Here is a 72,089-nt window from a genome sequence, read left to right on the forward strand (position 1 = left end):
AAAAGATGTGTTCTGTTTTAATGATATACTTCAATAAGCAGTTATAAGAAAATAAGTATCTCACAGTGTAAGTCATACCACTTTTAGGTTTATTTACACAGCTATCCAATTACTGATGGTAAATCATGGTGCCAGTGACACAGAACTGGGAAGAGGTTACTTATCTAGGGTTTACTAATCTTCAGTTTCAGATGAATTATTAAACTTGTATTTCCACTTTGTAAAGTTCTGTTAGCAGCTCAAAATTTATGCATATATTAAGCAGTCCATTTTCACTGTTCTGCATAATCTTAGCCATAACTTCCTTAAGTGAACAGGTAATTGATCACAGCATTCCTTATGCTGCAAATCTTTACATGTTGGAGTAATCTTACACAATGATCTGTGTGTGATCGGTGTGTCTGATCAGCAACTGTCTGATCAGCAACCGTGGCTTAAGCAGTTGTCACTCCCTACATTATGCTGTGCAAGTATTCATGTGGCTATTCAGCAAATGAGGACTCATCTCATGGAGAAATAACCTATTAGTACTTTGTTGCCTATTTGGTTTTCCTGTGTTATTTTTCAGGTCGTTTGTCATTTCCCTGGTGTGGTTCATTGCACAGCTTCATGAACGCTTAAGTAGTACAGCTTTGAATGTCCAACCCTAAGACAATTTAAACGGCTTTATCAGGATATTTAAGTGCCTCTTCTTGTTAGGTCTCCTTTATCTATTAGAATCAGTTTAGCATGTTGCAGTTTTCCCCACTCCTTTGTTTGCAGTTAGCAGTTTGATAACTGCTTTGTCTTTCTGTCCTACAAGGCTAATGCCCTTATCATGTCTTCCTTTGCCAAACATTCACCTCTACCTTGGAGGTACCAATTAGCCATTTTACTCCAATAGTCTGAATGATGTAACATAATAAAGCTAAATTAGTTTGACAACGATGGCCACTGTACTCTGTTGAACGGATGGAACTTCTATTTCAGAGCTGAAAAAGGGATCGTATGTCCAAAACGGATCTTTTTTCTTTTTTCTTTTTTTTTTTTTTCTTTTTTCCCCAGCTCTGTCAGCTAGTCTAATAAATTATGATGCTTCTCTTTTCAAGCCCTGCTTTTGCTTCCTCGGTGAGCCTCCATGTGAACAGAGCATGAGTGGAAGCTAGTTCAGGATGATGGCAGGCATCTGAGTTGGGAGAAGGCAAGCCAGCGGTGGACCAAAAGTCCCTTCCACCCACTGATGGAGGACTGTGCTCAAGTCTCAGGCTGCTGCTTGGTGGCCCGTCTGTGTTTCCTCGGCTCCAGCCAGCTGTTCTTACACTGTCCTTTCTGCTGCTAGCCCAGCTCACAACCTGGTAATCACAACAACAAAAGAGTATTTTTTAGCTGAATCAGTTTCTTACTCAGATCCTTTCATGGCTGTGCCCTGGGGCATGGCAGAGAAGGTGATACAAAAGCAGGTGATGTTGCTGCTTGCCCTGGCACAGTGCCACTGAAAACTCTACCAATCCAAAGTATTTGTTTCTTCTCTTAGTTTGAGTTACTGTGTCTAAATGGCTCAGCAGACAAACGCTTCCTATTTCTAGATTTATGACATATCTAAATAGTTACACTGGCAAAATTTACAAGTGGAGGAGCAGTTTTGATGGCTTATTTTTCCTGTTCCCTACAGTGAAGAATACAGCAAAATGTCAACTCTTGCTGGTAAAATTGGCTGAACTTCAGCTTTTGACAGTGTAACAGTCTATTGTGGTATGAGTATTTTACATTCATAGCCAACATGCAAAGTCTCTGAGCACAGATTAGATTTTCATTAATACAGTTATCTCTCCTCTGGCCACAGTGCATCAAAGTCCCCTATCCCTCATGAGGGAATCAAACAGGAGTTCAATTTCTTTCTTATTCTAAAGGTAAAGAAAATATTCCTGGGACGTGTCTTAGTTCTGTTCCTTTTTCCCCCTCTTAAAGTAACAAAACATATTTTTATTTCAAAGCAACTTTCATTTTACAATAGTAAATCTATATAGGAAAATTTATGAAACATACTCTGTACAGTATCTCAAGTTAGATCAGAGTTAACATTTAAATATGGAAATTAATTTAATCTCTGCAAAGTTAAAGCTTATATGTAAGTAATAAGAAAATGTCTCGAACCTGGAAAAACAAGCTAGCCATGCAATTAGCCCTTGGAATAAAAAAACACTGAGGTGAATGAGAATTGAGGTGATGCTTATGCTATGACACTAGTCTTAATCCTGTGCCATTTGTGTCAGTGAAGTTGAATAAATTGTGAATCAAATTAAGATTAGTCCCACAGACCTTAACCTTATTCCCATGGAAATTGTGAAGTTAACATGAGCAGGTAGTGGGGTCAGACTTGTAAAGTGAAATCCTGAACACATTAAGTTAATGGGACTTGTTATAGAATATGATTTTCTCCCTTACTGTCCTACTGTAGATTTAAAAGGATAATGCTACATAAATTCTCCAAACATTATCTTCATAAGCAGATGGTCTAGATTTTTTTTTAATAAATGAAAACTTGCATTTTGAAGAAAACAGAAAAATCTTAAGTGCTTAAATTGATGGGTTTTCTTATACCCAGGTTCATTTTGGTTTTGATTATCATTAATCTAGCGAGTACAGCAACATCTCCGTGCCCAAACAATCTTGACAGATGATCTAAACGAAAGTAGTTTTGCTACTCATGAGCTAGGATGATTTTCCTAAGTATTAAAAAGTACTATATCATTCCTAATGTAAACTGATTAAGTGCCATATATGATCATTCAGATGTGTAACCTTAGTTCCTTCTCTCATTCCAAAGCTAACTACTCCTGTGTTGCATCCTGTGACAGCTTTGTAAAATGTACTGTGGGCCAATTCACCTACACTATGGCCTTTATACCTTTAAATTGCATGTTATCATATAACAAAAATGAAATAAGAGCTTTTTAAAAGGCTACCTTCACAATATTGGTAACATAAACATAATTCCAGTGTTCAACATTCCCATTCAATTGTGATTGCTCAAATGTCAGTCCGAAATCTATGATTCTGTGTTTTTCTCATATATCTCTATTTTTACACAGCTTCTAGATAGCTCCATTATTAGAGGGCCTCCCTTAAATATTAAGCAATGATCAAAGAGTCCTTCACTTTTTTAAGAACACCAAACTGAGCTTCCTGGGTTTGAGTATCCTTTCTTCTAGTGAGGCCTAAAGCAGGTGCTCAGTGGAGAACCGGGCAAATGGATATCTTGAATACTATCTCTCTCAGCCTCCTACAAATGATTTGTGATTCGAGGACTTCCTGAGCTAGGGGCATTAAAGAGTATTTCCATGTATTCCATACCATTCAAAGGTCTTTCTTCTTTTCTTCCTAAATGCATAAAATCAGTGATTTGATAATATGTTATTTGGGGATTTTTTGGTATGGTATTGAAACATGTGCAAATAACTTTTTCAAAAGAAACAGAGAAGGGAAGAATGGAGTTTGCATTCATGTTGCCAATGCAATTGCTCTTGTCTCTTGCAAGAGCAGTTCCACTGACAACATCTTGCTGCTCCAGGAGTCCCTCACTCCTGAATTCAGGCTGCTGGCTGTTGCCTTCTAGGCTCCAGAGGAATACAGGTGTTTTGGATATGGAAACCAAGGTCTTCATTCGAGGAAGCAGGCTTTCTTTACCAGTATGGGGCCCCTGAACTTGGCTCGGTGTTCAGTGGCAAGCCCCCGCTGCCTGTGGAGCACTGGGAGAAGTACTCATGGCAACCCGTGTTGCTAGGCAGATGGATGATTGTGTTTTGTTCCTGCCACCGTGTTCTCGGGGATCCTGGCTTCACTTCTAGATATAATTAATGGTAATAAAGTCTGAAGGTTAAAATATGTGGATCTCTAGGGCCATTTCTATGCCTGGGTGGGATGGGGAACAGCATCCTGGCACTTACATATAAAAGCCAGAGCTTTTTTCTCCTGTAGTTTTTTAGGCATAGTCCCAGAGGCTGAGCACTGCCAGTAGCTCCTTGACATTGAGGAATATTGCTGAGGGAAAGAAATGCTTCCTTTTTCCTAGTAACTCATTTTTAATGCACATTCAGTTACTTTTCCTCAAATGCAGCTTTGCTGAAGCTCGACAGGAGCAGCTAAAGATCCATAGGGTTATAGCTGTGTATGAGCAGCGAGAGATATTTGCCAGGACAGTTCCAAAGCCATCCTGTGGACTGAGAAGGATTTGAGATGCTGCTATTATAAGCGGCCTTCAAACTTATTTTTTCCCCTTCCTTCTTTCTGAGTTTTACTTGCAGACTCAGCCAACCACTGAGCCTTCTCCCTCTAAAAGAACATCTTACCCTTTCTGCCTTCCTCCCTGTTTCTCCCTCACGTCTAATTGCATGGTCCAACTTCCTGGCTGTGCTGATTCAGATGCTTGTCAGACCCTTTACCAAATTTCTTCATATGGCAGAAAACTATTCACTTTGTGATGGATTTTTATTTTACTGCTTCAGTGACTCATACCTGCTCTCAATGAATGGCAGAGCCAGCACAAGGTAGGAGGGTGTGCAGCCAGCAGTAGAAAGGAAGGGCAAGACTTGAAGAAAGAGTTGGATCCTCCTCTTTTAGCGTCGGTGAACTCCACATGTCTCAAGGAATCATACCCTGACATTTTATTTAGGATAGCGGACTTCGGGCTTCTAGATTTATTACCTGTATGAACAATAAAGGAACTCCCTTGCCAATTTATGTGCTTTTTGCTGTTCTGTAGGTCAGAGCAGGAAGACTCATTTTTCAAAAAGAAAACAAAATGATGACAGATAAGGTTAATATGAAAATACCAGCAGCCTGAAAGAGGTCAATGGTAGAGCAAATAATGGTGGGCATGTCTATTTGTCTGTCTCTACCCACTCTGTTAGGCTTCTCTTTAGCTGGTCTGAGCATAGGATCAAAGCCTGCGGTAACAGAACAAGCCAGAAGAGAAGCTCTCTTCCCTCCCACACATCAAAGAACGAGATAGCTGCTCTCAGTGTAATTTACCCAAAATCTGAAGGGAAAGATACAGCATAGACAAGGAATGATAGAGTCTTTTTCTCATTTTTATCTGGTTGCTGTGTATCATTTGGGTGAACAGATAATCTTTAGATAATACTCTGTTTTGAAGAAGCTGTTTCGGAGTCACTCAGATCAGTTGCTGATCCCAGAGGAAGAGTGGACTGAAGATGCCAAATGCACTTGGGTCATTTGTGTTATATTGGTGAACAAGGGTACTGCAACATAGAAACACCTCTCGAGTGGTAGGGCTCTACCCATTTAGCTGCAGAGGAGTTATAGGTAGACTCCTGTCACAGAACCGTAGCTATTCATTTTCTTTCTCCGTGAAGGACAAATGTGCCTTCAGTTATATGGCTCCCAAGGACTCACAGAGGGAGTTCTATAGTGAAGGTCTTCAGCAAGTGTTTGGAGCAAAGATGTGTCCAAACGCTGCAACCCTGAAGCCATGGTGGGACGCTGCTTTGTAGGACATCATTATACCTCCTTGAACTGCTTTATCTTTTACATCACTTCTCCCATTTTAGAGCTGGTTTTTACTGCTGAACAAAATTTCTGAACATATGCATGAAAAATAGACAAAATGTGTTATAGGACCCTGATAGCTGAGAGGAATATATGTGATGAAATTAGGTGCAGAGGCAAGGGTACCTTACATCTATTAGACTTCAGTGGATTCAGGCTTTATATCAACAATGCTGGTTTCTTCCATATTTTCGCTGAGATATTTTCTGACATTTTTTAAATGAAAAATTACAAGTTTAAAAGGGTATGTTCTCTTCAGAGGAGCTCTTTAAAGATCTTGCATGCAGCAGCTGATATTTCAAGCTGTTGAATTAGTAGTTCTGGGTTTCCTTTTGTACTTGTCTGTGCCAAAATGCGATTAGTTGTTTCAGCCCACTCATACCCTTGGTTTGAGATGTCTGTGCATTAAGTTAGAAGGGAAACAGTCATGTGGTTCAGGTCCAATATTTGATCTGCATTATAATTGTTAACATTTTTTTCCTACATAGATTTTTCAAGATATGTTGCCAGGAAATTTTAAAGCAGCGAGTTCTCATGTTGAAGTGCTTTCTCATTCCATATTTTGTTCTGCTCCTGGAGACAGGCAAGACACCAAAGCCCTGTGTGTCAGGAATTGGGGAAAGAAGGGGAAACAGGTGCTGGCACTTGGCTGCAAGCTACTGAAAGCAAAAGGAAACTCCAGGCTGGAGAAGACGATGCAAATGAAGCACTTTGATTTACAGTAATTGTCCTGAGTGGAACCTCAACAACATGGGCAGGACAGTACAAAATACTGTTTGCTGAAATTAGTATTAGCTGTAAGTCACAGAATATTCTGCAGCTAGGCTAAAGGTATCAAACTTAACAAGTACAAACAACTAGGATTTGACCAATCCTTTTATATACTCAGAAAAATGTTCTCCTCAAGCAACTATTGTAGCAGCTCCTGAGGGCCGGAGTCAGCTGCTACAATGGGACATAGACATTGTGGCATACACAACGTGTCATAGCTGTTGTGTACTTCATGATTTCCCCTTTCTTGATCGGCTTTTACTCACTGCTTTTGTTACCATCCCTCTTGGAGGAAACAAAGACAAGTGTGTATCTAATAGGAAAGGGTGGTGAGGAAAGCCAAGCGCAAGCCCTGGTGAAATTGGTGGGAAGGTGTTAAAGGTAGTGGCCTGAGTGGAGTTACTCTCTTATCATGTCACATTTGCAGTGACTCATTTCAGTTCAAAGGCTACTGTAAAACCACAAGAATCTGAATAAATTTGCACAATAGGCAATATTTGTATCTATTTTAAAGCTGAATGTTGTTCATATTTTGGGTATGGATTTGGCATGAAAACCTGAGTGACTAGAAGAGGGTTTTTTAAAGCTTTTATTAGGGAAATGTGGTAAACACTGTGAGTTAGTGTCACATTTGTAGAAGAGCTGTAAATGTCCTATGATTAATCAGGTAATCTGGAAAATGACGTAGGAAATCTAATGCTGGGCACAATATTTAAGAACATGAAATTCCACATTTGGGGTAGGGGAGGGAAGAAAAAAGAAAGCTCTGTCATTGCCAAAACAATGTATTTTGCACTTTTCTTCAGTTTCAAACATGTGACTGATCCACCATCATAGATCTACAACCAGGAAAGACAAAAGGTTTTCTGTGTGGAGGGGCTGAGGGAATAAGAAACAGGAGCCCTGTAAGACTGAAAGATAAGGGCCTTTCCTGCTGCTGCTGCTCCATCCTCTAACTTCGTCTGCCATGCTCTTCTCACCACAACTTCTGTTATCAGTTTGAGAGGAAACAAACCTGTGCTACTACTGTAGTCAATCAGGTAATTTGAAATATTTAGTTACTTTAATAAACTGTTCAAGTCTGTAGAAAACCTTTCAGAGGGATCAGCTTTGTTAGCATAATCAGACGTTTTCCCAACAGAGTAAAGGATGTATTCTCCTGGGTATCTATTATACCATCCCTACTTTGAGCCACATTCAATAAAAACACAGAAATAAGTGGCTGGAAGGCAAACAGCAAATGTTAAAACATTATGAAAAAGTGATTCTTTTAAAGGGTTCAGTGTGTTTTTTGAATTTCAGGCTTCCATGAATACTGAGCACATCGTAACTGTTTGAGAGGTGGAGATGAGCGTGTGAGGACGAGTCATCCACACGGGCTTTGCAAAAATTTAACATCTGACAAACAAGCACCTGCTGTGGTGAGGACAAGGTTTTAGTTCTAGGAATTTCATAAATATTTATTTTCTATGAATATATGGTTGCATCTTGCCAGAATATTAATATTTATATTTTCTCTACTTTCACAGTTGTTTTAGAGTCAGAAGAACCAAGCATCGCAAGCGAGTCTGCTAAAACACACGGCTAAATTTAAACTGCAGTGTTTTATTTAATATCGCTAAGACAGAATATTTTAGCTGTTTCGGTGTGGTGATATTTAGAATAAAATGTTCTTTCACTTTCTAAAGCTCAGATACACGGAAATCTCTGCAATTGCTGGGAAAACTCTATTTTTAGGAGAAAGGAGTACGGCGAAGCGGCCGGTGGAAGGGGCCGCCGGGGCCCTGGCTGCAGGCGGGCAGTGTGGGCGCCATGCCGCGCCGGCCCCACCTCACAGGCCAGAGGCGCGTTTGGGTCACCTAAAAATGGGCATCTCAGCAGCACGACGGGGAGCGATGCCCACACCCCCGGCGTGGAGTGGCGCGGGGCCCCGGGGCCCGGACCTCCGCGCTGGGATCCAAATTTGGGGCTTGATCGGCGTTTCGGGGGGACGGCGGCCGTGGCTCCCTGCCGGGTGCAGTACTGGCGGCCGGCACGCAGGGCCTCCCGCGGCCTGCTGCCATCCTCCATCCTCTTGCACTGGCGTGGCATGTTAGCAGCCTGCGAGGGCCGCAAGCGAAGAGCTCTCCGGGGCGAAGGGAAGGTGGCTGCGTCTGCCGGCTCGGCCCGGCCCGCTGGGCAGACCGCCGGCAGCCGGCCTCGCCGCGCCCGGCCGCGGGGCCCCGCGGGGCTGCCAGGAGCGGCGGCGGCGGCGGGAGGAGAGCGAGGGCCCGGCGGGGCCCGCGTCGCCATGGTGACGGCGCGGGGCTGCTGCCATGGCGGAGAAGGAGGGGAACGGCGAGGGTAAGGCCGGGCCGCGGCCGGGGCCGGGCCGGGGCCTCTCGCCTGGCGGGGTGGGCGGGAGGGCTGGCGGTGGGGGCCGGGCCGCGGCCTGGGGCGGCGGGAGAGGCGGCGGCGGCGGGGCCTGCCCTGCCTGGGGCTGGTGCCAGGAGGGCTGGCGGACACACCGAGGGCACGGACGTACTTATATGTGTGTGCGTGTGCATGTACGTATGTGTGTATGACTGCAGGCACAGGTACGTATTTACACACACCCCCCGCCCCCCCATCCCGTTCAAGGTGGCCACACCACTGCTTCCACCTCAGGCCTGCCCCAGCACCCCCTGTCACCGGGGATGCCACCAGCCCCCGCTGCAATGCCACCCGCGGGCCACGGCCACGGGTGCTGCCAGCCTTAGGGTTGCGTTACCGCCAGGCAGGGCGCACCCGGAGTGGATGGCAGCGGTGGCGACCGGCTCGTCACGGCGTGGGGTGGCTTCCAGGGCAGCCGGGACGGCGGCACCGGCTGCTGGAGCCGGTTGGTCATGGCCCCTTGCAATCGTTTCTGGATGCGTCGGGCGCTCTCTGCCAGGAAAAAGTGATCTGTGCTGCTGATAGCATCGGGGCTTATTTTTAGAGGCAAGCGTGTGCTACTTTAGGGAGTGTTGCCAGAAATTATATTCTACAGGCTAAAGGTAATGCCTCCTGCAAGGATGTTCAAGTATTGTTTCAAGGGAAACGTTCTTTCTTAAAACTCACAATGTTGTGACTTCTAAAATCTGGCCTTTTCCATAAGTAAACCTCTATGTGTTGTAATAGTTTGCAAATTCTGAACATTGTATTTAAAATAATGGATTATTTTGTATTATTTAGAAAAAACCCTAACATATTCCACAGAAAAGTCCTGTATAAATAATTGCTGTGGATAGTGCTGAATGAGTAATTTGGTTTCGGTAGAAGTATTTCTAGCATGCACTTTGAAGTATAGAGATCTTGTAAAAATTAAAAAAATAAGACTGATGTAGTTTCAGTGAGGACTGTTCTAAAAGTGTTTTCTATTTTATATTGTTTTTCACTTTTGTTTAGTCTTGTGAAAGCATGATTTTTTGCATCTTTCCAGTTTCGCAGATGAAACTGAGGCACAGTGCTGGCAGAGGTGGATAGAAATGATAGGATAACAGCCTAGAAGTCTGCTGAACCATCTGAGAAGAGGGGATCTGGTGTTCTGGCAGGATAACAGTAATATTGGGAAGTTCTGGCCTCATATACTTTGGGTACCCATATGTATGATATTGAGATTTTGCACCATTTTGTCAATCTACACGCAGAAACTCTTGGAGAAGGAAGGTCATAGGTTTTCGATTGCTTGATTAATGGCTTTTAATGCTGGTTTTGTAGTTTCAAAGTAAGAATACTTTGTAAGAAGTTTAATTACTGTATTACTGAAGGCAGACTCTCGGTTTGTTTTTTTTTTTTTTTTCACTTCATGTTTTTTAACATCCTGTAAAACACCATTCCCAGTAAAGTATCAGATGTCATCTTCTAGAAGAAAATTGTGCTGTCATCTTAAATGACCTTGACCCATAAAGTCCATTCCTGGCCCTACCAGACTGATAGATCCTGGAAAGTGACATACTGGGTTTTGGTTTCCTATCTGTAGAATGAGGACAATAAGCTGTATCACATGGACAAGGCATCGACTTAACCTGCTGTCACTCATGAGACTCATAGTCTGTTATTAGGCACACCAGTTGCTTATTGCCCTATAAAGATGTCTCATTATTATAAACACGGTTGAGGTAAGCTAACAGTCAGTGTCTCATTAAACTGCAGAAGCAATCCCATAAGAATATGTCGCTTACACCCATTTCAGAGTTGCTATTAGACTTCTTGCAGATAGTAGCTACAGGGATAATTACAATTCTCCGATTCTGGATTCATGCATCGATCACGCTTTCAGCATTCCACCTCTACGCAAACTGCAACTTTTACTTTCTTATGCTTCAAACAGAACAGTAACATTAGTTGTATTGTCAAATAATTAGTCTTTGGGGTATTCCTCTTGGTTCTTTGTGGAACTGCAGTTCCACCAGCTTTCATGGTAAAGGTTTCCCTTAGGTCCTATTATTTTCAGGTTTTGTGTTCTTCAAAGTTAAAATGCCTGCTTAAATGTTTTACAGATGTACACGATGTACACAAGGAAAAATGGTGAAAGGCCAAATCCTGCAACCTCTGGTACATCATGTTACTCACATGAGTATTACCCTCTAATTTAAGCAATTCTTGTGAATAAAATCTTGTATGTGCATGTGTTAATGGGATCATGCCCATACTATCTGTAGGTACATGTTTTATGTATGAATTTATATCCCTACATTTGTGCTTTCAACATTGTTCAGTGTTTTTTCTTCATACCCATCTGATTACGCTAGACTGTTTTCTTAATCGTTCTCTTCTGCATATTTGTCTGTATCTTCCTATCATCCTGTTTCTTTCCCTTTTTCTGCTACTTAATTCAGTCTGTTCTTCCATTTGCTCTCAGATATTTCTTTGTAATTTGACATAACGTGTCAGATTTTCTAAGTTTTAATATCTCTGATCTCAATACTGATGTTACTAGAACCTGAAAGCAAAATGTCAGACCAGTCGTGCCTGAAGTAGAACTAGACAGAAAACAAGACATATTTTTCTCCAGCTGGGATTTAAGAAATCACATGAAAGTACATAAAGGAGAGAACGCTCAGTGTGCCTATATCATTATGGTAATGTTATGTAATTGAACAGTATTAGAGTTCTTCTAAGACCATATTCTTTGTGCCAGTTAGCGCATATTTAAAATGTAGCTAATAAGTCATGAATTTTAATCCAAAAGGAAGTATATTAAATAGTCTGAGCTCCTGTTTCACCCACTTACGCCCATATGAAACTGAATAACTAGTTCTGGATAACAGATGTCCTCCAGAAAGATACCTGATTCTGATGAGAAGACCTACGGAGATGGAGCGTAACCATTCTGTGATGATGATTTTCTCTGGTAAATGATTGGTAGTTGTTTAGATAGTTAGAGTTACAGCTGCAATATGTAATCAGGCCTCACAGATCCTCTTCCCCACTTGTGAAGCAGTCATGTGGAGGTTGTTAGTGGAGATGGGAAAGAGTTTTCACCCCAATTTTAGTGCTTTATGTAAATACAGTAACAGTGTGTTCAATCATACTTACATATCTGCTCTTTAACTGCCCCGGTTTGCTGCCTGACATGCTGGTGAAATCAGAGATTTACTGGAGTTTACATTTGATAAGTAGCTACATATCCCATTCAACTACTACCTTCTTGCAAAGAAGCAGAATTGCCCCTACTTTACCTGCCCTGTCAAATCCTCCCACGTTCCTTCTCCGTATCACCTGTCTCTGCCTGGATTCTGTATCACTAGAGATACTGAAAATGTGCTATCGCTGCTCATTCTGTTTTAATAAAGTTGCAAGTCCAAGCTTAGAGAGCCTAGTAGCTGCCATGAGCGCTGTAGGCAGTCATAACTATTAATTCTTCTCGGAGCACACTTAATTAACATGAGAGTTTCAAACCTGACACAGAAAAGCGTGAAGCTGTATATGGCTTTGGGGAATCCCGCTGAATGGGATAATAAGATGCACATGATGCTTAAGCACATGAGTACATTTAAGGTCTTGGTATATTGAGGATTTTAAAACATATTTTCGAGGGTTTCACAAATAAGCATCAGCATTTGAAAGGTACAAAAGCTGTGGATTAAACACTCGTACTAAACCTTCAGGCTAAAGTAGTCCATCAGACAAATTATCTCTAATTTAAAAAGTGGCAGTGTTTCATTTATGGCAAAAATACAAAATTAGTGTGAGTTGTTAAAAATAAGTAGCTTTCATAGGCTCAAGCAAGCAGTATTTCAGCTCTAGAAGAAAATCTGAATATATGAGATCACTTAGGGTGTCAGTGTGCAGTTTTATCACAGTGGAATTTACAGATGAACACTATGAATTTTTTTAGGTCCTCTTGTTGACATTGCTGTGAGAAATTACATGAAGAGAAGAGTTTATAGCTTTTATTAGACTGTAATGCAGTTTAACATGCACCTTGACATCAATCTGAGTTATGTTTTAATATCTGTACTTATCAGAGAATGAAACAAAAAATAAATTATGTCCATCTCCCCTGGACAAACACAGGCTGTATATCCGATCCTCTCGGCTATACTCCTGCAGTAAAATTTGATCTCAAATGGATGTAGAATAGGTAATTGTAGATTGACAGGTTTCTTGTTTCCATGGTGCATAAAATGGCAGAAGTTTTTCAGTTTGGCTCTACTTCTAGCTGACTATTGAATTAAAAAATTGGCTGGTGTGCAGAAAGGCTTTAAAGTTTTTTGTCTTTTAAACAATGCCAACCAGCAGATACGCAGTGCTGACAGGGAGCTCAAGAACTCCCACAAATTATCTTTCCAACAATAGTTAACATGTTATTAAGAATTTCCATGTCTACATACTAATTATTCTGAGATCTGAGGGGTTGGGTGGTTTTTTGCAATTTAGGAGTACCTTTATTTTGTGTGAACGGATACCGCTTCATTGCTGTTGGCACAGGTTATGGAAGGGAAATGGTCTTTCGGGTGACGAAGGTCCAACATGAACCTGTTGCCGAACATGCTCAACATTTAGCCCCCCAGGTGGGAGGTGGCCATGTAGACAGGGGTGCTGGTCACACCACTGCTCTGCCCTGGCCAAATCCTGCCATGGGGTCTGGCTGCCACTGCTGCTGTTTCTGCCATGGGGGTACGGTTGAGGTGGGGAGCAGAAGCTGAAAATAGCTTCCACAAATCCTGCAAGGTACCGGCAGTGGTGTCCCGGCCCAGCCTGTGTGGAGGAGGGCTTTGTGCCCAGTGCGACAGCAACATTGGGAAGGGCATGGGAGAGTCAGAGATGGGGCTAGGGGTGCTGCAGGAGGTGGCCGGAGAAGTGGGGAGCTCCCTGCAGGGAGCTTGCAGGTACCTGGTGTGGGGGTAAAAGCTGTTGGCATGGTAAGGAGCAGGAGGTCCCAAAACCTGCCTCTGGCCCCCACAGGTTTTGAGGATTACGTGCTACCTGACAGGTCTAGGGAGATATTTTTATAAACAGTCTCTTAATTGTAAATGTCCATCTTTAAGAAAATACAGACTCCCAACTTCTTTGAAATGTGACATCCTTACTGTTTAGTGTTATATAGGTGTAGGTAGTATGTGAAAGCTGCATGAACATAAGATTGGAAGGGATTTCCTTGAGTTCAGCCTGGGGTTGTATACAGCCATAACTTTCAAAAGCTTACCAAGCTTCATCTTAAAAATGGTAAGGATTATTGTGTCACTGGTGTAAGGTCACAGGAGGTTCTGGCCTGTTACTGCCGATGGTCAGCTTGAAAATTAGACATGAATTCTGAAATTTATCCATGAACAGCTTGTATCCTTTTTTCACCTGTTTGCCAACTTTCTGCTTTAGTTTAGCCTGCCTCAAATAGTTAGAGAAATGTCTTATTCCCCATTGATGATAAATGTAAATGTCGTAAATTTGTCACCTGAAACACTGTTCAAATTCAGGATATTACTCTTAGGCAAACAAAACTGGACATTAGGAAAAAATTTTTCACAGAAAGAGTGGTCAGACAGTGGAATAGGCTGCCCAGGGAGGGGGTGGAGTCACCACCCCTGGATGTGTTTAAGGGTCATTTAGATGAGATGCTGGGGGATATGGTGTAGGGGAGAACTTTGTAGAGGAGGGCTGATGGTTGGACTCGAGGATCCCAAGGGTCTTTTCTAACCTGAATGATTCTATGATTCTATGAAAAAGAAAATTGGAGGTTCGTATTCATTCACGTTATGTAAAGAAAGCGATTTAGCAATACTTTCAACACAGCTCCCTTAAAAAACTAGCAGCTGCTGCAAACCCCTGTAATCCCTTGCCACTTTGTTTCGCTGTGAAGGTCTTCCTTTAGCTTGGTCAAAGCCCTCATGCCAGAGTAGTGCAGGTAGAATTGCAACCAGTCTTGAAACTATTTTTTTTAACCCATTTGAGACCCTGTCAGGTAAATTGAAAGGCTTGTGGTATGTTACATAATAACAGCATGTATTAAAAGTGATACTTAAAAACCATCATTCGCCCATTATATTGTAGACAATTACAGTTCCTTCAAAAGAAGAAAGTTTACAAACTGCTGTATTCTAGCAGTACTACTGTGGTGCTGTAGTTAAACTTTATAATGGCTTATGTTTAAAATAAATTAATTCTCAGGGCACGAATGTCCCCTTGATTCTGGTCCCTGACCACTTGAGCAATCAGTGTGCAGAGGCAGCTTCGTAGGCATATTCAATTTAGGAGCTGTTAGGTGCTGCCACACATGCAGTCAGATGTGTGGGCACGCCGGTGGTGACAGGTTATGCAGTGCCCTGTTGGGGCTGCCCCACGTCATTGTCAGAGTGAGCTGCTGTTGTGGGGCGCACAGCAGTGTGTGCATTACTACATTTTGGTGGAGCTTGGTGTGGTGCATGTGTTGTTGTGGGCTGTGGGTGTCGGAGCTGTCCTTTGTTGCTCTGCCATACGCTTCTGGGGCCAGCACTGTGGAGAGTCCAGGAAAAATGGAGACAAATGCCTTCTGTGACCACACAGCATAGCAGCACGGGTTGTGTTCTGCTGGTGTCGCAGCCGATACAAGCTCTTCCTTTTCAGCAGCAGCTGGAGGTATAGCGAGACTCTCAGCATCACCAGGAGAGCTATATATCCTTGCAGGGCAGTTTGCTGTTGGTGATGAAAGAGAATATAAGTATGGGCTAGACATAACTCTCATTATATCCCAGGTGTGGCTGAGATGAAAGATACGGAACAAATTGCAACAGTGGAGATTACTGTTTTTGCCAGCTCTGAGCTGCAACAGGAGTGCTGACTGGTACAACTGCCAGAGTTGGGTTTTCAGGGATGTGCAAGACATCCCTAATGGAGATTTATGCTCAGTTTATCTCTGCTTTATGAAAAGGGAGACTGCATGCAGCCGGTATTGACTTTAAAAAAAGTGTCACAATTATTTTTTTGCAGGCTAACAAACATCAAGCGCTGGCATTTCTTTTTCACTTCACTTCACTGTAGGAAGGATAACATCATGACTTTCCTCAAGAAAAGTGTAAGATATTAATTGTGTATTATATGTGAATCACAGACATACAGGAGGCAATCCAGATCTATGCATAGATCCTTTCTTTGGATGACTGGAGGCATATCTCCACATCCTCTGCTCAGAAGAGAAGATCTTTATATCAAAAGGAAAGGATTTTCCCCCATCATTCTGCAAGTTAGTGTGACAAAGCATGTTGTTTCACTGCCTTCAGTGTCGGTTGCATGCGACGGCAAGTATTTGGCAGCTTATCTGTGGACACCAGCTAGCAGAAGGAGAGCTTTGCTGTCAGAGCTGGACCTCTGCTAATGATTAAGGTGAGTGATACTACTCAGAGCTTGCTGCTTTGGCTCATGAAGTGCCAGGCTTTGTGAAGTCAGATTCAGCCACCACTTGAGTAGCTGCAAAATGATGATGTGCTTGTCTTGCTGAAATCTAGGTCATAATTGAGAACTGTTAGGTCCAATTTGGATACATATTTCCTCCTGAGAGTCCTTATTGAATGCTGCCTCCAAAGTAACAATCTGCAACAGTTGTAAGGCCTGTGGAACTAGAGCAGCATGGCTATGGCCAGCTGCTTGCGAAGACAGGCAGGACCAAATCCTGAGAGCTGTAGTTGAACATTTCATGCTGTCCTGATTGTTGCTAAAAATGTTACAGCTACTCCTGATATAAAATGTTTGATAGCTTATTAAATGAAAAAATGCATTGCTATGATCCAGGACTCAATAGCTTTTTTTGTCTTGTAAGGCCACTGTAACTGTCCCATCCCAGAGTCTCGAGGCCTGTCTCATGCAACTCTTCCCTCCAAGAAGTGCAAAAAGGCAAAATGGATTTGAGGAAAAAAAAAGTTTCAACACATGACCAAATATTAGGAAAAAAAAAAAGAAACTTTTTTTGCAAGGACTCAGCAACAACAAATTCACAAAGTGTGGGCAAACAGACTTGTGTGAAGTCTGTTTGTATTTTGAAAAATGTTTTTTTGAAAAGTGCTGTTGTATTTTGAAAAAAGCTCAGGAGGACTGCCAAGAGTTTCTGCTGTAAGTAACAATAACTCCAGATTCTTTCAAGCTCTTAGAGATTATCCCTACTTTTTATCTGAGCTTTGGGCATACACAGGGCACACCATGCATGCATTCCTTCTGTTTCCCAGTACTATGTATTCTCCAGAGGATATAGGCAATAAGCTGTATGTTACTGTTCACAGGATGACCCTGCACTATTTAATACGGGCATGACAGTGGGTTAGGATACAAGGAGTAACGCTCTTAAGGTCGAGTTAGGGCATTAGCTCTCACTATTGACTTTCAGAGCTCAGAGAGACTTTGTACTCAGGGTGAAAAGAATCTGTAAGCTGTAGCTATAGGGAAAGGTGCAAGACAGAGCTATGAACTTGTGCAGCAAGGTGCTTGTCACTGGGTGCTAACGGAGTACCCCCAGCAGCCAGGGGCACAGTGGGAGCTGGCAGGAGGAGCTCAGGGCTGTGGCTAGCTGGAGCTGCATGCAGTCCTTCCAGCAGCAGCAGCAGAGAAGTAAGTTGGAGCTGGAGGAGGGCTGGGTGCCAAGTTATCTGCTTGTGCACTTCCCTGCTACTTACAGGTAGTAATCCTCCTGCACAGTATCATCCTGGCTGGTCAAAACAGAGAGAAAACCTGCCTGTGCTGCTGTGTGTCTGGAAATCCAACTTGCATTGCCATTTCCTGATGGAAGGACTTCTGCCTACTACTGCCAGTGAAGCAGTGGATGACGGCCTCCACTGGACCGTGCAGATGTAAAAGGAATGCTGTAGCATGGCTTACAAATTACTCAATAGAAAATGTGTCAGAATGTCTTGCAATTTTAACCTGAATTAGGCCAACTTCTGGTTTTCTTTTCTGACATTTTTTTTCTGGGCATGCTGCTAGGTCCAGAACGCTTAACCAGCAGGAGGAACTAGTGCTGTAGCCAAGTCCTGGCCCTAGCCTGCACACTTCCATTTCCAAAGCCTGGACTAGCATGTCTCAGCTAGGTGCTGCTATGGGCCACTGCCTGGGCTTGTGGCAGCTCAGGAATCCCTGCCAGAGTCTGTCTCATCTTAATTGCTTTGACCTGGAACATAGTGCCTTCTACATCCCAGGTGCATGGTCATACCAACCAGCCAGCCACTGCGCCTCCATTTCCCCTCTTTGGCAGACCAAATCACAAATTCATTCTGTGCAGTGAAAGTAGGAAGGAGTCCTTCCATACCATCCCACCAAAAAAAAAAAGAAAAATTGATCACTCCTCAAACCTCAGATAGTGCTTCAGGTTTGAGAAAATTGTACTCTAGCAGAGTATAGCTAGCTAGGTAGTATTCCTTGACCATTTTCCAGGATTTCAGGTTTCTCTGCTGATGCTGATGAAGACTGGTGCTTCAGTATATATATATATATTTGTAGATGTAGCATATCTACACAGATTGTGTACAGTAAAAACATCAGGGCATATTTTGTTGCGTTTTTCCTGAGATGCATGAAGTGCTGTCACTGACATGAATTGATATGTACTTGCGTTGCGTCACTCAGACTAACTGCCTATGAGGGAATGGATTTTTCCCTAGCAAACCATATGATTGTAACATCCTTCCCCAGTATGTCCCAGGATTGTTTAGGCTGAGCTTGCCCTCACCAACAGGGTGCTCAGGAACTCTTTGAGCAGCAGGAAGGAAGGGTTTTCTTGCCTGTAGGGCAGGGGAGAGACTAATCACACACAGCCCATGAAGAGATGCGAAGTTGATGATGACAGAAGCACAGAGCTGGGAAAGGACGTTCAGCAGAGCAAATGGGTGCTATTCCGGAGGGAACAGAACAGTGCTGCAGGGCAAAGCAAGCAGAGTGGACCGGTGGTGTCAGCCACCTCTGCCTGTGGGCATTTTTGTGTAAGGTGCTCAGCCAGGCAATAGGAAGTGCAGAGTCATATCCCTTACCACATCTTCAGCACGTGCTGCTGCTTTTTTTTGTCAATGGCACTAAACTTGCAGTCTTCCATATGCCTTCCTCATGAGAAAATCTGCCACATGTCCAGCCCTGAAGAGCATTTAGCGGAGTTTTACGGACTGTAAGAAGTACTGTATGACATTAGCAGGATTCCTGCTGGGACGCAGTCCTGCTCAGCCACTCTAACATTTAACATTCTCTGCCCCTCTTCCCTTTGCTTGCAAGTTCTGCTTGGTTATAAACAGTTTCAGTAAGTTTAGAGTAAGTTTGGTTTGCATTTTGTGTGTAGGAAGTCCTTACACCTTTTATTTCTTTGACAAACAAATTGCAATCCTCCATTCTGGGGACCTCCAGAAAGAATTGGGGTGGCACCAGGGAAATTAATGCTGCTGTTCCAGAAGCCTGGGCACAGGGAGGCTGTCAGGGTTGTTGTATAGGAAGTGATGCAGAAAATAGTGGTTTATTGGTCCCCTCCAACATATGGACAATTTTGTGTTACAGGAAGCATCTGTCAAGGAATTTGCAGAGGTAGCAAGGGTATCCCTCGTAATTTGCCCTTCTCCATTCCCATAGGCAAATGCATTATCTGCAGCAAGCCCAGGCAGTGGTTGTAGTTCCACTGGGGCTTCATGCTGACATACTTTGCCATCTGCATCCCCTGGCTTTAAGAAATGCAGTGCAAGCTCTGGACAGAGCAAGCAAACAGGATCCTGGTAAGGACGTGGGAGTCAGGTTTAATACAGCAGCTGTTCAAGCTGTTATATCATTATGACTCAGGACAGATAGGTATGAGTTATCAAGTACTGAGGATACAGAGTGATCTCTGTGGACTGCTGTGGGGGCTGTTTGCCCAGCACAGACCAGGCAAAACAATGGCATCTTGCAAGAGCAACCAGAAGTGACAGCATTAAAATGGGTTTGATGACCTACAAGGATGTGTACCCCAAGGGGAAGAAATATTTTTTCCATTGATGATAGACAAGATTGACCATAACTCCAGCACCTCTGGGGAGACATAACTGGGACAAGAACTTTGTGAATGGTGGATATTCCCTTTCATCAATGACGCTCTAATATGAACTGTGTTTTGGAGGCGGTGTGAACTGTCGATTTAACACCTTTGGACATACTAGGTGATGAAAGGCATTGACTATTTATGGCTTCTTTTCCAGCTTGACGTGGCATCCTCCATGGCCTGTTTTGTTTTATGTTATAGTATCAGATTAAGAATTTTATAAGCAACTAGAAGCTTGACTGCTTATCAAGGCAGCAGTGGTTTCTGTACTTACTTTGTTTCTCAACAGTTGAATTAGTTTGTTAATTGCCCCATTAGTTTTGTTAGTTTTGGTTCCCACATGTATTAAAACGTCTGAATCTATGGTAAATTAGAATGCCATGGCATTTAAAATACCGTCTGCTGAACAATCAAAACCTAGGATAATATTCAGCATATCTTGTTTCATCAGGTAAAGTTACTGGCAGCCTGTAGCTCCATTTAGTTGCCACCAACTGACTATCACAAACTGGATATATTTTGTATATTGGTATATTACTGCATTTTTCAACTTTGAGATTGAAATGCCCAGTCATTATATATTTTTTTAAAGTCTTTAATGAATTTGTCAACCTCTAATTGAAATAACCAAAATATTACCATTGTGATTGATCTGAACTCTGTTTACTTTTTTATTACTAGCATAATTTTATGAAATAATCTCATTTCCATAGCCAAAGCTGGAGTCAAGATAGTGCTTCATTTTTTACATCACTTTATTATTTATTTTGCCCATGTTACAATTGTCTTATGTAAAGAAGACAAAAAGAAAAATTGTGTTTAATATTTTTGTGTCAGAATTTGAAGTAGCTTTTGCAGTTAACTTTGCCACAGCCTTCATCAAACTGACAGCCTGTGTTTTATTATCAGACATCAAATTAATTACCTGATTTTTCTAAAACTCTATTTGTTGCTGGAGGTTTTGTTCTCATGGTTATTCACACCACATGCCATGGGGCTGTGCAAAGATTGTTCTGATTGCTCCACTCTGAGAGCTCCATTCTATGTATCTATTTTTAAATATAGTCCCTTTATTTTTATTCTCTATTAGTTTTCCATAAAGCAGTTACTGTGATGAAAACAACCAGGTAGTTTTTCAGCTCTCACATGTACTACCATTAGGAAAAGAGATATGACAATAGGCTGAGGTTAAGCTCTTAGTCCAAGGTTGCTCACTTACATGATGATGAGTGTAGCGTTTTGGTTTTGTTGACTCACGCTGATGATGGGGTTTGCTTGTTTGTCTAGATACCACATGGTGTAGGCTGCTACAAACATAAGCAATAAGGAGCAATAATGTGGCTAGTTCCCAACAAATCTGAAAAACATGAAAGAAAAAGCTTTTGCTGTTCTTGAGACTTCATTTTTGCTTCTTTGAGAATGCTTGAAAATGACCTCTGCAGAAACCAGTTAAGCTTTTTTATTCTTCTGCAGGAAACAAACTAAGGTTCAGATTGCCTAAGTATCATCTGTGATAACATGGGATGCTTCTTACCCAGGAGAGAAAGCATTATCCTTTCCTGAGGCTGCAGGCCATAGCTTGGATCCCCAAATTGGAATAGGTACGACGTCAGTGAAGAACTTAGCCTGGTCATTTGTTGGGAACTGGCGTATACCAAATTTCATGAAGCTGCATCTTTTATCTCCTTCATTCAATCTGAATGGCTAAACTCAGGTGACATATTTCCCAGTGATGCCATCAATATTTTGTGTCAAGCTGTTCTCTTCAGATTGCAGTTCAGGAATGGGTATATCCCTTCTTGGGAGGAATCAAGCTGCTTTATAAGCCTCTTGTTTTTCTTCAAAATCTGCTTGATTTGTCTTTCCAGAATGAAGACTCTTTGATGAGCATGTATCTTAAATTATTTCATTATGTATCACAAGACACAAAGAAAGAACATTGCATATTCAGCCAGCTTACAGCTTAATCATATTGTTCCTTTCTTTTCTGGTATCTAATGTATAAATATCATACATGCTATAGGAGGTACAGAGTACAGAAGAAAATATTTCTCTTGCCTCAATATTTTTAGAACACAGCATACAATTACTGTTTCAGCATATTAGGCTGACTGTACATTAAGCTTCCCCTGGAATTAGGAAGGTCACTAGAAAAAATCAAATGTATGCCTTTTCTTCTATGGAGAAGAAAGTTCTTGCCAATAAGTCAGATTCAAATGGCCTCAAGATTGTTTTCTCCCTGTGTTCCTCTTCCTGAGTAAGTTTCTTAAAATAGAATTAGTTAAATGCTGTAAGGTTTTCTTCTTTGGGGTGGGGCAAGGTTTCTGAATTATTTTTAAGTCATTCAAACTCCCCACACTTAACATGAAGGCAACACAAACATTTGTGGCAGAATAATTTAGGGAGTTGTATACATCGCTTTGGAGTTAGGAAAGAGCAGCAGCAGCATGGGAACACCTTGTGCTGATGTCATCACTAAGAATTCATCTTATGACACCACACTGGCTTTCCCTTTTTGTTCTGGAAGCACATTGTCTTCATAAAACTGATGAGCTTATTTGAGAGTGTTTGAGAGTTCACCTGTGCTGGTGATGCTGAGTATTGTGACCGCTTTTTGATATCTTGACCTACGTGATGGTCCAATTAAAACTGGCTTAAAAGCCTGATTAGATTTCATAAGAGCTGATTGATAACCTCCTCAGAGTTGCAATTGTGAAGTCTTTTATTGTTTTTTTGCTTCATATGTAAGCAAATATACATTGTGAATTTCTTCTCATTAGAACTACAGACAGATTTGGAGTTTTTTCCCCAATTCTGATGCTTTTATTTCCATTTGTGATTTTGTGAAGGATTTTGGAAGAAGTCAGATGAAACAGTGGCTGCAAACATCAAAGACAAATCTCTTTTGCTTTTTAGTTCATCTCTTTCATCCATTTGCCCTGTATACCTAGATAATAAATTTGGAATCGCCCTTAAAGGAAACATAGTATTCTTCAGGACTAGCACTAGTCTCCCTCCTTACTGGGGAACTGTTCCTGCATCTTGACACACTTATAGGATTTTAACTCCATATTAAAGCTGTAAGGAGTAAGATCTGTTTAGCTATTTCTGCTTGTTGGTCACACCTTTTTTTTTGACCGTGCAGTAGGCTCACTTTTTAAGAAGGGACTTCACACTTACTTTTTTGTACATTTTCCACCTCTGGCTGGCTCAGATATTCCTCATAGCTCAACCACCTTCTCACCTTGCGTTTTTGATTGGCATTGTACGGCAAGACAGAGTGTTACCTGTGATTTTGGACATGGTGAGAAGAGCTAAAGTTTGCAAAGGGTGATCACAGGGACCTTATTGAAGAGTGTTGGAGCAGTGTGGAGAGGGTGGTTAAATACTATAGCTTGGATCCGTGAACAGAAAGATAAAGTTCACTGAAGTCAAGTGGAGATTGCAGGGGGCTTTAAGACTCACATTTTCTCATGTGTCTGCCTCCACAGTCGTGTCCCCTGTCATGTCCATTGCCTTCTTAAAAATGTTCCTTTTTCTTCATGGCAGTCTTTGCAACCCATTCCCAGTTTTCCAACTGACAGGACCAAGCATGCTGCCTGCTTTTTTGGTTGAAATAATGGCTAGTGGGAAAGAGAAGAAATGGTGCTGGGGTATGTAGGCGCTGGTACAGTTCTGTACTTCCTGCTGGTAAGCCCTGGTTAATGGATGGGGAAATCTACACAAGAGCTATTGATAACACCACTTTTAAATAAAAACCAAACAACAACATTTAAATGACTCTAAAACTGTCTGTCACTGAGTTGGGGTTACCCAGTTGTGTCCCTTGTCGTTTCAAACTGACTAGTTCAGCAAGGCAGCCCCATGTAAGAAAGGGTTCCTGTCACCAGAGACCTCAGGGGTTTCCTCACACCTGCTTGTAACCATAACATAGTATCGTGAAGAGAGGATGGAGTAATTAATGAGGTATCCACATGCATATAGGAGTTTAAACATAGAATTGACTGTATTTATTAAAATATACCTAGATTGATGTTTATAAAGATTAATGTTTCAGGTGTGTTGAGCAGTAACACGAACTAATAAAATCAAATCCACTGGTGTTTCTACAAATCAGCCCTTAATTTGACTCGTTACATAGCACAAAAAGAGTTTCAGAGTGTCACATTGTGTAAATAGGTTCATGAAGCTGCATTGGGACTAAATCTTTTCCTGTGAGCAGCTGACAGATGCTGCTCCCCAGCATTTTAGGTGCTTGTTTAATGTTGGCCTACCTGTTCTTTTGATACCTCTTTTTTCTGCACATAATTTCTCTTCAGTGAAAGGAAGGGTTGGCTTTTTGAACCATCAGAGCAACTGGCCTTGAGGAAGAAAAGAAAGCAAGCTCGTACAGTTAAACGAATGGTAGAATCTAGCAAATTGTATCAACTAGAAACCATTTTTTAAAATGCTCATTACTCAAGAGTCTGGCAGAGCCACATCTATTTAATTGCTTCTGTTCCCTACAAAGACTGAAGCTGTGGTCTTTGAAGAAGAAATGTCACAACTGAGGCAGGTGTGCTGCTTGGGGGCTGGCTTCAAATAGGCCTCAGAGTGCCGGGGAACAGTCTGGACAATCTGAAGAGGAACAATTCAGTCTGAAAGAACCAGCAGAATTAATTTGGGACTCCCAGCTCCCTGCCAGTCTTACTTAACTGGCAGCGTCTAGAGCTTTATCTAGTTCAAACTAAACAAACTGGGAAAATAGCAAAGGATAGTACAGGAAAGGAAACTGATAATGAATACATTTTTTAGTTAATGTATCTGAGGAATGGATTTTAAGACATTTTGTCTTCTTATTGCTTATGTGTTAGGAAAATAAATGAGAATGAGAAAATGAGAAAAAAACGACAAGTATCTGAAGCATTTTAACAGCATAAAAATGGAAATCATCCTTACAGGAAGCGTTTGAGGGAATAAGTAGTTATAGGTATTGACATGATATGTTTCAATATTTATTTATTTCAGCCATTAGAATTAATCAAATAATTTTATCTTTGATATTATGTATTGTTTTTCTAGTTAGTAGAATAAGTGAGTGAAATCTTTTATTCAATCAGAGTGTAGGTATTTCTGTTCTGAAAACTGCTAAAAAATTGCTCCACAGGGCAACATGAAGCTTTCATTGATCTACCCATGGAGCCGAGTATCCTTGTGCAGAAAGATTTCAGTACATTAGAGCATCACATCTGCTGAGTTAACTGCATGTCTGATCTTTTGATGCCCTTATTGAAGGGATCATTTTAAGCCTTTATCCATTACTTATCCTAGAGCTGGAATCCATCTTTTTCTCCCTCCCAAAGAAAGGTTTAGAGTGAATCATAGCATTCACATAACTAGCTTTGCCGTTCTGAACTATGTTGAACATCTTGGCTTTCATCCTTAGAGAGATAAGAGATTTAGGCAATAGATTATTAGGTGTTCGTTCATCTCACAGAGAGTCTTTCAGAGGACTACAGTATATTATTTTTTCTTCCATGGATATGGTTCTTAATTGCAACTTCCTCTCTGTTCTTGGAAGAAATATAGATTATCTGGTACCTAGATTGAATCAAGTTCATTTCATTTCAGGATCTTTGCCAGGCCTCTTGAAACAGGTAAGATTAATGTATACTATTTTAATGGAAGGCAAAGCTTGAAAAGGCTGGATGGCTACATTAGTTCCAGTACTGGAATGTTTCCCTGCCTTCCCCTGGTTAAATTTTTTTCTACAGAAGGCTCACTCTTCAAGCCAAGAATATACAGCTATAAATATTCATTCAGCATTTCTCTGTTGGAAGACATAGTACAACTGAAGTGCCTGATCTCAAGAACTAAACAACAGTCTACACTGGAGGCTGGGTCCAGAACTCTGAAGTTGCTGAAGAAACTCCCATCAAATGTAGTACTTTGAGAGTAAGTCTTTAGGGCATCTTCTACAAGGAATCAGGTCCACTTAGATTTAACGATGCTTTTTGGAAAGGAATTAAATGTGGTTTGTATCGCTTAGGCACATAAAAGGCAGGGATTATCGTTAAACTACGAAAAAAACCACAGCTTGTCCTATATGTGGGGACTCAGCAGGGCTCTTCCTCAGTGAGCTCCAGTCTCCAGTCCATTGTACATGTACCTGCCCAGGCTTCCATCAGGGGAATAAAGTCTGAGAGAGGAATACAGGATATATTCCTATCTCTCTTCTCTTTATGTATCTTCTGGGGGAGTTCAGTGCCAAATACAGACAGAAAGCAACAGGCACCTTTACCTTTATAAGGGGGTGCATTTCTCTTCTATATGAAAAAGAGCTTCCTTATACCTGGGTCAATCCACGACTGTATTACAGTGCTTGCAGCCTGTGCTGGGTTGACCTTGGGCAGCTGCCAGGCACCTACCCAGCCACTCTCTGCCTTCCTCAGCAGCACAAGGGGAGAAAGTACGATGAAAAGTCTCATGGGTCAAGATAGAAACGGGGACCTCACAAGGCCAATGTATCTTTTGGCTAAGTTCAATTCTGATACCCTTTGCCAGGAAACAGACATTTCTGTCATGTGAGGAAGAGGGCAAATGGCAAAAATGGTTGTAGACTGCAGCCCTGGAGATTCTAAAAATACTGGGATTGTAGGAAACTAGGTATGGATTTATAATGACAGTGGAAACAGTGTCCAGTGGTTTAGTGCTGGTCAGAGCTGCTCAACAACACTTTTAACACCAGATGAGCTTAAAGAAGAAAATAAATCTTTTCTGATAGAAAAGAGTTAGGTTTTCATCATTATGTTGAGAATGCAGTAGAGACAACCATGTTCTGGCTGTCACTCAGATGTTCCCTTTGGAGGCCTCTGTGAAGGCTGTGGGGCTAGCTTACAAAATGCTACCTCCTGAGTTTGCCAGCTGAAGTTTGGGGCTGTGTTTAGCAACAGGAACCAAAAGGTCAACTCCATATCACTTTGCTTTCTATGTTCTGTCTTTTTGAATTCAAACTATGACACTAATAAATGATCTAGCCAGTTCACTCTGTTTACCCTGGTTGCCTTGCCAGGGTGCTTTTTTTTGAGTCGGACTCTTTCCTCTCTTTACATTTTTCTCTTCAGAATTTATTTCCTGGTACTTCCCTTACCCCAAGAATGCAATTTTTGGCTTTAGACGAGATATAACTGTGATAACGTGTAGTTCTTCTTTCCCCATTCTTTGAGATTGAGATACAAAAAGCAAATGCAGCGAATTGCTCCTTCCCCTTCCCTGAGATTGTCTTCCTTTCCAAACTGTTACAATAAATTATTTACCATGAGACATATTCACTCTGCATGTATCTTAACTGTCTCTTTATTCCTGGTTCTCAGCTTCTCATACATGATGGCTACCTTAGTGGACATGAGAGCACTTTTGATTCCTTGGGTGCAGGAACCTGGATGAACCCGGAGCAAGCCTGGGACCAGGTTTGCCTTGCTTCTTCCCCTGGCACCATGGCGTCCAGGAAGGGCTCAGGCCCATGGTCCAGGAGGAGCTGTGGCACACTCTGAGCAGGGTCCACACCCGGACATGGTGATCATGCAGCTGAGACGCAACATTACCACCAGACTTGATGTAGCTGCAGAGCCATTGCAAAGCCATATTACTGATATAAATGACATTCTGCATTTAGAGTGGGGTTTTTTTCAGAATAATTTCTGCTTTTTCAAAATACCTTTTCTGTCTGCCCCTTTATCAGTTTTGGTGCTTTTGCTGTCACATTTCTCAAACTGGAAATAAATTAGTTGCAACAGCTCAGTGAATCTTTCTTTTTCTTTTCTTATGTTTCTTTTTGCAGATGGCGCAGTAGCTGAAATTGAGAAAAAGATTATAGAGGCTTTTGAGGTGTTTGACCATGAATGCAATAAAACTGTGGATGTCAGGTTTGTAAATACCTTCACACAGAAATATTACAGGATTTATTATAGAGATAAATAACTCCCTAAACCTGCATCTCCTTTTTCAGAAAATGTAATTGAAAGAGTCCTTTTGGCCCTGATTGGACAATTATGTCTTTGCTTGTTTAATACACATTTTGTGGAGTTCAGTGGTTGAGACTGAAACTGGCTTGATAGAGGGATGCTGGAACTGGTGGAATAAAGAGGCAAGAGGAAACTGCAGCTAGACAAGAAGTCTGAGGCTACAATTATTACTAGGAAATCTCTGCTCTGATAGCTCACTTGGCACTACAGGTCCTACATCCCATATGGATCCCCTTGTTTTCAGGATAGTCCCAGCATGTCAAGAGGTGTCCCTGCCGGTGTGTGTCATGGTTACCTGCTCTCAGTAGGTGTCTCCAACTGCAACGTCCCTCTTCCTTTGGGGTAATGTGGGAAGTGGATATCAGTCTGACAGTGAGATGTTTTTAGGAGACTTGGAAGAAACTTGTATATAGTTTGATTATGTAACTTTAATACTACTACTGCTACTACTACTACTACTAACATCATAATGAACATAAAGTTGATCATACTTGATTGCACCAAAAGTCCATTTAGCCCAGTACCCTCATCTGAGCTACTAGTAGTTACTTGGGGGAGGAATATAAAGAATTGAGCAAATATGCAGTATTTCTTGGTTTTTGTACATCTGCAACATTATGATTTGTCGTGCCTTTTTGGGTTTTTTGTGTGTCTTATGATAAATAGCAAACAAATGTTCTCTATTAAATCTTCTTGACACTATTAATGATTTCATAGCTGTCTGTCACATCTGTCCTTCATCACAGTAGTCTAAAGCTGAAGAGTCTGGATGTGTTTAATCTCTTAGGAGATGCTGTTCCATAGCTCTGGCCATTCTTTTTTGTGCTCCTTCTTGTTCAGCTTTCTCATTTTTGAAATGGAATGACCAGAACTGGGGGGCATGGAATGCACAAATGGGAGTCAGGAGGGAGAACATGCGCTATACCTTTAGCATGCAATGTTACGGAAATACAAACAAAATATCTGTCTGAGGGAGTAAGAAAAAGTTCAGTGGAAGATAAAAACATGGACTGTTAGACTGATCAGGGCATAACTTGCTGCAAGATACAGAACTAAAGGAATTCAAATTTAAATTTTCCTAAATAACCTTAATTCTGGTATTTTTAGTTTGAATATTTGACAGTGCAACTTTAACTTCATTTTAACATAAATATCCATACACATAACAATATGGCTTTTGTGATAAAATACATAAAACACATGTTCATGTCTCACTGATCAGGTTCTGAAGTTGTTATGAGCTGTTGTCATTAAAGTTTACTGAAGTAATTTTTCATAAGTCCAATTTCTATTTTCATAAGAATATCACCAGAGCTTTTAATTATAAATCAATTATTGAGTATCAACACTACAAAGGAGTGTGAGAACTGGTGAAATTGTTGTCATTATACATTCTTCACAAAGTCAGATTAGAAGACATCTTTAAATGTTGCAAACATCTTTTCTACATTATGAAACAGAGGTGGGGGAGGTGGAAAACATTTATGTGATGGTTTTAGCAATGCATGCTTACGAGTGTCTCTAAATTTAAGAAATTATGGGTGCTTCATAGAAGTGAAATGACTTTTCAGTTATACTAGATGAGGAGAGTTTCAAGGTACATCTCCGCACTCAGTACAATTGCTGTTCCCTCACCCACAGGGCTCTCTGGAAGAGTGCTCATTTGAATCTCTTGGCCCGTCCCCAGGGAGGTGCCGGATTCCCGGGGCTGGGGCTGCCCCGGTGCCCCCCGGCTGCCCCGCTCCTGGCTGGGTGGTGGGGCAGGCCCTGGCTGCCCCCCCTGCCCTGCCCCCCCCCCAAAGGGGAGCCCTGCCACTACCCCAGCCCTGGTGAGCCCCTAGCCCTCACTGCACCATGATATTAGTTGCTTATTTGTGTGTCATTTACATCTGCAGTCCTGGTAAATAGCTGTAAAATTTGCTACATTCCTCCCTCTATTATAGAATGGATACAGAGCTTGAGAAAATGTTACAACAATGAAATTATACAAATAGTCTTTTTAAAAAATTTATTCATTCAGCCAGTAAATCACAACGTGAGAGGGGACATTCAAAAGTCTATTTAACATAGTAAATGCACAATTTCACATTAATTTTTATCATAGTACAGTTACTGACAAAGAACAACAATTTATTGTCTCATTATTCCTAGGTTCATATTGCAGGGCTGTATCACAATAATGGGATTATTAATGGCTGATTATCTTGTATCAGAAGGTGGCAGTACAGCACAATTCTTAACCACAATTGTAGAAATATGAATGTTATTGCCTGAAATATCAGATTCCTGTGAAGAATATGGAAAATTACTCTGGCTTGACAGGCCAGCATTGGTATTGCATGACTCCTAATGCAAATACAAGTTAGTAAGAAAATAAGCATGAGGAAGATGGTGTTGTTTCACGCTGCTTACAACACACCCTGAGTCAAGGGCTTTCATAATTTTGCAAATCTTGTCACTGAAATTGTTACATGTAGGATGAAAACTATGGCCCAAAATTTTATTGCGTCTGTATTATAAAACCTGTATGAACACAAACTCATTTTAACCATCTTTTTTGTATGCTAGAAACTACACAGCAGAAACTGCAGCTGCTGAACTAAGTGAGAGGAAGTGGCTGGGAATAAAATACAATGTGCTATCTATCTGGGTCCTTTAAATACCATGTTATTACCAAATGTGACATGACTTTTTTGACCACAGACACTTCAAACAACATCCTCAAGTTGGCACATGCATAGACTGTCAGAAACAGCAGCCAGCAGTGCCAGAATTTGCAAATTCTTTCAGGGCCTGGCTTACCTTAGTCACATTGCAGTTTTGCTGAGTGTGAGGTGAGGCAGGAGATGATGGCAACCTTCCCATCTCTGGCAGTCTGTAAGAGTAGAAATAGTGTGCAATATCAGGGAGGCATGATTTGGGTTGGATGTTTCTCTGGGGGAGGCAGAGAATATTTACAAGTATCTTTTAGCTGGAAAAGATGAGGGAGTGCAGGAGTGAGAGCATCAAATACAGTATATCCATACTAGAAATAGGATGCATGGGACAAGGATTATAAAAAATAGGACTAAATGTCTGACCTCATTGAGGCCAATGACCAAACTTCCATTCATGTCCATGGGGCACAAGGTTTCACTGAGTCATTTGAGCAGATGGCTTCATTTCATAACAACTGTATGTGTGGGACTGGGTTTTGTTTTGTAGCTATTTTTGTGCAGCCAGCCTTCTCCTCTCTTTTGTCTATTGTAGTGCTTCTCACATGTTTTCAATTAAAATGGGAGCTCCTCAGGACCTGTCTGAGGAGGCCAGAGACTGACCTGTCTAATTTTATGTATACTTGGTGTGCCACATTTGGGGCCTTACTGTTGTAAGATAATTTTGCAAAGGTCATTGCTTCTTATATCTGCCATTTTTATTAGGCAATCTAATTTTTCTACCAGATGGACTGGTGAAGATGAAGAAACCACAGAGGTTTGAATCATGGGAACCACCAGCACTGTGGATACTTATTCAAATGTGCTTGAATTTCTGTGTTGTAGAATCAGACTGAAAATCACAAGCAATATTGATGCTTCTGTTGTTTTGTTTTCAGTCATACCGTAAGTCTCATTAGTACTTTTTTACAGCTTTACAGTACTTCTGTTTCTAGTCTGTGATGTTGTTCATCTTAAATTTTTTTGAGGCATTTCCAGTTTGGTCAGGATTTTATTTAGAGCCTCAGAACAACTGCATCAGGTTCAGCAGTAAATTCAATCTATGAAGATAATTTGCAGCATAAACAGGGTGGTGATAAGCCACTCTGTTGGTCTGTTTGACTCTTTTAGAGCACATCAGGGGCATAGCAGGGCTGCCTCCTTCCTGACCTTTTGTAATTGTTCCTTACTGCAGTTAGAATTTGTCTTTATAGCATTTAATGTAAACATATATTTTATTTGTTACCTTTCATCTCAGTAGGTTTCCAAGTGTTTTATTAACTATGTAAATGTAGAATTCACTGAAATTAAGCTTAACAATTAGAGGACAGCAGTTGAAAAGTAACCTGCACACAGTTCACTGTAACATGGTAGTAAAGAAGAATTTTTGAGGAAAGTCACAAGAACAGTTATACTCTTCCAAAAAGCTCCAGAATATTTAATGTCTGTAAAAATAGACATTGCTTACTACGATATCATCTTAGAAGTCCACATACATACGCTTGTGTGTGTTTGCATGCTTGTACATGCACACTCCTGTACTCCCAGCTTCTTGTGTACCTGCGCACTAGCAGGACATGGGAAGTTGAAAAGTCCTTGATTTCTTAGCAACAACTAAAGCCATCAGTGCATCATCAACATTCTTCTCATACCAAATCCCATACTGAATTCAAACCACAGCACTATTCTAGCTACTAAGAAGAAAAAATTGGCTCTATCACAGCCAAAACCAGGACAGTGTCCATCTCTGAACTGATTTAGACTGCACTGGAAAAGAGTGAAGCTCTGGAATGCTTGCAGTACATTGATGATGTCATTGTATGGGGCAACAGAGCAGAAGAAGTTTTTGAGAAAAGGAAAAAAATAATCCCGATCCTTCTGAAAGCCAGTTTTGCTGTAAAACAAAGTAAGGTTAAGGGACCTGCACAGGAGAACCAGTTTTTAGGAATAAAATAGCAAATTGGACATCATCAGATCCCAATGGATGTGATCAACAAAATAGCAGCTATGTCTCCTCCAACTAGCAAAAAGGAAACACAGACTTTCTTAGGCATTGTGGGTTTTTGGAGAATGCGTATCCCAAATTACAGTTTGATTGTAAGCCCTCTCTATCAAGTGACCTGGAAGAAGAATGATTTTAAATGGGGCCCTGAGCAACAAGTATTTGAGTAGATTAAATGGGAAATTGTTCATGCAGTAGCCCTTGGGCCGGTCCGGGAAGGACAAGATGTTAGAAATGTACTTTACACTGCAGCCGGGGAGAATGGCCTTACCTGGAGTCTCTGGCAAAAAGCATCAAGGGACACTCAAGGTCAACCCCTGGGGTTTTGGAGTCAGGAATATGGAAGATCTGAAGCCCGCTATACTCCAACTGAAAAAGAGATATTGGCAGCATATGAAGGAGTTCGAGCTGCTTCAGAAGTGGTTGGTATGGAAGCACAGCTCCTCCTGGCACCTCGGCTGCTGGTGCTGTGCTGGATGTTCAAAGGCAGGGTCCCCTCCACACACCACGCAACTGATGCCACGTGGAGCTGTGGTGATTTAGGCCCTGCTGGGGTTCGAGACCACGCGGCCGCTGCCCCTCCCCCACAAAGGGAGTGAAATACAAAGCCCCGGGGCTGAGATAAGGAGAGGTTTAATACAGCAGTGCAACAGCAACACAACAAACAACAGCAATAACAATAACAGTAATAACAATGAACAGAGCAAGATATCTACCGATACAGCAGTGAGAGCAGAGAGGTCGCATAACACACGCGTTCACCAATTCTCCCGCGCTCCTGCGCTTCGGTGCACGGAGGTGACGTCAGCATGGTATGGAATAACCCGGCTAGAGCTTCCCCCCACTGCTGAGGAAACTTAGCCCTATCCTAGCTAAACCAGGACAGGAGTAAATGGGTCACACTGATCACACAACAGGCTCGCCTAGGAAACCCCAGTCACCCAGGAAAATTGGAAGTAATCACAAATTCGCCAGAAGGCAAAGATGTTGGAATGTCACCAGAGGAAGAGGTGGTGCATGCTGAAGAGGCTCCACTGTATAATAAACTATCAGATAATGAGAATCAATGTGCCCTGTTTACTGATGAGTCCTGTCGTATTGTAGGAAAACATCGAAGGTGGAAGGCAGCTGTGTGGAGCCCCACATGATGAGTCACAGAAGCTGTTGAAGGAGAAGGTGAATGGAATCAGTTTGCAGAGATGAAAGCCGTCCAGCTGGCCTTAGATATCGCTGAGTGAGAAAGGTGGCCAGTGCTCTACCTCTATACTGACTCATGGATGGTGGCAGATGCGCTGTGGGGGTGGTTACAGCAGTGGAAATGGAGCAACTGGCAGCACAGAGGAAAACCGTCTGGGCTGCTGAATTATGGCAAGATATTGCTGTTCAGGTAGAGAACCTGGCTGTGAAAGTACGCCATGTAGATGCTCATGTACCCAAGAGTCGGGCCACGGAAGGACATCAAAACAACCAACAGGTAGATCAAGCTGCTAAGATTGAAGTGGCTCAAGTGGATCTGGACTGGCAACATAAGGGTGAACAATTTATGGCTCGTTGGGCCCATGACTCCTCAGGCCATCAAGGAAAGGATGCAACATATAGATGGGCTTGTGATCGAGGGGTGGAGTTAACCATGGATGCTATTGCACAGGTAATCCATGAATGTGAAACATGCACTGCGATCAGGCAAGCCAAACATTTAAAACCTCTTTGGTATGGAAGACAATGGTTAATATATAGATATAGGGAGGCCTGACAGATCGATTATATCACACTCCCACAAACCAGGCATGGCAAACACTATGTACGTGCTCACAGTGGTGGAAGCAACCACCGGATGGCTGGAAACATATCCTGTGGCCCATGCCACCACCTGGAACACTGTTCTGGGCCTTGAAAAGCAAGTGTCGTGGCAACATGGCATTGAGTGGATATATCACATCCCCTGTCATGCACCAGCCTCTGGGAAAACGGAGCGGCACAATGGGTTGCTAAAAACTACACTGAGAGCAATGTGTGGTGGAACTTTCAAACATTGGGATACACATTTAGAGAAAGTCACCTGGTTAGTCAACACTAGGGGATCTGCCAATCAAACTGTCCCTGGCCAAACCTTCTGTGTACTGTAGATGGGGATAAAGTCCCTATAATGCACATTAAAAATATGCTGGGGATGGGTTATTCCTGCCTTGGGTAAAGGCAAAACCATTTGTGGGATTACTTTTGCCCAAGGACCCGTTGTATGCCTCAAGGGGATTTGATTTTGGGTGAAAATAGCCAGTGAATTGTATTGCATGATGTTAATTGCTAAATAACCCTGTCATTGCATATCATCATTGCTATGATTGATATATATTATACTAATGGCATCATATTAGTAATCACCCAGGTTAATGAAAAAGGAACTTTGATGAAGTCAGGACTAGTTTCAGCAACTGGCACCCAGCAACTTCCCCAAGATTGACATCTTCAACACGCAGACCATGAACATGGACTGTGCCAGATACACCAGCTACAAGCTCCAAATGTAGCATACAGCAGAGACTACACACCATCCTCTTGCTGCGTCCAGTGACACCCACTCCACCAACTGAACGAACTCCACCTCATCCCTCCTGCTTTGAAAGACTGTCATGACAGATGGAACCCAAAGTTACAGACTAAATGAACTCACTACACATTTTGGAGGGATGGCCCATAGACGAAGAGAGTGATATGTGTGTTTATATCAAAAAACAGGACAAGTGATGGTGATCAATTAGAATGTATTGGAAAACATGGATCCTCAGCATAACGTAAATGGTATGGAATAAGGGGTGGATACTGTCCTGGTTTCAGCTGTGATAGAGCCAATTTTTTCTTCTTAGTAGCCAGAATAGTGCTGTGGTTTGGATTCAGTATAGGATTTGGTATGAGAAGAATGTTGATAGTGCACTGATGTTTGTAGTTGTTGCTAAGAAATCAAGGACTTTTCAACTTCCCATGTCCTGCTAGTGCGCAGGTACACAAGAAGCTGGGAGGGAGCATGACCAGAGCAACAGACCCAAACTGGCCAATGGAATATTCCATATTATACAACATCATGTTCAGTATATAGATGAGGGTTGACCGGGAAATGCGCTCTCGCTTCCAGGATTGTGGGTTTTGGGATTCTCTCTTCTTTGGGATTGCTAGCCAGGAATGGGCTGGGCATTGGTCAGTGGGTGGTGAGCAATCGCATTGTGCATTACGCGTTTGTAGTTTCTATAATTACTATTATCATTATTATTATTATTTTAATTTTATTTTACTTAAATTGTTTTTTTCTCAACCTATGAGTCTCCTTACCTTTACCCCTCCAGTTCTCTCCCCCATTCCCTGGGGTGGGGGAGGGTGAGCAAGCAACTGCATGGTTTTTGGCTGCCGGCCGGGTTTAAACCACAACAGCAAGCTCTGTATTGGTATCTGGATTCTCCAGAGACACTCTTGAGTTGCAGGTTTACTGACAAAGATCTTTTTCTTTTCAGAGAGATTGGTTCAATTGTCAGGTCACTGGGTTGCTTCCCAACCGAGGCAGAACTACATGAACTGCTTGCAAAGGTAAATGTTTAGATATTTTGTATCTTTTTCAGTCTTAAACTTGCACAAATTTGGCCCTTCTGCCTTGCTGTGTGGGAAACCTAAGCTCTTTCCCCAGAGTTTGGAAGCGTCATGGAAGTGATTCAGGCAGGAAGGTAGTCTCTTGGGTTGCCCTGAAGCAACTTTAGACTGATGAAGTAACAACATTGATGGGTTAAAACAAGGAGTCTTTGGCTCTCTTTTACCCCAGAAGGTCACTGTAACACTGTGCCAAGGTGGAGAGGCATTTATAGAAAATGGAGGAAAAATTGATTTTCACTGATGAAAAAGAATGTCCTAAACCTCAGTTGGGTTAGGATATCCAAACTCTAACCATTTTGCTCTTCTGGACATGCCAGGGACACACACTGGATAATTAGGTAATAAAAATCAGTTCCTGACCAGGTGTTAAAATTGTGCATCAAATTCCAAAAATACACAGAGGGAACACATAGTTTTTTCACTGGGTCCTGTTATTCCTATCTCATAGCCAGACTTCTCAACTTTCTGTCCTTCATGAGGTCTTTCCCAGCCTTGAGATTTCTCACTTCTAGGTAAGTAATCTTTTCCTACTTGATTACTTAAGCCTGTGAGTCAGAATTCAGATATAAAACCTCGCATGACCTAGCAGTCCTCCCGTTCTCCCAGTGATATGCAGGGGTAAGAAACATTCTTCTTCACATTTCTTCACAGCTTTTTGCTACACTAATTTTTGTCTCCTTACCTCATGCTTGTAATAGAAAGGTTGGTGTGCTGGTGCCTTGGCAGGGTATGGTTAATAAGTGGGACAAAGAAGTGGGAAAAGGATTTCACATTCTTTTTGCAAACTGGTATGCTGCCTTAAGGAATGGAAGTTGCTGGGGCTGAGAGGTAGGTGAAAGATTTTTCTCTTTTGCATGTATAGGTCATTATGCTGGGAATTGATCTCTCTTTTCTTCCTGTCCCCAACAAAAATTCGGATGGTTGCAGTAGCAATCTTTCCTCAGTAAGCTTGTCTGGTCTCTTGTAGATCAGAACTTAGTGTGAGAAATCTTGTGCTAAGTCTTGTGAAAATGACGCAGCTGCTTCAGATAAGGAAGCGCAAAGAACCATCAGAGGAGAAGGATCTTTTAACATGGTACTGCAATCTGTCTGCTCTGGTTCTGTACTCTCAGTACCAGATTGTCCCAGCTCCCGCTGACAAACAAGACAAAATGGAAAGAGAAATTATGGTGCTTAATATAGATGATATTTTTAGTGGCCCACAGAGATTTTTGTCTGCAGCAAATGAACAGTGCATCTGACTCAAGATACAGAACAGAAAAGGAAGGGAATGCTTTGACCTCCCCCTGCCTCCAAGTCCAGGGGAACCAGGAGAGTTTAAGGCCTGCCTACCCCTCCCAAAGAGATTGGACTTCCTATTGTCTGGATTTTTTTTCAATTTTCAGCATTACAGAAAATTTGAGATAAGTAATACATAACAAAGTACAATGCAATGCACCTATGAGACGGAAGACTCTTGAGATACAACAATATAACATATATACAGTAGCTGATTAGAAGGATGAAATTAAAGTACAAAAATTAAAGTACAAATACTGCAGGAAGAACGAATACATCCAAGAGTAATGGTTAACTTTAAAGAACACTGAACTGGAAGTCCAATCTCAAAGAAGGTTTCATGGTGTCTGTAAATGAAACATAACATATATTGGCATAGGTTTAGTACTGGAAGAACACCGTCATCTTGTATAACCTTTAATATATTATGTTAATCACAAATATATCTCAATTTATATAAGATAGCATTAAAATTGTCTAGATAAAGTAAAAATTGTCTCTGTTGGCCAGTTTGTAACCAGGCTATTTCTCCAGTATTTTTGCCCATTGTAAGCTGCAGTTCATTTCTGTTTCTCACTACTTGTGTCTCTTAGTCATTTCATCTTCCTGTTAGCCTTATTGTAGCTAAACTGGCATATGTTGCCTTCAAGTTATTCATATCTGCCAAATCAGCATTCATGTAGTTATTTTATCTCTAAAAATTATCATATATGTTTTCCTATATTGCCTTATGCTAAATGCTATAGTTAATATCATATATTTAGGCCCACTTACAAAGTTAAGATTAGTGATAAGCCTAGAGATGGTGAAAGCTAATCCGAGGCTTACTACAATGCCTGGAGTTTGAAAGCCCAGGTACTGTGCACTGCTTCACCACAGATCTCCTGGATAACTCTGGAAGATGGTTTATTTCTTTGTGACTCAAGTCCCCAAATGTTATGTGGACAATAATAGTATGGCTGTGAGAATAGAGGTATAAAACAGAATGGGTGCTACAATACAGTTCTTATGGGAGCTGTGGATGTACCCAAAGGAAAGAAATATAGCAAAACTCACAGAGTTTGAACAAGCAAATACTGTTATTGTCACAGTCACTGCATGAAGGGGAGGAATTATGGAAAAAGGAAAATGTCAATGGGAAATGAGGTGTAGAACAGGAGTGAGTGTGAGGAAGAGTAAGACAATACATATACCTGCAAATCTGCATACTTACTGACTTAGGTGAGGTTAATATATTCAATTTATTCTCTCATCTATCCAGTGTTAGCAATAGGATTAATTTTAACAGTTCAAGATACTGCTGGGCCTGTAGAGTCACTGAAATGGAAGCTGTTCCATCACCTCCCAGGACTAGGTCCATTGTCAGGAAGGACATGTTTCTTCCACAGATTGCTTTCTGAAGGCAAAATACAAATAGCACACCAACAAAGGGAGACAAATCTGTGTGATATTTGTCAGTGAGGGCGGACACTTTCACAGGTATTTGTTACGTTGAGCTCTGAAGTGGTCATTGCTGGTGAGTTCTCGTATGAAATTTAGGATGACCTTCAACTGTTTGGATGAGCAGTTCTAAAGTTTCTTGACTCTTAGACACCATTTATATAACTTACCATCTTCATGGATGTTTTGGGTCCTTGCTTTTGGTTGTTCTGCTTAATATAAGACACATCTATCTTATGTCCAATAAATAGCAACCATATTTCTTTTCCCATCTCTGTGGCCTTCTGACCTAATACTAGTTGAAGTACAGATGTTCCCTAAAACATGCTGTGTACTTCTACATCTCAATATTTGTGATGCATGGAATAGTTCAGTGTATTGGCTAACTGTTATGTCACTGGAAAGAAGTTAAGTTTTGCCAGGTATTTTGTTACATCTTTTCAGTCCAGCAGTAAAACAAATGATTCTGTAATGGTAAAAGGTACCATTTGATTTAGCATGAAGCATGCAACAGCTTCATTTCCTTGCTAAAGATCCCTTCTGCTAGGTTCACCAAACAGAAAAGTGCTTTCTCAAGCCAATTTCGACTCTAAAGCAGCAAGAGGTGATGGCTGCCTGCTTTTAGCAACCAAAACCCTTCAACAGCACTGGAAAAGAGCATGCAGCAGCAGTTGCAACTCTCTATTTAAGCAACTGGATCTATCAGGCATCACCACTAGCTCTGACCCAGCCCTCAAGAGGAAGATTTCTTACTTCATCTTTTCCTGTCTCAGTTAGGAGTTTTCAAATCAGTGCCTATTTGAGCTTTCTTTCAATCTGAGCTGTGTCTGTGGAGAGCCTAGCAAGGTATCGCTGCGGCCATGTGAGACCACAAAGCATGCATCCAGTTTCAACACAGATAGGAGCAGGCTAACTCTGTTAAGAGGGCTCCTTTTGGGAGTAAAACTTGAAATTTTCAGGGAAGGGACATACTGGTATTATAGGGAGCATTTTTTACCATGTTGCTCATCCCCTGTGGAAGTATGGGGAATGCAGTGAGAATGTTGCTAGAAGTCACTGATGTTTTGGGACTAATCTGTTAATTTATCTGGGAAGCAAAGGAAAGCTTTTCTCTGTGTGGTGTTTTATAGGCTGCCTTATGACTGTTTCAGACTGCCCTGACTGTCTGCCCACCTTTCTGGTCCTTCCCCTGACGACTCTCTCTGGCTACGAAACATGTGGAGGCAACAAATTCCATCCTTGAGGTGTACTAGACCGGGGCTATGTCCAAACTAGCATATTAAATATGCCCAGAAACATCCTTGGGTGTTGAAGCCAGCTGGCACAGAGCAGCTCATGTCTACTCTGGTAAATGTTTTACGTGGAGTGGCTGCACAAAGCAGCCTGCTGGGGAAAAGTCCCTAAGGTCCTAGCCAGGCCTGGTGACTGCTGGGGCGAGTGTTAGGTGGCCCAGGCCAAAATCATGCCAGGGAACGTGCTAATGGTTTTCTGTTATGGGTGGTCACATTACACCGCTTGGGAATGTTCCAGGTTCTGCTAGACTTTACTAGTATGAATGCAGTCTGAATGTTTAAACCTCTGCTGCGTTATTGTGGGAGATAAGATCAGTTACTAGGCATTCAGTTCCTTTGCATGAATGGTTTATAAGCACAAGAGGGCAATATTGAGTTGTTGAAAGTGTCTGTAATTTCAGGCCTGTATTTTGTCTGGGCTATTATTTCTTCCTCGAATTTCTTTCTATTTGATCACAAGCATTTCACTCAGATGTTATGGTGCCATGTGATATTAAAAACCTGATATAAATATTCAAAGTCTAACTGTAATTTTAATGCAGGAACCACCCCAATTTTCTGGTTTTTGTATTAGTTTGCTAATGAGTCATATAACCTGCCATACTTAAGTTTTATTTTTAGGTAGAAGAAGAAGAACCGACTGGATACATTAATCTGGAAAAATTTCTTCCAGTGATGACAAAAGTACTACTCGACAGAAGGTAATGGAAAGTGGATTTTCTGTGTCTCTAGTTTATTCCAGATTGACAGGGTTGATTCTGAATAAATGTATCTACAGTAATTTTATGTAACTGGAAGGAGTACAGATTTTTTTTTTGTGTGTTATTTAAACTCAGTTTACATTACTTTGATAGATTTTGTTTCAAAATTACTTTGTCTACATAAAATTATGTTGTATGGATGATATAAATAATACCAGTTTATAATCATGAATTGTGATAATGGGTAGCTTTTGTATTTTTAATGTGAATCAGAATTAACTTGCTATTCAACATGTTTTGTGCATCTCTGAAATATTTTGTATGCAAATTAAGGTCATAACCATTACTTTCTCTGAACATGAGTTACAGTTACTGAGAAGTACAGTCTGTTACAGTGTATTTTTAATAAGCTGTATAAATCAGCTTCATATTCATGTCTCAACGTGACTGCCAGGTACAGTTGAATGTACACAACTAGCACTGTAAAAGACTGTCAATCTAAAAGTCTAGAACAAAACCACTGTTCATTATAAAAGGGTACATAGAAATCTTTGCATATACACAGGAACTTGTGCTATTTTGATATTTTGCACTAAAAGCAAGATTACTTATAGGGAATTTATCCTTCTTTTTAAAGATGGTAGCCAAGGGTTTTGAGATACTCAGTCTTGTCCAATACTGAGAAGTTATTTTACACACAGAGGGACTTTGGTCATAGGGTGTTCTACACATGAAATAGCTATAGGTTTTCCCAAAACTGTATCACAGCATCAAGAGGCAGCAGGGTCCATCTTGGGGCTGTGTTTGAGAGTCTTTGTGCCTGTTCCTGGACATGGACCAGCCAGCTGTGTTTGGGTCCCGTTGTGCCAGCACAGGGGCATTGCTTTCCCAGGTTCCTGTGCCTTTGCCTTCTCTGGCCTTCGTGGCACATTTCTGGCTCCACAGTGATGTCCACCGTTTCACAGAATGGTACCTTGCTGCTCTGGGCTCTCTTCTCCTCCACACCCCCTCCACACAAACATACACGCACACAAAAAAACCCCCACACACTTTCCCCAGGCTAGTACAGGCTTGTCAGGACCCATTTCATCTTTTGGGGCACTATGTCCGTAGTTCACTTACCCAAGGGCACATGAGATTTGGATCACAAAAAACAAGGCCTCTTCTTAGTGCATTTGATTTTTAGATAGTAAAAGAGCGAGGTGGGTCTGGATGAAACAATCAAGCAGTTAGAATCTCCCTGGCTTCAACACCTTCTCTTTAGTATTCTTGGGGGTTGGTGAGAGTCTGCTGGGGTATGGAAGGTCTCCATTGCTGCACAGGGCTTCCTTTCCATCTCTGAAATCAGGCACACATACGCACGCACACACGTGCCCAGTTCTCCTGTCTCTCTGAAATAGTTAGTGACAGACCTTTTCTTTTATAGCTACCAGCCTCCTTTGCTCATCATCAGCTCATTAGACTGTCAAAATCCCACTAGGTGATCTGTTGCCTAGCTACCAGCGTACCTGGACAAAAGTTTATTTTCGTGGTTTGGCCATCTTCTGTTCAGTGCATTGACTACATGGAATGATTCAACTATTATTGATTCCTACTAACCCACTCAGCCAGCCCAGACATGCAGAAGCCGTTCATCTGGCTCCTTAGCACAAGGAAAATTAAACAGGAGTTAAATGTTTGATAGGCAAATTTAGTAAATTCTCAAAGAAAATAAGTTTTCCGTTTCCTTTAGTACTCACATTGTATTCTTTCAGAATAGTACAGCAGCCTGGTAAACAGTGACTTAACTTTTCTGATTCAATGGTTTCAGCTACCAGCCTATTCCAGAAGATGTTCTTCTACATGCATTTGAGGTCTGTAACTAAATATTCAAGTACCTAATTGCTGGAAAGAAGTTGCTGATTCTTGATTCAATATGTTTAAAACCACAAGTTTCATTCTTCTTCTTTAAAGGCTTTGGATGAGAATAAATGTGGATATATTACTAAAGAGGAGCTGGTCAAATATTTGACTGAAGAAGGTAACATGACTTTTGTAATATCAGTGTTTAAGTAAATAAACATTACATGTGTATATGGCACCTTGAGGTCCTCATTCTGCATGCCAAAACTTGCAGGAGTAGGTACGTTGTCTTCAAACAATACTGTTGCTGTGATGAGTGGCTGCAGACTAGAACATTTCACTGGTGAATAATGCAGGGAAAGAATATTTATCTGCTTGCTTGCAGACATTATAAGATAGAGATTATCATTATTAAGAGTCATAATTCAATCTTGTGTGGATATTTTATGATTCTGTGCACATCTGTGCTTCTTAAGGATGTGACTCTTTCTGTCCTCCTGTAAAATTGTAGTTTAGATTTCCAGATGTTTCAGGTAGTTTCAGTGCTCATTCATTCCTGCATTATCTTGATCCTAATTCTAGTGCCGCATGCAAAGAAAGAGATTCAAAGACCAGATTTAAGTTGTATATCATGTAATCCTCAATATCCCTTGAAGAGCCTGCTTTTCTTGCATGGCTGACTCATGCCTGCGGGCCTCAAGTACAAAATGATGTGCAGGCTTTGCGCAAGACCTATCCTCAGATGGGAACCTTGTTCTCAAAGAGGGATGAAGTAGGCCATCAGCAGCTTTGAAGCTCCTAAAAGAGAAAAACCAGAAGCCTTTCATGATGTAAATACAAGTGCAAGGATAGCCAAATGAGAGATAATAATTCTAATGTACACATTAGAAGAATTCATTCTGACAAAAATGGTTGTTTCGAAATCCCCATGGCAGAGAGGAACAGGCTGTTTTGGAGTCTGTGAGCTAGAAGGAGATCAGAAGATCCAGGCCTTCTGTCTCCTTTCCATTAGACCAACTTGCTTGGTGTGCAGGACTTACATTGACAAAAGTGAAGAAATCAGATCCTTAGTATTGCTCCTTTTCTCCTCTGTGTGAGGACCAAGAGAAGATCCTTGCAAGAGAAAAGCGGTGTAATTTGAGAGCCCTGAAAAGAATATTTATCAAGACAAAGTGTCTCTGCTGTCTTTCAGGTGAGCCCTTTACTCAGGAAGAAATGGAAGACATGCTCTCCACTGCTCTAGATCCAGAAACCAATACTGTTCGCTACAGAGACTACATTTCAATGATGATAGTAGATGAAACTTAAGATCTTCCCCTTTAGTGTTTGAGATCCCTTTTGGTAACAGCAGTGTAGCTTGGCAGTTAGTTGAAGTATGTATTTTAAAGTATAACAAAGCTCAGCTTGTGACTTTGTGCTTATAATTAAAATAAAATCTGTGTAGTTATATTTTCTTGGGTTCTGTATACATATTGAAATGTATTCACACCTGGAAAAAGAGCTCTTGACAGAAATACTGTATAAGGTCTGGAAAAGAAATCATGGAATTTGGTTTGGAAATAACAGGAAAAATAATGTTAATGGAATCAAGAAATGACTTTACAATTGCTTTTGAAAAACTAATGGAAAATGAGACCTGTGAAAGTGGGTAATAAGTAGGTGAGTACCTTAAAAGGACTAAAATTGTGAAGGCATGCTACTAAGATAAAGCTTTTATATTTAAATGTAATCCCTGTTTGTGTTTAACTAATAAGGCATCAGGTAGGTTACTCCTTCTGAAATAATATAATAGATCAAATAAACTCTCTACATTTTCTAGTTTTTGTCAAATATTTGTGTTTTGTTTACCATAGGCAGTTAAACCGGACCAGTTAGTTCCATTTTATGTTACTGATCCACTGGCACATGGTATTTTGCTTCCATTTTAAACATGCAGGTGGCATTCAAACCATTGCTATAGTCAAATTTACAAAGTAATCCTTGACAACATTTCTGTTTCTATAGGTAATAAACAGTTCCCCTTTCATAACCAATTTGAAAGTCAGGACCTTAAACTATTCAAAACTTAGGATCATAGGACTGGAATTTGATTTTCATAAACTGATGAAGCACCATTTTTTGTAAGATGTTAGTGTAGAATATGTGTCTCAACTATCCTTGTTAGAAGACCACCATAGACCTCACTGCTCTTCTCATTTCTAGCTTAATCATTTTCTTGACTGTTACTGTACTGTTGTCCTTTAACTTGAGTTGAAGTTCTTTGCCCTCGAGTTCTTGCCTTGTACATCATCTTCTAAAAAGTGACCAGCAGTTCTCAACTGATGAGGTCTCAGCTTGTAGGAAAAGATTCTGTGGTCTGGTCCTCAAGGGAACCATCTTGCACTTTGTGCTCCACACCTTCCGCCCCATTTCTGTTTTTCTACTCTCTATCAAGTTTGGTTTCCTCCTGTACAGTGCCCTACCACTCCTCTGTCTTAACTGCGTATCCCAGCTCTGTGTCATCAACAGACTTCATCAGGTGATGAAATCTGGGGAAGAGTGACACACAGAGGCATTGAATGCCTTACCCCCCTGTCATGCCCTTGTAGTGGCAGAGCTGAGAACAGAGTGCAGGGCTTCTTATGTCAGGTCTTTTGCTCTACCCGTTTGTTTCACTTGAGCTGAAAGCTCAGAGGAGCTGTTTTTATACATAGCTGCAAGGGAGCTGCTATGCTTCACAGAGAAGAGATTAGCACAATCTAAATGTGCTGATGGAAGCAATCTGAAAGAGACCATTTTTTAAATTCTCTTTTTACTTCTCTAACCCAAGTTGTCTTTCACTGATACTTTCTTAAACAGTAAGGCAACAAAGAGTTAATTCAGGTAAACAACATTGCTTAATTCTAAGCTAGGTTTCCATCTGGGAACCACTGTTGCATTGGTCCTAAGACTCTGCAATGCACTCTTGTTAACACATTTACCGTGTATTTGGATTTCTTTGTCAATAAGAATGAAAACCCAAGGTAATCATTAGTGTTATGTGCGAAGGTACAGGTTTCTGAAGATTAAAGCAAGAGCAATAAAGGCCCATTAAGAAAATATATTTTTATTAGTCTTCTTCAGTCTCTCTTTGGAAGCTGAACTTATTTTCCCTAGATGAATCCTTCTTCTGTTTGATATGCAGTGTGTTGTACTGGATTTCTAGCCCAGCTAGCATGAATATAAGTTTCATTTATATTCTGCAGTCTTGGAGCCACTGTCAGCCTCATCTTGGATGTCAGCAGGAAGATGCTTATTTCAGGAAATCATTTCATAGCTCACAGTGCTCCAGAGAGAGCACAATTTGTTTCTAGTGGTGCTACCCTAGAGGCCACCTCAACTACTGCTGTGTCAAATCAGGATGCACATGTACAACATGGTTACAATTCATAGTGCAGATAGGATCTTAACATATATCCTTTGATGATGTATATCATTTTTTATTCTATAGTCCTCAAATGCAAGGAAAGAGGATATTCTGGCAAGTAAAAAGCAGGATTGTGTCTGAATTTAAAACACAGGAACTCCTCCAGCCCCATCTTCTTATACCTGTCCCCAAGAAAGATATGTGCAAATAGAACAGATAAAAACCAAGTTGCAGTCTTCACTTCGGGCATAAGCAACAAAATGCCTGGAGAGTTTCCAAATTGGGGGTGCAGGAAGTGTCAAGAACCAATCTCAGACTCTGTAGGATCCTAAAGACTGAGTGCCTCCTGCCAGCTAGGATCACGTAGCAGTGATCTGACCAGCTTGTGAAGGAGCTGCCCCATGGGTCGCCCCAGAAGCGGCTGAGCAGTGCTGCACATGACTGTTCACTTGACCTTGTCTTTCATGACTTGCCAGCCCATGCCGTGCTCGCCCATCTCCCCATGGTGGTGGTGGGCTGCCTAAGAGGACTCTTTGATGCAACCTGGGATGGGCTCTCTGAGTGCCTTGCATCTCTGTGCTCCCTGGGGATGAGCAGAGTCCGATACCCTAGGGGGAGGAGAGGAAGCTTAGGGAACCATTTTGCTGTAACTAAAAAACCCTCTTTCTTCCTAAATTTGAAGGGAAAAATACATTACTTTGTCCTCATCTTTGAGATGGACAAACTGAACTGCTGAGTGGTCTTGAGCTGTCTCTTGCTACATGCCTCTCCTTGCTGGCTGTTTTGCCTCTTCCCTCAAGATCAGGAACCAAGATAAGGGAGTGGATTGCATGGGAAGCCTCTAGGGAGGAACTAGCCTAGCACCTGGACTAAATCCACACAGGGAAGCAGAGCCAAGGCTTTGAAGAAACTGGGAAAGTCAGGGGGGTTTTGACCTAGTTGAAGGAGGGAGAGGGAAGGGAACTCATTACCCAGATGTAAAAAAGAAAACGAGAAGAAAAAGAAGAAATCAAAGAAACAAACCTTGGAAACTATCTACAAATACAACTGAATCAGCAGGCTGTTTACATCACTGCTGCAAGTCGTAGGCAGGACAAGACTTTACTTGTTTTAAAATTTAAGTAGGTTCAGCTGTGTCAGGGCATATCTGGTATATGGTGGAGACCTTCTCCCCAGTCTTACTGATACTGTGGAGAAATTCTTCCAGCTGCTGAACTTGTGTTTGGGAATCCCAGTGCTCGTATTCCAGGTAAAACATTGCTTTTTATGTTTTCCTCATCAGCTTTGGAGTTGCTTCTCCAAAACACTTTTCTATCTGCTAGTGACAGTCCCATTTATATTCACACCTGAAGGTTTCAACATTTTCCCATTGCAGTGCATACCAACACGGTATTTACAGTTCTTTTAGACTCTCTGCTGACTGTGGGCAGAAACAGAAGTTGCAGGACTTACTCCACCAAAACACTTAAGGGCCAGCATCAGACCTGGGACTTCAGGGAAGGAACTGGGCTGTTCACCTGTGCACATGTTTTCACAGAGGTAAGAGCCTGCAAAATGTTCAGGCAACAAGAATTTGCAATATTTTTCCTTATTTCTCTTGTTTTAGTCTATCTTTTCCCTTGGTTCTCTTATACCTCATTTCATTAATTTAGTTGCATGATAACCTGTGAGGGTTGAAAATGCAAGAGAGTGTTGCTGTGCCCCACACTGCTGATGCCCTTCTGCTTGCTCTGACAGCTGCCTGTATCAGGGTGTCATTTATCACCAGATCTAGACTTGCTGCCACTGCAATCAGCACTGGCAGGACTCCCATCACAGGTAACGGGAAGAACCTAGGCCTTCGGTTTCGGGGGGGAAAGTGGCTGGGGATGCTGGAGTTCAGCCAAGGCTGGGATGGGGACAGGAAACTATGATTTTTTAAGTCCTGTAATATACTGTTATCATTGTGTAAAAGGGGGAGCGTAGTCTCGACAGTAAGGCACCAGGTTGGCAGCCAGGTTTCATTCTAGACTTTGTGAGAGGTATTGGGTAAGTCACATAATCTCTCCCTGGCTGAACTTTCCATCTATAAAGTCAGAGTAATTACAAGGAATAGGAGACAGGGAGTATCTGTCTTGCCTACCTGGACTGTCGACTTTTTGTATTGCTAACTCTGATGTTTGCACAGTGTCTGGTACTATGATGTTCTGATCAAAATCAGTGCCTACAGACCTCCCTGTCACATAATTAATAAAGTTCTCAGCCTTCAAGTCTTTTGTTCCAGACTGTACGTTCAGGTCGCAACTTCTAAACAAGTCAGCCTACAGCAAGCATGTTTGCTTTTCATTGAACACAACTCTTGTTTCATAGTGTCTCGTGCCATGATAGGTGTGACTGTAAAACTGACTATTGAGACATCTGGTCTTATTGTTGGAGGGTTTTTTCAGGCAGGTCACTACTAGGCATGGGGACTACGCTGATTTAAAAGCTAAATAAAGATGTAGTTTGAAACAAAGCAGATTCTCCTGTTTAACCCATTTTGAATCCCTGAGGCTACTATTTGGCTTAGTATAGTTCTGGAAGCCAAGAAAATGTTATTCATTATGCTCAAAAGATTGATCACAGCATTTATATCCTGAGGCCCAAATCCTGAAGTCCTCATTCAGACAGAACTCCCATTGACTTCAAAGGCAGTTCTGTCTGCAGAGGAGCTTCAGAAATAGTGATGTACTGGCTCACAAGGCACTGTAAAAACCTTTTAGTCTCTTTAAATGAAGCCTCATCTGTGCAAGATCTAACAGAGATGTACAGCCAGCATGCAAGTTGTGTCATTGAAATGACCAAAACCGTAAAACCATGGGAGTAGGTAGTTAATTCTTGTCTACAATAATGCAAGCAAGCAAGATTCAGCAAGAGTCAGCAGACAGAACTTTTCCATATTGTTCAGAGTACAAAAAATAAAATCTAGGGATGCTACTGCACGAAGGCTTAAAATTACCTCTTCCTGCTGTTATCCTGGAAACACTGAAGCCTTAAAGACACACACATGTTGCTTCTGTGATTTCATATACTGAAACAATTCCTTTTATCCTGGACTCTAACCATTCCTTTTAGAAGCCCTTTTAGAACAGGCTTCCCTGTTGCAAATACCTGCCTAAATGATAGCGTAAAAGGAAACAGTTTGAAATAAGATGCTTCACGTAGAAGAAAGCCTTTGCATATTTGCTGCCAAAAGTAATCTCTTTCCTGCCAAAGATAACAGCATCCTTCAGTGCAGAACAGGTCCTAACCTTTGCTTTATGGTATGCAGCCATGTCTTCCCCTAGACACCAGCCTAGTGATTAAAATGACCAGAGTGGAATTCTCAGGTTTCCTAGAGATGTGATTTTGGAGCTGATAATGCAAGAATGTGAAGCTATCTGAGGTCTTCCACAGGTGCAAGTTATCCAGGTTTTATGTATTACAATAGTTTGGGTTTTGCAGTGATGGAGAACTAAGGATGTGGTATGGTCCAGATGGAAACTGATAGCAAAGACTGAAATTTAGCTTCATTTTAATTTATAGTAACACAGCCAAGAAAAACTCAGTAGTTCAACTTTAAGGACAACTTTGCTGAAATACCCATTTTCATGGTGAAGCTGCACTCAATATTGCAAGGACAAAACTAAAAAAACCCCCACTGTAGCCAGTTTTCATATGGTGTTAAGTTGTTGCCTTGAGAAACAATGCCATTCTTCAGAGCTCCCCCAAACACAGAGGTGCATTCAAATTCAACTCAAATTTGATGGAAAACTCAGAACCTGTCTCTAGTTCTTTGGGCTTCATCAAAGTTGCAGAAATAGGTTGTTAAGCTAAATATAACGTTTTACCATCAACTGTTGGGATCAGTAGGGGAGAACTTCCTGAAGAAGTCATTTCCCACTAGGAGTGGGAAGACCATTCTAAATACAGGCCCCTTGACTCAACCCAGTCTTAGAAAGAAAGAAATAAAGAGAAAAAGAAAGAAGAGCTCCATTGCTCCACCAGAGCCACAGTTTGTTGACCTTCAGGATATGTTATAAGACATGTCTGTTTGCTCAAGGTAGCTATTATTCACTTTACAGTGGCTGGCCTGAGTCTGAGGTTCAGCTGTTTTGAATGTGGTTTGTTTTCATTGGTAGTTTTCTCTGGTGCCTCCTCATCTGGAGGCACAATGCAGTGCTGCTGTGTCATTCACCTTTTTATTACAGTAGCCCTACGAAGCTCAAATTTGGAATAGTTTGTGTTCTAAAAAAACCCAAGTGTCTAACCTAAGAGCATCTATGATGAAATGCAGGGGGCACACACAATAAAACCAGTTACGTACTCTTTTAATAGTTATTTTATTTAATTACAGTGTTTTACAATTTATATAAACAAGCTATGAGTTTCCTCTGTTGCTCCTTTGCCAAGACAGGTTTCTTTTTGATGTCACACCAAAGTACATATCCTGAAAGCATCTGTAAAAATGCACTGGAAACAGAGGTAAAAGGAACTGTTGAAAGCATGTAAGCACTGGTTTTACACTGATGTGAAGAAAGAGGTTGTTCCTCTTCATTTCCTATTGGCAATGTGCTGTTGGGCTTTCAAGAAGGTGTTCTCACAGAAATCTCGTGGCTCCATGGGGTAGAACTGAGTCACCATGAAGAAAGGGGGCATGTGGAAATATGTCCTTTAGATTTTCTCATATAAACGACGAAACTTTTTTTTTCTCCACAAAGGGATGCAATGTCTTTTGGCAAAGTAGTATAATACAAGATGTACTTGTTGGTGAAGTCTGTTTTCCTCTTCAAAAATGTGCCACCTCTCCAGCATAAAACAGTGGATTAGTTGGGGTAGGGGGATCTTTCCCAGGAATTTGCTCTTTAAAACAGGTAAATGAACACCAGGGACAGTAGCAGACACTGCAGAGCTAAAAAAAAAAAAGTGAGAGACAAATCTTTTCATATGGATATTTCTAATTGCCAAGGGCATGTTCTCCCTGGCAGAGATCATTTAGCAATACCCATTGAGAGGATGAGCTCCGGCAGGCAGAGGGGAGTAATGATAACTCTTCTCTTGGATGAGATGGCAGGATTTTAACAAGGGATTCCCGCAAGCCCCATAAGCTCTCTCTGTAGCATCCTTTTTTCTGAACCTGACCACTTGTTATTGAGGGGAAAGGACCATTTAAGTGTTCTGAGAATGGTCTATACCCACAGACATTAGTCCCTAACTGTGCAAGAACATAGCCACTCTGTGAGACATGCTAGCTAGCCTTTGATAGCCAGAAACCATTGCTCCCATAGGAGGCAATGTCAGCTGGAAGCATAAAACTGTAAAATGAAGAGAAAGATTGTTCTTCTGTTTTCTCAGGATAACACAGAAGTTGAACATCATTGCTCACTCCCTGCCCATTCTCACTGGTGAAGCAAAGGCTTTACAGCGATACAGTCACAAGAGGAAATGATGAATGATAAACTGCAGACATTTGGGACAAACATAGAATTAGAAAAATTGACCTACAAGTAGACATGTTGAACCCATACACCTTTTACGCGCAAAGTTCACACCCAAGATGGCTAATGTCAATCCTGCTCTGTACTATGATACGCTTACCAAAAAAGTAAGCTCAGGAAAAACATTTAATTTCAGAGAAGAAATTCTTCATACAGATATCAAGATGGGAAGTTAAGTCCAATTCAGTGACCAGGACTTGCCAAATAGAGTCTCTACAAAATGGGAAGAACCAACACCTGCATTCAGAGACTGGGACACACAGAAAAACAGTGGCTGCCTGGGCTAATATGACAACTTCAAGAGATCAATAACTGTGGAAACCTCAGTAAAAGGAATGCATCTTCAAGGAAATTCAGAGGAGAGGAAGAAATGATAACTGGAGAACCCTTTAGAGGCAAAAATACATGTATTCCCCTCCAGAGTTGCTTGTAGTATGAACAGGTTTTATTTTTAAACAAAATATGTTCTCACTGGCATCTGTGAGAAACTATTCGGTGCAAAGGGTTTGTAATATCTCTTTTATAGAGTTGTCACATTTCTGCATTTGTGAAGGCCTTGGTTGTAGAACCTTATGGTCAAACTCACAGTTTTCATTTAAAGAAGAAATAGGAAAGTCTGCCTTGCTCTGCCTTCTGGCAATCACTTCAAAAATAATAACAATCTGAAAGTAAGTAGCTCTGGAAGACTACAGCATGCCTCTCTAACTTGTATTTAATGTGTGTTGTACTGTCCTTTGTTGGAAGCCAAATTCTGATTAATGCTGTTCAAATATGATTCTTATTTCTATAATCAGTGAGGTCTATGAGATACACTGTCAGAAACTACAGGTAAATAATGGTGTGAAAAGGACAAGAACATTCTTACACACACACAGAAAACTTGCCAGGCCTTTCAAACAGCTGGCTGAGAACCAGATCTCTGCATCAGCTAATGAATGTATCTCACGGAGCAAGAGAAGAAACAATGCATTCATCACTGCTAAAATTTAACTTTGTAACTTACCTTTCGGCAATGAAAATTCATAACAAGGATAAAAAAATGGCAACAGAGGAACATTCTTCCCCTTTCTCTGTTGGAATTACCTGCTGTTTGTCCAGCACTCATGTGCACCCAGCTGAGACCAGCAAGTTCACTTTCTTTTTGTTATGCTCTGAACCGGAGATAAACTGAAAGGTAAAACTCTTGCACTAAACTTCTGCTCTACTGATGAAATCTTTAAGCCTTACAATATTTGTTTAAGAACAGCAGATAAGATTCTGTTTGCAGGGCATTTTTCAGATAGTAGGTGTATTAAATGAATTTGTTCAGAAATGGCCATCTTCAGCCCCTGCTAATCAGTGAGTGTTCCTCTGAACAGTGGTGTTTACAGACCATCTCTGTTCCCCACCTGGGGAGAAAGCCTTGCTCTGTCCCCCTTACAGCCCCACTACAGCTGCCCCAGCGGACTCCCACTGGTGAAAGCAGCCCCAAACTTTCATACTGCCCCTGCTGCTTCACTGATGATGGAAACATGAACTATGTCAAAGAAATGATCAAATTAATGACAGGCCAGGTTGAGGAAAGTCACACTCCTCTCACTCAGGATTGTAAAAATAATATAAACTCTCCACATTCATTACTACCTTCATGTTATCAATAACATCATTAATCTACTACAAAACTCCATATGGGCCCAGCTTTACTGTCCATTGTGTCCATCTCACAGGGACAGTACAGTGCTTTTCATCATCCTTTACCCTCACACTGAGGGTACGTGCCTCATACAGATGTACAGAGGTACCTCTGGAGATGCCAGGGAGGGGTCTCAAAATTTCCATCTCATAGGTCTTTGTCAGAGGGGCTGACAAGTAACACAATTATATTCAGCAAGCTCTGTGTCTTCTGTGTTCCCATCATAGATTATATTTTCATATAAATCTGAAGTCAACTGGTTATGTCCTCATATGGTGGCCTACTCAGCAATCATGTTGAGAAGAAATTGGTCTCTTTGAAAACTGTGTATAGCTGAGCTACATGTACAGACTATGATTTGTACAAGTAAGTACTTTCTGGCCCATTCAATACCAGTAGTGTTGAATGCAGAATTCAGCTGTTGCTGAAGGGACCTGTACGTTGTGGAATAGAGGAAGAGTACCTATACCATTTTGGTGGTTGTATCTCTAACCAACACCAATGTGCACGAGTGCAAATTACAGGAATCACAAGAAACTTAGTTTGGAGCCTAATCTAATGGGTTGCTATAAAGTCTGTGCCCTGCTAGAACAGTTTACTGGAGACAAAAGCTGTACCAGAGGCAAACTAGGGGAACATGGTTAACCTACCCAATTTCATGGTATTGTGTAGATCTCTCTCTCATTGCTCTAAAAACTGCAGCCCTTAGTTCTTCCTTTAAGTTCTCTTTGACTATCTTGATACCTGGAATGTGCCAGACACATGCTGTTAGGGAACCAACAGTGCCAAACTGTTCTCTCATCTTCCCCTACCTGTCCTCACACTGATGCATCCAAAGGACATCATTATTTCCTACACTGAAAGTTCAGGGTGCAAGCTGTGTCTTCTTCAGAAGTACTTGGGTGATCAAAAGTTCATATGCAAGAGCATACTCTGCCTGCCATCTTCCTCCTCCTGGAGAGAATGCCTCATTCTGCAGGGGTTCTGGTGGCGTCAACAGCATATTTTGGATGCCTGCTAATGACAGAAATCTGTAGATCGGCCACGCACTGCTACACTCACAGATTAGAAATGGTTTCCATTTTTGCAGATCAGTCCTTCAATTACTCATTAATTGGGGCTCCATGTTCCACTTTCCTGCATGGTCTGTGCTCGCCAATCTAGTTCATGGGTCAAAGGAAGTTATTTCCTTGTAGGCAGAGTTTGTTAAGACACATTCTTCATATTTATTCCCCTTACTGACATCTTCATGACCTTAAAAAGAAGTTGGGATTGCGAAGGAAGAGAGGTAGTCTGGGCCCTTTCTTGAAAGAGATATGATGTCAAAGTGCACCAGCAAACAAGTCTCATTAAGACTTGCACCGACTGCTTGCCAGGTATCATGAATGAGAAAATGCAAACCCTGTTTAAAAGTAAGGAACTTCTTACCTGCTTGAAGAAGGCATGCAGAAGAATTTCAGGATTAGTCTTGTGTTCCACGAAAAAAAAGAAAAAAGTTTGTGGTCGTGATATATGCAAGTTATCCTCATTTATCAAGACAAGAGCTTTAAGATTCTTGAGTTTTAAGGATTGCTGTTATCAGTATTCCATGTGGCTAAAGTTTGGAGAGCCATCTTGAATATACAGGATGTTGTGTTTAGTTAGGAAACTAACTTCATTTATGTAATCCATTAAAAAACACGTCCTTGACCTGTTTGCTCAAAGGAATGTGAATTGACCATTATTCAAGGCTGGTTTACAGAACAATTACTGGTAATGCTTATGAGACATGTAAAATAACTATCTATAGATAAGTATCTATAATGATTTCTTGTTTCACTTCTTAAAGTTTTAATATCTCCTTAGGAAGTCTGAATACAACTCTAATGCCTAATTAACCCCAGTTTCGTTTCATTAGTATGCTATAAACAAAAAGAGCAACAGGTGTCTAGGAAGGTAGGTAGCCTTTATAGTAAACAGTCTTAGGGGAGACATACGTGTTTTTCTTTCAGCACAGAAAATGGTAAAGACAGAGCCACACAAAGAAACACACCCACCTAGCCTTTGCTAGCCTCCTGAGTGTCATTAGGACTGTCTCCTGACGAAACCTACAAGCTTGTAGCCTTCATTTTATTGTTACTTGTATGGCAATTTAGTAATTATGAAGTTGCCATGTGGCCCTAGCTAGCTGCCCATTCTTTTTCCAGATTGACTTATATGTAGCAATTTTTCTTCCTAGTTTGTCAGACCAATTCAACAAAGCCTCTGCAACTCACATGCCCCCCCCCCCCCCCCCCCCCCCCCGATTACTTAGCATCTGAGTAGCTTCCTGAAACACTTCCTTAAAAGGTTACAACCTTCTTTTTGAAGTCTAAGAAAATTTGTTTCAGTCAGCATGTGAAAGAATGTGAAGAACTGGACAAACCTGACATGCACAGGAGAAAAAGATAAGTCAATCACCTGTATTTGTCAGCCAAAGATGTTTGCTTTCCAGGTAATTCTGAGAACAACCTTCTTGAGACATCAACCTTTGCAAGTGGGAACAGGGTGGCTGTCTGACAGGAGAGGCTGTATCTCCATACAGGTTTTCGGAATGCAACTTCACAGCTGTGTGTCATGCAATAGGACAGTTTCAACTTTAGAAATTTTGGTAATACTCTTCCCAGTCTCTCTGGAGCTTTCTCCATACATTTTAGCAATGAAAATACTTTCTCTGTGATAAATACATCAGCTTGAAGCCCAAATAAGATGAAGATTCTCTGAATGATACAAACTTACATGCGTTCATCTTTAGAAGGTGATCCTTATATCAACTCTCATCACCACCCTGAGGCAGACTGCAGCTTTTCCTAGAAAAAAAAAAAGTCAGAATCACTACACTCTTCTGTTTTAAGCAGGCCTAGCATGCTACAGAAACACTCCATTTCTCTCGAGATCTTCCACTCAGTGGTACTGGTTTGTTTATTTATTTGTATGCAAACAACCTTAAAAGAACACGCCTCCCAGGCTTGCAGTATCTCCTCCACCTAGTGAAGACACCATCGTCATACAGACTAAAGTGTAAATAACATGGGAGCAAACGCCAACCTCCCACACCAACACGAACACAGATCATCCAAAAGGCATCCTGTCCTCAGGCTGCCTCCCCAGCCCCACTCTGTTCCTGTTAGTGAATAATGAAGCCCGGCTGCTCCCAGCAGTGTGGGATGGCATCCTCTACACATTCACAAACACAGAGATTTGCCAGCTCCAGGGCACTGATTCCCACTCTTTTGAACCAAAGGCCTGTTTCAGTTTGCAGTCTCATTAGAGTAGTAACTGTGTGAACATACCGGCACTCAAGGCTTCCCAGTAAACATTAAAATTATTAACAGGTGCCCTCACCTAGCAATGTTCATCCCAGAATATCGATCCATACTTTCAGATGGGACCAGCCTCAGCTGTCACTGCAGCACACCCCATTTTCATGGTGAATACCTGACTGTTGTCCAAAACTCCTTGGTCACAGAGTGGCGGTATGACTCCCCTACAGCAGCAGCCACTTTTCAGACTCTCACCCTGCCTGTGCTAGGAGATTTAGACCAAATTAATTATTATAAATTGATGTCATTGCATCATTGCAGATCAGACATCGTGCAATGAATACAGTGGTGAGGCTAGCACTGGTTAAAATGCTCAATAAGGCTAATTGCATGGGTGAACATTTCTTTAATATGAACAAGGCTGAACAACCAAATTAAAATGTAGGCAATTATAAATACTCTGAAGCCCTGTCTATGCATAAAGAGACATCCTGATGGGTCTGAAGAGAGGGAAACCTCTGGGAAAGAGGCAGTGAGGAGCAGTGGGGCAGATTAAGAGTGCTAACCTCCTCCTCCACCAGCACAGTTGTTTGCAAAGTATTCATCTTTCTACAGTGCAGTTATGGCTGTGTGCTGGATTTGGCTGGGGTAGAGTTAATTTTCTTCACTATGGGGCTATGTGTTGGATTTGTGCTGGAAACAGTGTTGATAATTCAGGGATGTTTTCATTATTGCTGAGCAGTGCTTACACAGAGTCAAGGCCTTTTCTGCTCCTCCCTGCCAGTGAGGAGGCTGGGGGTGCACAAGAAGTTGAGAGGGAACACAGCCGGGACAGCTGACCCCAGCTGACCAAAGGGATATTCCATACCGTATGACATCATGCTCAGCAATAAAACTAGAGGGAAGGTTGGCGGGGGGTGCCACTGCTCGGGGACTGGCTGAGCATCAGTCGGTTGGTGGTGAGCAATTGTTTTCATTTGCATCACTTGTCTTTCTTGGGTTTTATTTCTCTTTGTTATTTTCCTTTCATTGCTATTATTATTAATTTCAATTATTATTATTATTTCAATTATTGAACTGTTCCTATCTCAACCGATGAATTTGCTCACTTTTACCCTTCCAATTCTCTTCCCCCATCTCACTGGAAGGGAAGTGCACAAGCAGCTGTGAGTGCTTAGTTGTCGGCTGGGGTTAAACCACAATAGGCTGTTATGTCAAATTGGCTTTGCCAAACGAATGCAGCTTTATGTCTGAACATTGCTATCAGCTGAAAGCTGGCTCTCTCTGGTCCAACTTGCACCTGCTCACATGGGTACAAGCTAAATGGGTGTAACCAGTAAAAGAAGCTTTAAATCCAAACAACCATCCAAGAAGGTCAGGAGAATTTCATAAAGGCAATTTCAACTTCCATTTATATTAAACTGGTAAAACTTTCACAAGCAGACAAGCCCTCTCTAAAGAATAGAAGAACCCAGTTCTGCTGAACTTGGTAACGTGGGGTAATGCATTCCACTCTGCCAAAGCTTTCCAGCAGTAGGAAGAAATGCCCATCAGTTGCTGCCAGCCCACCTCTGAAACTGTGCTTGTGTTGCTAGCTGCCAAGGTATGGGATTGTTTTCTCTCTGTCACGACGTTTGACAGAATAGTTATGGTTCAGAAAAGAGCTACATCATTAAGGCAGTGGGTGGGGACATGCTGCTGAGCACAGCTGCCTCTTGCTTGTGTTGCTTCCAGGGACAGAGCACAGCTTGAGGGGACAGACGGAGACTTTCCTAAAGCTGTGAGTATGCCTGCTCTGAAACCATGCAGCAGTACTTTACCCAAGCCTGCCTGGGCACACAGACAGGCTGTTTGAGTCATCTCCCCCACGCTGACTTCTGTGCTCAGTGACAAGACTGCTCATTTATTTAAACCTGAAAGAAGCTCTCGTGCACAGCAGATGCTCACCCGGAGCACTGGCCTCACGGTGTCCCTCTGAGAACAGGTATGCCTTACTCATCCCCTGCTCTGAGCACTCCAGAGCTGTGCTGCCAAGTCTGAATGTCCCTTGACGGGCAGACACAAAAACTGCAGTCAGCTGGGTCTAGTCATGAATCCTCCTGGACTCCCCTGATGGGGTTATTCAGAGTTAGTCAGAGCAGGAGAGCATGAATAAGCAAGAGGAAAACTCATTGTGGTAGACAGGGAAGGGCAAAGAGAGCAGCTCTATACCTTCCTTGGCCACTGACCTGCATCCACAGGAGGTGCCGTGTCTAGCCATGGCTCTGCCTCCCCAGCTGCCAGCGAGTTGATGAAGAGAGGGATATAGGGACCAGACTGTGTCTTTCAAGGCAATGACAAACTAGAGGCAGATAACAAAGAGGTGTGAGGGAAACGGCAGGCAGATAAGCCACTCATCAGCCCTCTGCAGTTGCTTCATAAAGAATATAATTAGCATGGAATGATGTACAGCACAGAGAAAAATGGCACATTATAATCTTGGAAATCTGCATGCCATAAGGTTCACTTTTAACCCTAAACTTTGTGATAAAAGAAACATATGAAATGTTTGAAAAGGAGTTGAAAAAGGGTTTCAGATGAAGCAGATGCTCATAGAACTGGAGTGCCTACTGTTACAAAAATCTCAGGAACATACTGGGGTGAGACCTCTGACATAGCTTATCATGAATGTAATTCTCTGTTGTTTGAGCACTGAGTTGAATTAGTTCACCCCAGGTGAGCTGAGGGGCAGAAAAGAAATGCCTGCTGCCTTTTATATAGTGTTTCATTTAGGGCATTTACACATTCAAGACTATGATAGACGAGTGCCTGTGATGCCAGCTCTGTTGTTGATCTGTACTGCTATAAATTACTCCTGCAACAAGAAAGGATGCAGCATAAAAATGTGATGATATAAATGCTCCACTGTTTGTTTCTCAGGGCTGCCTGTTCACTTCACTCTGTTATCTCCACTTACCCCCTTCCATGCCATCTGCACTGCTTGCCTGAGTCCCTGGTTCCTAGGGTGAAGCCGACATGCACACTGGCTTTGAGCTTGCTACCCTCCAGCAGCCACTTTGCCTGTTTTCTAACTTTGGCACAAGCTGGCCTATATTCCTCCTGTTAATGCTGTTATTTGTTAATACCATTAATACCACCTTCTCCCCTCTTTAACCCAAGGGAGATTATGAGAATAATTATTTTGGAAGACACGTTTTTCCTTGGCCCCTGAGGTAGTTAGAAGAGTCTTTGAACGTTGTTTAAAAGGAGCCCTTTGCCCTCTAATATCTCCAGCTGGTGTCCCTGCGCTTGGGGATAATCGCTAGCAGCGTGCCAGAGCGAGGTCCTAGCAGCTCAGGCTGACCATGGGCCCCCTCAGTGTGGCTCCACTGGCCGAGGCAGCCAGCAGATGCTTTCACTGGGGCTTCCGTTACAACCCCGCAGATGCCGAGTGCTGCTGCAGCATTACTCTGGATGTGGCTCCACCAAGCTCGGCCCAGCAAGCAGTCGATGGCTTTTCCACGTGCCCGCAGAGGCAAGCAGCGTTTCTAGACAAGAAGAATCTCACATCTTTCTCCTTTAGAGACTGTGACTGGCTGTTGTTACTCCAATATTTTCTTGCTCTGTTGGTGTTCTGTGTAAGACCTGCATTGCTAGAGCTTGGTGCTTTGGGATTCACAGGTGATCCCCTGTTGTTCCATTTTTCAGGCTTGTCTTTAGTTCTGGAGTTGCAGTGAAAGCTTATTGTGCCTGAGTAACAGAAAATGGGATTCTGTCAAATTTCAGTATTTGAATTTATGAACTTAACCAAAATTGGCTGCAGACTTGTCATTGCAATGCATCCCACTGCATAAAATGATTGTAAACTTCTCCATGAACCCTGCTCTGTGAATATATGTGTTGCATGACACCGCATCCTTTATTACTTATGAAGCACATATCAATATTGTATTAATAAGTAGGCATTGATTTTTACTGAGGACATAAAGATTTATGAAAGTAGGCAGTGCTGTGTGGCAGAAACTATGAAAGCATTTTCTAGAAAATCTATGAAACATTTTACATTTGAGATATAGAAAAATTTTCCGTTCAAAATAAATCCAAATAGACATCCCTTCATGGAAAATAGATTGCTTTTGGTATTGGGCAAGGGCAAGATTTAAAGGCAACTGGTTTGCAACAGAATGAGACTCTGTCCAAATTTGAACACACAAATGGCTTCCGTTTATATTACGGAGAGATTCAAGGAGGCTCTCAGTGGAGCAAGGAAAGTACAGGCTAAACACCCGCACAATGGCCCCGAGGCAAAAGGACCATGCTAAGCAAACAGGGAGACATACCCCTGTCAGCTGACAGTAAGACTCCACTGTTGCTTGGAGCAGGAAAAAGTATATTTAAAGTGTACCGATGCAGATCTGCTGGTAAGAGCAGGAAGTAGAAGCTGTAGTAAGGACCACTTTAGAGAGTTCCCCGTCCATGTCACAACACCAAGAACTAGGGATTGTAGCCGTGCGTGAGAAGTACGCATTTTCCAGTGTCAGTCTTTATGCCAACACACAAGGTAAATCTTGGACTGATTTAGAAACTGTGCTACAGCAAACACTGCAGCAGCCAGCTCATACAGAGGAAATGCCCAGTCTTAATTCTCCATGATATCATACTCAACAATCCTCAAGAGCAAGTAGAAAAACACACTCCAGAAGTATAGTATTGTCCCGGTTTAGCTAGGATAGGGTTAAGTTTCCCCAGCAGTGGGGGGGAACCTCTAGCCTGGTTATTCAACACCATGCTGACGTCACCTCCGGGTGCCCGAGCGGGAGGAGCGGGAGCGCGGGACAGTCGGTTATCGCGTGTGTTATGCCATCTCTCTGTTCTCACTGCTGTATCAGTAGATATCTTGCTCTGTTCATTGTTATTACTGTTACTGTTATTGTTATTGTTGCTGTTTGTTGTGTTGCTGTTGCACTGTTGTATTAAACCTCTCCTTATCTCAGCCCTGGGGCTTTGTATTTCACTCCCTTTGTGGGGGAGGGGCAGCGGCCGCGTGGTCTCAGACCCTGGCAGAGCCTAAACCACCACAACTTTATGCCAAATAGTAGAGAAGGAGCATTACCTACATCAGAAGTACAAATGCCGTCTATACAACTGATTTCCTCCTGTACTGCATGAATTCCTAAATCCTGCAGAACACTCGGGCTGTGGATATGTGTGTTTCTGCCGATGTGTGTGCTTTACAAAGGGGTAAGGGACTTAATGCGCTAGAGCTTTTTGCTGAAATGATCCTATACTTTGTCAAGGGGATGAGAACAAGAAGTGGAATGGTTTTAAAGAAATATATCAAACTGGGAAAGTTCCGGTGGTTTTATTTGTAGGCCTTTATAATTAGCTCTTTCTATCTTTACAATTAATTCTTTGTCACTATTACTACAAATGCCTTCAATTTCCTCCCTGTCCCCCAACGGACTCCAGCTTATTAATATGCAGCTTTAAGCAAGTATCGGAGCTGTCATGCATTTCAAATCTCCCCAAGGAAGCTTTTTAAAATTGTAAGTAAGACCCGATACTGAGACTTATTAGCACCAAACTTGGAAACAAAGCTTTTGTGCAGGCAGTGATGACTCTTCAAGTTACAGTTGCTGTCACCTTTTTTATCCTGAGATTTATTATAAATGTGAATACCTCAAAGGGTTTCTTTGATGCAACCAACATTTCCAGCTCTCATAAACTGCTGTTTATTGATAGAACTGGGCTTGTGCCAGCATCTCGGATTTGAGTGATGAAGCTGAACTTCTAGGTCAGATTTAATTGCACCCACACAGAGATATATACTCAGAAGAAATCCACTGAAAGCAGCAGGGTGGTAGTACACCACCGCAAACGCACTGCTGTGTGATGGAGAAACTGGAAGTTCGGATACTAGCTAAAAGACAGGTCACAACAATCCATAGAGGTGCAACATCTAGATTGAGATCAAAGTCCATCCTCAATGCTTTGAGGCCAGCTTTTGCTCGAACCTCTGATACTTCAGCCTGAATCCAAGGCTTTGGCTCCTGTCCTCTTACTTACAAATGTCTGAACAGCCCCCTTTTTTTCAGCTTTGTCTGGAATTAAGAACAGCAATTATTCTAACTTCTGAACTGCTAGCACAAATTATTTGCTAAGACTAAGGTTAAGATAGATTCCCATGACTGCCAGTTACAATAACAGAAGAAATGTGTAAACCTGAAATCAAGAGGTAGCTGTGGAGCTGTCAGTCATTGGTATGTTGGTGATTCTGCTAACCAATCATCTTTACTTAGTGACACACGGAGCAAGAGGGGTGTAAGTGGAAACCTTATCAACTTCCACACAAGGGAGCCTAAAGAGAGGAAGAAAGCTACACCTCAGTGCTTCTCAGAGAGAAAGGAGTTAACCCAGAGAAAGGGTTCCCAGCTGAGCTTCTTGCTGGAGTGATACCATAGTGTCCTATACTTTGGCCAGCACAAAATAGCAAGAACTGGAAAGGCTTTAGCAGCAAAATACCTCAAACCGGAGAATTCGGAATATCTCAGCTTCCAAAAAAAAATTTCACAGTTCAATAAAGCTTTTCTTGAATGACCCAAAATGTCAGTGAATACTGGCACCTGTCAGGTGGGAGAGCTGATCCAAAGCAACACAGCCATTGCCCAGCCTTGGCCGATGAAGTCACGCAAGACTGCAAGCTACAAGGGGAACTCTGTCAATGCCGCCTTCTTAACAGTTCCCCCAAACTCGAGAGGTGAGACAATGAAAATTTGTTACTGAGACTCTTCAAGCTCAAACAGCAATTTCACCGTGTCCCGAGTTCCCAACTTCCAGCCTGGAGGTGTCCTTCCTCCTCACAGGTCATGACCCTACTTCACCTCGAACCCAACCTGGCCGTCAGCTGGGGACTGAGAAAGCCGCGGACACCCTCCTCAAGATCCTGCCACGCGGAACGGATCCGATTTTTTTCCGCGGGGCTACTCCAGCTGCTCCGGTGCCCCCCGCCGCCGCGCTGCCGGCAGGCACCCGGGCTGCCGCTGCCCCCCGAAGCCCCGGGCAGGAACCCCGCCGGCGCGGGCTGCCGCCGGAGCGCCCCCGGTCGGGCAGCGGCGGGGCCGCGGGGCAGCGCTGCCAGGGGGGCGGGGGCTGGCTGCGGGCGGGAGCCCCCGCGCTCGGGGCGGGCCCGGCACAGCCCGGCACGCCGCGGGGACCTGCCCCCGCGGGAGCAGTGGGGCGGAGGAGCCGCGTTACCGCGCCCTGCCAGGGAGGCGACATCTGTCCTAAAACCCGAGGAGAAGGTCAACCCTGGAAAAGGGCACGCTGCGACCGCCCTCGGCTGCCGCCCCGCAGGAGCCCCATCCCCCGGCCCCGGGCACGGCGGGCATTTCCCTGAAGGGGGGCGGGCGGGCGGGGGGACACAGCGCTGCTCGCCGCCGGCGCCCAGTTACGGGTCCCGTGCCCCGGCGAGCGGGGCCGGGGGAGCGGTGGCCGCCCCCTTCTTCCCCGCTCCCCCCGCCCGCCGCCGCCGCCCAATCGCCGGCAGAGGGCGCTCGCCGCCCGCCAACGCCGCCGGGCTGCGCGCCCCGCCCCGCCCCGCCCCGCCCGGCCGCGCCCACCGCCGCCCCTCAGCACGGCCCTGACCCCCCTCCCGCCCAGGTTGTCCGGTAAATTGGCGGGCTAGCGGCCAGCCCCGCTGCTCGCCGCACGGCGGGGACCGGCTGTGGCGCGGCGGTGGCGGCATGCCTTGGGGACTCGGCGGGCGGCACCCGCCGCGGGAGCCGGGGAGGAGCGCGGTCACGCACCCAGCCCGCCTCGCCTCCCGCGGGCCGGTTCCTGCCCTCCGCTCCCCCCCGTCAGGCTGCCGGGAACCGCGCAGCCCTCACACGCCGGTTTGTTCCTCGTCCTCCGCCAGCCCGCTGTAAGGCGCTGCCGCCCTGGCCCTGCCCGCGCCCTCGGGGGCTCCGCGCACCGCCCGGGCCGGCGGAGGACGGGGGGCCGGCGGGGGCCGGGGGGCCGGCGGAGGGCGGCCTCCCGGTCCCAACCGGGCCCCGGCCCGCGGTCGGGAGGTTGCCAGCCCGCTCCCGATCTGCTGCCCCTCGCCCACGGGCTAGCCCTCGCCTCCTGAGGCCGGCGTGCGGAGCAGATGTGGTTGGGCCGGCGTAGCTGGCAGCTTGGTAGTTAAAGGGCTGCTGAAAAACAAAGCAAATCTGCCGGTTCGCCACCAGAATCGCTGAGCCCAGAAAACGCGCAGTGACAAAACGAGCAGTGAGTGACACACCGTGGTGCATCGGCACGTGGCCGGTTACAGCCGGTGTCCCGGGGCCTATGGGGCGATCATGCCCTGGGCGGCTGGCCGCTTGCCCCGCGTTCCCCGGCCTTCCCTCGCCGTCCCTGCGACATCTGGTACCCACCCGGCATCTCCCCGCGCGGGTTTATGTGAAACCCATTCAGAGGCGGTGGGAGCTGGGGCACGCACCGCCTTTGTTTGCCCCTTTGGTCAGCTTTTTGGGGGCACCTATGTGAATGCGTAAGGCAACTACTGATGCAGCCTGGCCACCCTGGGCGGTGTGGCTCGTGTCAGCTTTAGGCTAAAGCTTTCTTAACCAGTGGCTGTTCCTCTCTAAGGGTGATAACCTGGTGAAGTTAAAACACGGCAGAGCGTTTTACACATCTTTACTACCGGCAGAGTATCCGTGCAAACCAGAAAAGCACTGGGAGATTCCTTGCTCAGTGATGCAGTGGGCTGGTTTTGTTTCCTCGCGGCTGCTGCAGCCCAGGTACATTAGGGATGCTGGAAGGATGCATTTCTATGGAAGTAACAATAGGAGGTTGGAAAGGTGGATGCAAGTCCCCTGGGTGTTCTGCCCTCTCAATTGCATCAACCCATCCATGTTATGACCCTATCAGGGGATCTGGCATTTAGCTCTTTATGGCATCCATTTCTGAGAAAATCAGCAACTTGTTTGGGAGAGGAAGATTTACTAGAGATGACTGTGCTATCTGCAGGATTTGAAAGAAAAAAGGGTATGTAACCAGATACACATGACCCGCAAAAAGAAATCATAATTAGAAGGCAAAGATTAATAGGGACACAAGTCTGTAGAATTTCATTGTGAAGAGATCAATTTATTACGTCCCTGACTGCAAGTTAAATTAATACACGTAAAATTACAACACGGAAAAGAGATGCCAGTGACTGTCATAAATCCAGCTTGCCTTTATTTCCTAGTTATTTAGGGAGGATCGGGAACACTCGTGAAATAATGCTCATTAAAGCCCTGAAAAGAGGCAACTCACCAATAGCTGCGGAGGAAGCAACAAGGTTCCCCCCCCCGCCCCCTTTTCAAGAAGAGGGGGGAAAATCACAGACGTCAATCAGGAAATACTGCAAAATAAAATGGACCCTCCTGGCAGGCGAGGCACAGCGCAGACCCGCGGCGGGGCTCCGGCAGCCCCCTCGCCGGCTCCGGCCCTGCGGCTCCAGCGCTGAGCGGGGCGCGCACCGGGCGCTGCAGCCCGCGGCTCCCCTCCCGTCCCTGCCTTCCCTCCCTTCCCTTACAAAACTGTCAGGCCCAAATGGGCAGGAGGATATTGGCCGCAAGGAACGCGGAGGCTCCTCCCAGAGCCTGGATCCCGATATTTTTGGAGGATTTCTTTCAACTCAGTTACAAACCTCGGTGAAAGAAACAAGTTGCGGCTGTAGCGGAGGCAGGAGGCGGCTCTGCGCGGGCGAGCGCGGCTCCCGCTCCCCCTTTCACCTTCCTAAAGCTCCCTTGGATGCTTCGCCTCACTTGCGGGGAGAGCCGTGCTGCCTGCCGGGGGGAACGCTCCTACTCTGGATGTTGCCGTTCGTGTGAAAACAAGGGTTGTAAGGGAACGAGAGGGAAGACAATGCGGAAAAACCGACCGGGAGCAAACCCCAGCCCCAAGCGTTTTCCCGAGAACTGACGGCGCTTCGGGGCTGAGCGATCCCGGCGGAGGGAGCAGCCTGCCCGCCCCGCGGCGGACTTCCCGGGACCGGCTATTCCCTTCGGATGCGGACTGGGAACCCTGTCGGAAATTCTCCCGCCGCGCTGCGAAGCCACCATGAATTCAGTGGCTGGAAATAAGGAGAGGATCGCGGTCACAGCGCGGAGCAGAAAATACGGGGTAAGTTGGCGGTGGAGGGGCGGCTCGGAGCGGTGACCGCCGCCGTGCCGGGGCTCCCGTGCCCCTCGCCCCGTGGTTACCGGCGCCGCCGGCTGTCGCCCGACCCCGCTCAACTTCCGCGGCGAGGGGTGGCGGCGGCGGCGGCTGCGGGCGCCGCGGGGGGGCGGGCAAGGCGCGGGGGCCGCCGCGGGCGCGGAGCGTCCGAGCGAAACTTGCCGGCGCCGCCGGGCCTCCCTGCCTGACCCGCTGCTCCTTCTCCCGCTCCAGGTGACCGACCCCTGCTCCCCCACCAAGCCCGCCGCCCCCTTCTCCCCCGAGAGCTGGTACCGGAAGGCGTACGAGGAGTCCCGGGCGGGGAGTCGCCCGGCGCCGGAGGGAGCTGGCTCTGCCCTGGGCTCCTCCGGCACCCCGTCCCCCGGCTCCGGCACCTCCTCGCCGGGCTCCTTTACCGGCTCGCCGGGACCCGCCTCGCCCGGCATCGGCACCAGCTCGCCCGGCTCGCTGGGCGGCTCGCCTGGCTTCGGCACCGGCTCGCCGGGCTCCGGCAGCGGCGGCGGCTCCTCGCCGGGCTCCGACCGCGGCGTGTGGTGCGAGCACTGCAACGCCCGCCTGGCGGAGCTGAAGAGGCAGGCGCTGAAGCTCCTCATCCCCGGGCCAGTCAGCAGCAAGGTGAGCGAGGGGCCGGGGCGGGGAGGGCGGAGCGGAGCGGGGGCACCCCCGTGCCGATGGGGCTGCCGGCCGACCCCCCCGTTGGGGCGTCCGACCCCGCGCTGGGGCCGCCGGCCACCTCGGCTCCCCTCTGCCGGTGTCACGGCTGAGGGTTTTGGCGTTTATTTGGGTTCCCACCTTCTTGATCTTGTTCCCTTTTCCCATCCCTTCCTCCTGTTTCATGGGGAGCGGGGTGCCTCTGTCTCCGGAGGGCTGCCGGGCTTCGGGGGGCATCAGTGACAGTCAGATGGGTCATTGGTCCCTTCCCCGTTCGCTGTCTCTGATCCCCACAGGATGGAGTTACAAAATATCCTGAGACTTGGCAGCCAGCTTAGTGGTAAGGTGCGTAAGGTCTGGTGCCCGTGGGTTGTACTTCCATTGCGGGGCCAGGTGTAGAAAAGACCCTCCTGTAGCTCCAAGTTCAGGCGAGGCAGTAGAATGCTGTGTGAGCCCAAAGGTCACCCAGGGAGGCTGTGGCAGACCATGGCATCGAACCCAGCTCTCCTGGGTGTCATTAACATAAGGATGACTTGGTGATGCTTCTCTCTTACAGAGAAGTGCCACATTTTTAAATTTTTTTTTAAATAAGAAGACATAAAAATACTTGAAGCTGCTGGACCCTGAGTGTTAGGTTGAATAATCCTGTGCCTGAAGAGCACACAAGCATCTCTGAAACCTGGCCTCAGGTTTTAAGAGCTGACTGATCATGGGTAGAGTTGGAAGTCTGCTTTCTGACTCTGTTGGGGAATCTGGTACCTCCAAAGGCATTCTGGAATTCCTTGGTTTTGTTTTCTTTGGCATTGTTTTTTACTTTCCTTGTTTGCTGTACATATAAAGGTTAAGGCTAACAGCCCTTGGCTGACCTCGTGCTACCAAAATAGTAAGTGTTGGGTTCCTCCATAGCAACCAGTGAGCATTGTATTGTGAATGGGTCTACAGCTCCCAGGATGTCATACAATGCAATTTTGTTTGCCCTGTTGGGTCCAGGTACTATCAAATGATAATATTTACTCTTCCACTTCAAAGAGTTTTCATTAGTGGCTACGATAAAGAGGTATCATGGAAAAGACCTGACTGCTGAGAAAGGGTCCCTGGTATTGCTGTTGTGTTGTACTCTCCATTAGTTATTTATGTGCCTTTGAGAGGGAGTTGGTGCTCTCTTGAACAAAAGACTCAAGGGCTGGTTGTTACCTTGTCTCAACAGCTGGCTTAACTGAATTATTCATGGAAAGGGAAAGGTGGAACCACCAAAATTAATAGTCAGTTTAACCATATTAATACATGGTTGATTCCCTGGAAAGTGGCCCTGTAGCAAAATCTTCACAAACTTCAGGCAGTGTGGTTTGGTAGCGATTACCAGCTGTGAGCATAGGTGGGAAATTACTGGTACAGATATGGGAGCCATCAGAATAACTGAGATTGGGGGTGGAGGGAGGATAAACTGTAAGCGTCAAGGCTTTGTATCCCTCACAGAGTGTTAAATAGAAATTGACAGATTTTACAGTCATGTAAAGATTTGTGCAGGCTTCTCTTATGGTAATAGTGGTGGTCATTGCCCACCCTAGCCTTCCTGAGATGTTACCCTCATGTTACTATGGCTATTTGTTCTTTTCTGTTGTTCACATGGTTTAGCTGATGGTGTTTTACAGACCAACCTTTATTCATGTCAGTAGTAAGCCTTACTTCTCTGTTTTTAGCCCCCTTACCTTTGTTCTTTCTTCTTACACCTGCTTTCCAAACCTTCCAGTTCTGTGGGAGTGCCACTTACAAAACCGTTGCTATCCCATGTGTGCATTTTGGGGGGAGGAGGGAGGCACAAGTAAGGTGGTCTTTGCGGGCTAAGGTGACCCTCTGCTTTATTTGCTAAGCTTAATAGTCCCTGCAGACTCAATCCTGTTGAGGTACTCCAGCCTTTTGCACACCGTTCCCTTCTGCGGGTGGGTGCTACCTGGCTGTGACTATTTGCAGAAGCATCCCTTTCTCTCATCCTTTCTGGTTTATTTACCACCATTAAGAACTTCCTGGGCTTGCGATCTCTGCCTTCACAAACACTGCCCAGCATAGTGAGGCTTTGGTCTAGGCAATACAGGATACAAGTATCATGGCTACTGCCATTGACTTCTTCGAACCGGGTATGCTCTGCCGGTCTTGCAAATTTGTTTTTGCTGGCATCCATGGGCTAGCCCTATCAGTGTCTGCTCAGGGGAAAACAAGGCATTGGCGTGGGCTCTGCCAGCTCAGCCAGGGCCTGTGAGCTACCCTTGCACGTGTGTGCCACAGTACCGCACTGGGGTTGCCCTCTGAGGGCAGGATCTTGATGTACAAGATCTCTTGCAAGAATGTGGAAACCTCTCATGTGTCTGGGGAAAATTTACTTTGGTTTGGGTTGAGGCTGGAGTCTACCATGCCATGTTAACGTAGCTGGGATTCTTCTGGGTCCTCTGAGGTCTGCTCTTGATTGCTGCTGTGGGAATAGGTTTTTTTGGGGGTAGAATTGATCCTGTCACTGAGTTCAGTGGAATAAGGAACAGATCACATTCCTGGTTCTGGGTATTCCCTTCAGACCTTGCAAAGCATCTTATAACTCAAGACTGCCCAGTAGGACACAGCTAATTGGCGACATGCCTTTATTAGAACAATTAAATGGAGCGTTTAAAATGTATCCATCATCTTCTAGTCAGCCAGATCTAGCTGACTTGCACAATTTTTGTTGGTGCTGTTGAAGACAGGCTAGAGATTTCATTAGCATTATAAATATAGTCTGTGGCACCTGTTTCACATTTATACTGTATTTAGAAATGCATATAACCTGAGGTATTGTGTTGCAGAACAAGCAGAATATGAGGGTATCTGTGTTTTGACACGTATCTAGTAGCAGATAGTGGAATCTGCAGTAACCTATCCAAATGTGAACCTATATTGATGTTTTCTACAGTGTGCAATCATGTAAAGGTTTGTGTATATCTGCAAAGTGTAATAGTATACTTAATTGTTGCATAAACAGACGAGGCTTTATGCACGAAACTATGTACTGAAGCTTTTCATTTGATACAGAAAAAGCCACACTTAACCTAGAGCAAACTGCTTCTGACTAGCTCATTGTTAGTGTTGAGGTGTTGAGCTTTCAGTTTTAAATAGAAGCATTCTCTCCTAATATGTCAACAGGGTGAAAACTTGGAATTTTTTTTTTTTTGAGGCTCAAGCGTGAGGAATATATAATTATACTTGCGCTACTTTGTATTAACCATTTAAAATGCCAAAGTTCCCTGCCAATTACAAAAAGAAAAATGCTAAAAGCTTGTTGTTTCTCTTTCCCCCTCTTGTGATACAGATGTGACTTAATGGCATACAGCAATTATGTGCATACAAGGGGTTATATTTTATGAGAATTAAATCTTATTGTAACCCCCACGCGAAGCACGCCTGTGGGAAATGATTAGCACAGGTGGTTGTTATAGTTGCACATTGCAGTTTGTAACTGAGAGGATCTTAGAGCATTTGGTTGGCAATTGTTTGTGGAGTTTTTGTTATAGCATCAGACATTTGCATGATGATAAGGATTGTCTCAAAAATCACTAATATTGACTTTTTTTTTTTAACTTTAAGCTTTTTCTTAGGCTGTATTTTCAGAAGGGCATCAGACAAAGTTCTAGCGTAGAAGTTTATGGCATCATACTCCCTCCCTGTTTATCAGAATTTGTGTGAAATCTGGCTGCCTTGAGTTCAAGCCTGTGGTATCTTCTGGCTTCAATGGGACACTAACCTCGCAGATATCTGACAAAAAACAATCGTTAAGTTTAATTGAAGAGTTGCTATATTTATGAGTATCAATTTATATTGTGTGTGAATAATCAACTGAATGCTAATAGCTATAGTCTCAAGCTGGCGATTATAGATTTGTTAGTATGGGATTTCAAAAATTCTGAATAGAGCCTTTAAACCAAGAAGTAATTTGAATGTGTAGACATGAATAGCTGCTTGGGCATGTTGTGAATGGGTCAGGAAGTAAGGATACTATTTTAAATGCTGGAGATGGATAGCACTGATGTTGTTAGGTGGTTTATATTCTGGACTGTCCCCTAGCTAAAAAGTCTGTGCTTCTGAGTATAAGGAATTGGTAAATTCTGGTTTAGCACAGTGTGTTTATGAAGAGGGAAGGAAAGGACTTGCATTCAGGGTACAGTTTTGTTTTCTTTTTTTCCCACAAATTTCCTGAGACTCTATGTCATTTTTTGCTTGCATAATGTTGAATTAGCCTTTTTTATTTCCGAGGTATTCAGTAGTCAAAGACTTGACTAATAATTATTAATAATGAAGAAAGCCCTGAAACTGGTCTAGTGAAAACTAGGTTCCTGTTAGCTTGTAGCTACTTTAGAAACATTCCCAGTAGAGACAGGACAGTAATGAACCCTTCCTCAAAGCTTAGCAAGTGGCAGAATAATGGAATTTCATTTCCGTCCAGACCTTTAATTTGTGAACAAGCACGGCCAGTCTGTATGGTGACTTAATTCACTGTGCAAAAAATCTCAGGCACCTAATCATTTCATCCCAACTCATTGTAATGCAGATAGGATTATTGCATTAGAAATGTGATTTTAAATGGCCTGAGGCAGTAATTTGTCAGCATTTGGAAGGATTAACTCCATTAAAGTTTAGGCAACAACAACCATTCTTTTGTGTTGCATCACAGGTCACAATACCAAACATTTAGCATAACTCAGTCTTACAATTGTATGTTTCCTGGCAAATTGGGAAACCA

The 72,089-nt window shown here is 43.3% G+C and overlaps 2 protein-coding genes across 2 annotated transcripts in view; both read left to right on the plus strand.

Annotated features, from left to right (window-relative positions):
- Positions 1-8,479: 8,479 nt before the first annotated feature.
- Positions 8,480-44,476, plus strand: DRC8 (dynein regulatory complex subunit 8). The gene is given in 8 exon segments (XM_074863266.1): positions 8,480-8,661; positions 27,591-27,675; positions 35,973-36,045; positions 40,737-40,816; positions 42,627-42,669; positions 42,770-42,836; positions 43,851-43,963; positions 43,965-44,476. Coding segments are annotated over 8 exon segments (513 nt in total). The 5' UTR covers positions 8,480-8,633; the 3' UTR covers positions 43,989-44,476.
- Positions 44,477-65,962: 21,486 nt separating this feature from the next.
- The window catches only part of KIF26B (kinesin family member 26B), a 313,904-nt gene continuing 307,777 nt past the window's right edge, over positions 65,963-72,089 (plus strand). Inside the window, exons 1-2 of the mRNA XM_074863268.1 lie at positions 65,963-66,622; positions 66,890-67,291. Coding sequence (XP_074719369.1) covers positions 66,560-66,622; positions 66,890-67,291 — 465 coding nt within the window. The 5' untranslated portion in view covers positions 65,963-66,559. The remainder of the gene's footprint in view (positions 66,623-66,889; positions 67,292-72,089) is intronic.

Source organism: Strix uralensis, chromosome 3 (assembly GCF_047716275.1).
Source record: "Strix uralensis isolate ZFMK-TIS-50842 chromosome 3, bStrUra1, whole genome shotgun sequence".
NCBI lineage: Eukaryota > Metazoa > Chordata > Aves > Strigiformes > Strigidae > Strix > Strix uralensis.